Here is a 72,089-nt window from a genome sequence, read left to right as displayed (position 1 = left end):
AATTATGCTGGTTTGATTAGTCAGTTTGGTTGATCTCTTTCTGGCAGTGGGTGAAGTTCAAGGTGTCTGTGCTGATGTATTTAGATCTGCCAAAATCCTTTAATACGGCTTCAATCCTGCCAACATTTATACCAATGCTTAACTTTACATATATCAGAATTCATAGAATCATAGACTTTAAGGTCAGAAGGGACCATTATGATCATCTAGTCTGACCTCCTGCACAACACAGGCCAAGGAATCTCACCCACCAACTCCTGTAACAAACCCCTAACTTATGTCTGAGCTATTGAAGTCCTCAAATTGTGGTTTAAAGACTTCAAGTTGCAGAGAATCCTCTAGCAAGTGACCCGTGCCCCACGCTGCAGAGGAAGGTGAATTACTCCCATGTATAAAGTTATGCATATGTATAAGTGTTTGCAAAATAATTTGTAGTGTCAGAACAATTTTGTTACTTATATTGACAACTTAGGAGTCTGATCCTCAGCTGTTTCTAGATGTATTGGTAGAAACAATGGTTGAGATTGCTTGTTTGCCATCTGTGCTTGATTCGGTGGTTGTGACAGTTAATCTCTAGAATATAGACTTTACCACAGGTATATACGCTAACCAGATTACAGTAGTTCATTGCAATGCATTCTTTCTAGGGCTACATTTAAAGTTCACTCAGATACTTCAGCTCATACAGAAGGCAGCTGCCTGATAATGCTTACCTCTCACATGAAGTGTATTTCACTTATGCCTCAAGACTGCCATAGCCTCCAGTTGATTTTGGAGCAATTTAATTTTTTTTGCCACAGGAAATCCCATTATCATCTGTGACCTGCATAGTTTAGAGCTTATTCTTTGTTTCTGTGGAAATTAATTGGCACTCTTGAGCAATACCCCTATGTATTCCAGAAAAAGTTGGATTCAAATTCTATAAAAAGCATTTGCTTATGGAGCAGGAGTGAGCTGCAACAGGAGCAGAGGGAAGGGAGCCAAATGCTCCCTACTCCCTCTGCTTATACTCATGCTAGATCCAAGCAACCACTGGATTTTGATGGATATTTTTTCTCTATAGTCTCAGCTGGTGGGGTTTGACCCAGCAGGCCATGCCTTACAAGCAACATGTGGGTTATGCTCCATGTGTTGGAAAGTTCTGATGTAGTGCTCATAGAGAGCTACAATGTGCTCATCGTAAGTCAAATGAATAGATAAATATAGTACGCCACCAAGGAGGCATCAGTGCTCCATCTGATTGCTGAATAAATTTGTCTTGTTTATTTCTGCAATATACAGGATTAGGCACATTTTTGTGACTTTTTTTTATTACCATTACAACCATTTTAGCTTTTTTCCCTGTGAAACTAATCTCTGTGAGCTGCATCTTGATTTGTCATGTTTCATAATTTCTTAAATTTTTTAAGTCTTCTGGCCTCTCACAGAAGCTGTAATTAGTTTGTGTATGTACTCTAATGATCATGCTACTTTACTTCTTTTCTACTCTGAGTTCCCTATTAACTGGTGATCACATTTGATAATTAGTGCACTAAATGTTTAATATCTTGTCTGCTAACTACTGTAGGACACGTAATAAAGTACAACTCTTTTCTAAAAAGGATTTAATGCAATTAATGTATTTGTTCTTTTGCCAAAAGAGGTATTGCTAAGTCACTAATACACCAAGTTAAACTAACATCTTTCTTCAAGAACTGGAATAGTTGTATGGTTCTATTCTGTATCATCTATAGAAATCAAAGACATTCTTTCAAGGAGGGTTCCTAGGTAGACTAAAAACAAATAATAATTTGCAGAATGGTGAATTCTAACTCCATAAAATTCTAAGTAAATTCCTCCAATTCAAAGACTCGTTATGAAGCATAAAATCAAAGTCCCCTTTAAATAATCATTTAAAATAATACCAACACATTTGCTGTAATATACTTAGGAATATGGCAAGTGTTTCCATTTACTTATGTATTCATGGTAAAATAGTTCCTAAATTGCATACATGTTTTCAGCTCCAAAATTGATGTATTTCATTTTAATGAGAACTAAGAACACAAATACAACTCATTTTGTCAGAACCTCAGCTGCATCAATGGAGCTATACCAATTTACGCCAGTTGAGGATCTGCACCATAATTTTAGGATTTCCCCCTCCGGCCTCCCACCAACTAGAATTAGGAAAAACTCTTTATATTAGCCATTTGAGGACACTGCCTCCCACTACTACTCACACCTGTCACCCTTTCTCCAATATGGCAGTGGAGGACAAAATCATGGACTTCACCTCTATGGGAAGAGGCAGAGCTGGGCAGCATCATAGTAACTCCATACTCACCACTTATTGGAAGCCCAAACCCCTTTTAAATTAAGGCTATGTGTTTATAGAGCAGCAGGCCAGAAACTGACCTTGAAAAATGGATGACACCAGGGAACTAGAAAGCCTCAACTTTAAAGAGGAACTTTTTATGAGGGAAATTTTAAAATGTGGCTTAGATAGAATTGTCAGAAAATAGACATACCTGAGACAAAAATTATTATTATTGTATTTTATAGGAATTGGGTAGTATCCTTTTAAATAGTTTGTGAGACCTCTTCTGGTATTCACAGTGTTGTATGTTTTAGAAGCTAGCCAGAACAACAGTGTGTCTATGTAACTAGTATTTGCATGTTTTATATATTTAGTAAACATAGTTATGTGGACCCATCATACACAAGTGGCTTCTTCATACTAATATTGTTGTGTAAAGACCAAAAGACACAACAGTTATTTTTAACATTATTGTCATCTATAATCCTTGGTCAAGATCTTGGCAACACTATGCTTGGTGCTGTGTAGACACAGAGTAAGAGAGTCCCTGCTCCATAAATATAAATATATGGAGAATAAATATTATTTAATTATATGTTAAATTGGGAGGAGGCACTCATTGATGGAATTCAAAAAGATATTCTATGATTCTATGATTCTATGATAGAAGACACTGAATGGAATCCCACAGCAGTCTGTTCAAGGTCCAGTACCAGTTGGTATTTTCAATTATTTGGAAGATGGATCGCAAAAAATTATGAATCCACTGTTTTGATATGTAGTTTGAACCACAAATACATTAAAGGATTATATTAAAATGAGTGATGATACGTAAATAATTGTTGAAATAGACTATAGCTGGGATCCCTCCCTTCACTATCCAAACAAAGTAAAATTTTGGGAAAAATTCAGACAAATAACTCATTGAAAAATAGAGTTTTTGTTGACCCAATACTAATTGCAAATTTGACATGAATAGTTTCAGCCAGTCACAAAATGGCTGTAGGAAGAGGTGGTGCTGTTGTCTCTCCCTCTTTAACATTAGCCTAGTAGTTAGGGCACTCACTGGGGATGTAGAAGGCTCAGGTTCAAACCCCTTCTCTAGAATAGACTTGCTTTGGACCTTTTCAATTCACCAAAATCAGAACAATTTCAGATTCGGTTTAATCCAATTTTTTTTTCAATTTTTCAGACTTGCCACAAACTGAAAATCAGTTAGTCCCCCATCTCTAGTTCAAAGCCACTATAATCCTCCTGAGGAACTAAAAAATAGGATTAGAGGTCAGACGTGCAGCCATCTTTCATTCACTGTGCATAATGTTAGCTGGTGCAAAATAAATAAAGCACGGCTTTGTTCTCTGTGTACCTTGCCTCATTCATCATAGTTAATGAATGAAATAAATAGCCCAGATTATGCAATACTGTATAAGCAATGAGGCAAGCTCCCTCGTTATTTAGTGAACAGCATACACAGGAAAACAGGGCTCCAGATGAACCAGCACCTCATGTGCATTTTGGAATGGTCCACTTCCTGTATGGTCCACCATTGGCCAACCATTTCTGAAATATTTTTCTTTTAAAACATGTATGTAAGAAATTCCCTTAAAAATTAAAAAACCTGTTAGAAGAATATTAAGTATGAATGATTGCATTCATTTAATAGGTTTTAAAAAATAGAAATAGAAATAATAGTCAATGGAACAAGCTTTTAAAGGAGGTTATAGAATCAATGTAATTGGAGATGTTTAGGGCTAAAATAGATAACTGTCTTTAAAGAACCATTTAGTATACTTAAATTGAATGTACCATAATGCAAAGAGATAAATTATTAACTAGAGCTTCATTTTAACTCTAATGAATCTGAATCATAAAGATAGGGTTCAGTTCTCCTGATTTCAAATGAGACTTGATTACAAAATGACAATTTGATCACATTCTGTATATTGCATTTCCAGTATGGCTAGAGAAGGGTGCATCTTATTGATCTGTATATTTCTTTGTCAATCACCAAAAATGAATTCATTGACATTTATGTCTTAAACAAAATGCATGTATTTGCTGTCAAGTGTTATTTCACAGTACAAATATTTATCTGCCATAACACTGACCATATTAACATAATCTGACAAATAATCAATATTTGTCTAAAATGCTAGGGCCCCTACTGCTAATGTTAAATAGCATGATTGGATGGAGAACCATGAAAATAGTTTACCTGATAGTTGATATATTTCCAAAGTTCCACATTTTTCTGTCTATCAGTTATTAACTGTTAGGATCCTGGAATTTCAACTGAACATTGATTATTCTTCAGTACTGCCATTCAATCAGTAAAGTGGTCAATGGCACTGCATATGAAAGAAATTACTAAATGCAGGATCTGTGTATGAAAGGTAACCTAAGACTCATTGTAAGAATAAAATGTAGAATTAAAAGCTATGTACCAAGTTCTGTCTTTGGATATGTGCATGTGCATGGTGTAACCCAATATTATTGGGTTACACCAGGAGTATATGAAGATAGAATAGTTACCTTCATTTTTGGGTGTCCAACATTCTCAGATTAGAATGTTCATTAAGAATGTTCAGCACCGCTGCAAATCAATCCCTAGGCTTTTACTAAAAGATATCCAAGAGTAGGGAGGCTAATTTTGAAACCATAACCTGTAACAACTTGAAATGCAGATTCAAATGTTTTTTGCATTTACAAATTAGAGGGACCTCTTAATTAATTATCAGATGAAAAATTAGAGGCCTTTAAAAACTTTTGGCCCTATATCTCAATACGTTTGTTCAGATCCTTGGGTTCAGCTGATATAGGCTTGGGGGGGGGCATAGGTGGAATTTTGCCACCCTACACCTTCCCTTCCTTACACCAATCCTGAGGACACAATTTCAAGTGGCCAGAGGCACAAAATTTAGCCAGAGAGGCATTCTAATCACACTTCTTCCTAGTCCAAGAACGCCCACTACACAGGGAGGAGGAGGCATTAAAGCTGTTTCTGTCTTCGAAAAATTAAACAAATTTGATCTCTGCAATTTGCAATGGAAAATCAAAATATCTACATTTTCAATGAAAATTTTGAAAAAACTTGAATATCAAAACAGAAAATGTTGACAATTTTTATCAAAATGAAAAGATTCAACATGTCAAAAAGTAATTCTCATTTTGAATAGACATAACAAAAAAATTTCAATTTTCCTGATTGATTCCTGGAAAAAATAAATTAATTTCACATAAATCAACATTTTCCCCCCAAAAAAATCAGTTTTGACAGAATCACATTAGGAAATTTTTTCATGTGAAAAATTCTGACCAGCCCTAAATGGATTACAATCTGCGACACTAAGTTTTTGCCACTGGGGTTCACTCTCTGAATTGTGAGCATTTAAAATCCTGATCTAGGAGTACATTTGGATTTTACAGATCAGGCCCATCTCCACTGTGAATATACAATTTATTCATATGGATTAAAATGGCAATTTTCTCATAATTTGTATTTACTAAAAATGTTAAATAACAATAATGAGTCTCACCACAGAAGGTAGTTGAAGTCAAGCAAGAGTGAATCTTTCCCCTTTTAATATACATATGTATGACATTGCTTGGCTAAAAGGCTGTTCTGTTAATTGTTTTAAAAATATCTTGCAAATATCTTGTAAAAATAAAAGCCATAGATTACAAATAGAGTAATGAACAGCTGCTCACACACTTTTAAGTTTTACCATTTGTCATATTTAATAGAGATGCAGCTAGACAAGAATTTGTATAACACCAACCTTCAATTCCTTAAGCCTAATAATTCTGTCATGAATTTGCATTCTTAAATTATCTCTTGTTACATGATTCAAGAGAAACCTTAAGAGCAGCAAGACCATCATATATTTTTAAAAAAATCTCTCTTTATTAACTCAGCTATTCTGAACTTTCACCTGGCTGTTGTATGTAGTAGCAGAGTCATGAATAGTGAAATGATAGAATCAAATCTGGCATGCTATTGATCAAAACTTTATTCTAGTTCCTGACCTCAGACAAACTATTTACCATTTCTTTCTGTAATAACTAACCCATATTTTGACATGTGACATGTTCGGTGTCTATTTACATTTAATGGCCTTTCTTATATTTTGTTAGCCATACCATGTTTTCAGCAGAGATAGACTTGAAATGCAACATTTGGATCTGGGGGTGGGTCCTAGGTTTTGGAATTATAGGGGGTTCAGAACTAGAGAGTTTGGTTTGGTTTGTGTCAGGTCTTTCTCTTTGGATTGGGTCTGGTGTGGTTTGGTTAGGGTTCCCACTAAGACTATTGGATCAGACCCTTAATCCTTCCCCAGAAGTGGTATGTGCAGCTCATATTTTCTAATTCCTACATTATTTAACCTTCATTGTCACGCTGCAGCTTCCAAGCGCAGTGTCTTCATAAAACAAATTTGGAAAAAAAATTAAACACTGGAGCAAATTCTGCCCTGCCATATATTTTGTGCAACCCCAGTGAATTCAACAGGAACATATGTACTGCAACTCAATGCAACATTTGGCCTTTTGTGTCTATCTCATTAAAACCTTATAACAAAAAAATCTGTCAAAATTGTTGACTATAAAAGCTATGTGACATTAAATAGAATAGGGATCATCTTAAAGTGTCATTTATCTAGAGGGGAGTCTGTCTTTCTGGAGGAGTTTAATGGAACACTAGATAATTCTTCACACAGGATAGTAACATGTTATTTATTGTAGTAGCGTCTAAAGCCCATTTCAGGGCCTCCTTATGCTAGGCACTATACACATACATAATGAACGATAGTCAAAGAAGAGAAGCAAAGGCCTTACAATCTCAATTTTTGAATTACTACTGTTGAATAAAAATTCCACATCTCAGTATCACTTCCTATTGTAAAGTGTCATGGAACCTAGAATTTATGTTTAAGAATCACCAAACATCACCCTCACCAAACATCACCCTCACTGAAGTTGCTCCTCCCACTGCATTTTAGCTAATTTCTCCCCTTCTTCATTTACCCCATATTCATGGCAAATATGACATCTTGGTCAACCCTATACCTCTATAGCCTTTGGCTTCACCTCCCACTGTCCCAAACATATTCAGCATGTCTCACTGACCCCCTTCCTATCACTACCATCACTACCATCAACAGTGAAGCAGGGTGTGTACAACTTCACCCTCTCTCAGATTGTGTCCACACCTTCCATTTATTCATATAGAAGTTGATTGTAAAGAGAGATTGAGGAAGAAATATTGCATTTCTGCACGGGGTTCTGCTTCTCTGGCCTGGAGACATGTTTCCTGGGCAAAGAGAGCTTTTAGCCCTTAAACACTAGTATCTATAAGATCTCCTCTAGTTGCATTGGTTGTTGTGTTTGGCCTTGTTCATGGTTAGCTTCCTGGTTTAACTATATTTTTGTGTTTATAGTGGTATTTCTTTGTTTTTTTTATGGCTTTTTGTTTGTATCAGAGAAACTTATTTCATAACATGTTCTTCACATATCTATTCTTGAAAACCATTTCTTTCATGAAGATTTCCAGAGTTTTCTCCACACAGATGGTAGTTCCATATATTCCATATTTGAACTGTTGCCCCATTTTGTGTGTGCATCTAAATAGGATTATGTAACGGTGGGTATCTTCTTACTCATTATGAATGCTTCATGCTGTATAATTCTTGGAGAATTAGATATTGTGTTTTAAAATATACATTATGTTAGACTAAAATTAGCCAGGAAACAGGGTCTATGTCTATTTGCATAGAAATGAGGCAATTTATTCAAAGATGCACCAAAAGAGAGGCTAATGAAATTTTATGTGAACCACCTGCTGGTCGCTTCCTTTCAACCAAATGCCTTTGAGTTAAAGGGGTAAGCATTTCTTATTAAATGGAGATTAGTATTCAGGCAAAAAGTAAGAGGATACGAAAAAAAATAATGCAAAAAATGATATTTTTTAAAAAGTCTCTTTTGAATGTTATATTAAATGTGAACTGTAACCATGGATTGCCTACAAGACAACATTGCACTTCTGCCTAGGGATGCCAAGGGCAGTGCACCTATCTACAAAAAGTATATCTGGATTGTGTAAAGACAGCATTTATAGATTAAGTAGTGAGCCAGAATATCTCATGAGGTGCTTTACCTGGATTTTGCTTTAAAGTCCTGATGCAGTATTGTACATAAGGACATGTCTAATTGTAATCATTGGATTAGATCCATTGATATTAAATAGGGACTGAATGATTAATCCACAATCTGCTTTAAAAATCTAGAATGATTTTAATTTTATGTTTTGGGCAAAGCCAGATAGATAAAAAGACTTTTTTAAAGTTTTGATGCTAACCAATAGCTATTTTGTTCTATTTATATGACAATCTTTTAAAATTCTTCCTTAGCAGAGTCTAAAGTCTATCCTTGCCTACCAAGGCAAGTAGAGTATAGGTGCTAAATAATGGTGCATTATGGTTCAATTTACTAATAACTCCTTTGCAGTGAAAATAGGAGGAAATTGAAGTTTAAAACTAAATGTGTTTGTAGACAAATAAACACGGTATAGCAGGGATCCAGCCCAATGAAAATGGAATTCAGTAATGAGCAGTTCACAGTCTGCTAAAATAAAGATAATTGAAGTCTAGCAATAATCTTCAAAGGATATGAGCTATTGAGAATTTTCCAGATGTGATGGTCAAAACTTCATTCAGAAACCCCAAACAAACTAGGTTCCTTACTGTGATTGTAGGTAGAATTCATCAACATCAAATAGTCATTTGACAGAAACTTAACGTTCACAGTCTTCTAAAAAATTCATCTGAAATTGCAGTTCACTTGTGTGACAGATTTTGGTCTGAAATAATGCAACTGATAAACTTTATATTGAACAATCTTTCCTGACTTTAGCTGCCATAATGGAGGGCTACCTGGGAGAATTACTTGTTAACTTTTCAGATTATTCATCTGAGTGCTAGGAAGGAAGAAGATCCAACCTTCATATTTAATGCAAAGACTGTCAGCTCTCCAGCCACTATGGTAAATTGTGAATGCATACTATCAGTGATGAGCTGCCAAAATCTTAACAATCGGTTCCCTCCTCACCCCACGAGGGGGTCGTGGCCCACCCCCGCCCCCTGGGGACTCCTGCCCCATCCAACCTCCCGCATTCCTTGACGCCCCCCCCGGACCCCTGCCCCATCCATCCCCCTCCCCTGTCTCTTGACTGCCCCCAGAACTGGGCAGGGGGGTCTTGTGGGCCACCATAGTGGGTACCCACCCCGCCCCTAAGAGCCAGAGGGACCTGCCAGGGGGCGAGGTGGGGAGTTCCTGCGGTGCTTACCTGGGGCAGCCCCCAGGAAGCATCCGGCAGGTCCCTCTGGCTCCTAGGGATGGGGGAACGTAGCTGGGGGGGGAGCGGGGGAACAGCTGCTTCCCCCACTGATCACATCAAAAGTGGCGTCTTAGGCACCAACTCCATGGGTGCTCTGGGGCCGGAGCACCCACGGGGAAAATTTGGTGGTTGCAGAGCCCCCACCGGCAGCTCCCCGCCCAGCGCCAGCTCACCTCACCTCTGCCTCCACCTCCTCCCCTGAAGGCGCCCTGCTCTGCTTCTCTGCCGCCCCACCCCCCGGCTTCCCGCGAATCAGCTGTTCATCCAGGAAGCCTGGGAGGGCTAAGAAGCAGGCGGCGGCTTCGCGCTTAGGCCCAGGGAGGTGAGCTGGGGTGGGAAGCAGTTCCCCTGCTTGCCCCCCCGGGTTACCTGCTGCGGCACGGGCGGCCCTCCTCATGCCCCCCCACCCCAGCTCACCTCCGCTCCACCTCCGCCTCCCTGGGCCTGAGCGCGAAGCCGCCGCCTGCTTCTCAGACTGCCCCGGCTTCCCACGTGAACAGCTGATTCGCAGGAAGCCGGGGGGGAGAGGATGGAGAAGCAGAGCAGGGTGGCACGTTCAGGGGAGGAGGCGGAGCGGAGGTAAGCTGGGACCGGGCGCTGGGCGGGGCGGGTAACTGCCGGTGGGGGCTCTGCACCAAATTTTCCCTGTGGGTGCTCCAGCCCCGGAGCACCCACAGAGTCAGTGCCTAAGTTGCCAGTTTTGGCTGGTTGTTAAATGTAGAAGCCCTTTTAGAACCGGTTCTCCCTCGCGGGAAACGGGTTCTAAAAGGGCTTCTACATTTAACAACCAGTTCTAGCGAACCGGTGCGAACCAGCTCCAGCTCACCACTGCATACTATACATATCACTGCAGAAAACATAGCCCAAGAAGGCTTACTCCTGAAAATATGGGACAACTTATCTTCTTTAAGGTCAATCAAAATGGATTCTTCTATAATCCAAGACAGGAACCATAAACTAAAAAGCAAGGAAGAGCATCCCCAAGGCACAACTATAAACAGTTTACCATTTTGGTGACTCTTGACATTAGTGGCACTGACATTTACCTCTGAAGATCTTAGGTTGCTGGTATCTGCATAGCATTTAAACTGCCCCATGACTCAGGGGTGTAAAAGAATTACAAAGGCACCATTCATGCTTCTCAATCAGACTAGAAAAATCAGATCTTGTTGAAAATTTCGAACCAATCATATTTGTGTTGGAAAATACCATTTCATCAAACTTAGAACTTCCTGTGGAAATGTCCTCATTGTGCATTAAGCAGTGGGGCTCTTTGTCCCTTTGAACAAAGAAAGTGAGTTGCCCTCTTTATCTGCAGGGATGGGGGCTTGTCTGGTAGGAAGGGGGTTGTTGCCTTTTTAAGGTCTTCCTTCTCAGAGGATTACCTGTTCAGGTGAAGAAGCAGGAAGCAGTATTCCTGACCAAGTTGGTGGGTGAGGTGGGGGGGTGTTCCCTACATCCTCCCTCAGCTGATTGGAGGAGAGGGTGGATCCAGTTCAATTCCAGAAAAGCTCTCTTTAACACAGATCATGTTAGCGGCAGCAACAGCCACTCTGCAACCATGGCAGTGCCTGGCATCTGCGACAGAATGGTAAGACGGGGTGGGGGAAGAGAATACACCCCCTTCCAGCCACAGGAGGGTAGTTAGAGCAGGAAAAAGGGGGAGGAATCTCCAACTCCAGCATGTGCAGGACAGAGTGGGGCTTGGGTAGCCAGTTGAGCCTGGGGGGAGGGGGGTGGATTCCTCTCATCATGGGCAAGAGGAAGCATCCAGGACCAGGGCTGGCAGGTCACAGGGTGGTCTGTCCTCCCACCAAGAGGATTCCCCTCTACTAGGGAGTAACATGTGTCCTGGGGAGGAATACCCTTCCAGTGCTGAACTAACTCCTAGGCATTGCAGGGGAGGAGGGAAGCCAAGAATTAATTCAAGTTGTGCATGCTGTTGATTCATTTTATCAGCAGCACCACAAGGTTTGCAGAGTGCTGTGGGTTGCACACAGCCAGGAGGTTTGAAGGATCTCCCTGCAGGACAGAGGTGGGGGAAGAGGACAACATCTGTGGTAGACAATGCTGACATGGGTGAGTGATCAATGCCATGGGTGGTTGCCGAACAGCAGATTTTAACAGCTGGTGAAAGCATGGTTTTGCACCAAAGTGAGAGCTCTGGGCATGGGGCATGTAATGGAGGCTGGAGGAGGCTAAGCCTCCCCAAAACTTGTGCTGAGGGGGGAGGAGTCGTCAGGGGGTCAGTGGCATTGTGTCCGTGCCCAGGGTCCAAGGCCAATTTGGGGCCACTGGAAAAATCTCCCCCCACTACAGCCCCAGGGCTGGAGGAACTCTCTCTCTCCACCCATGGACCTGCAGCCATGGTGAGGAGCACAGAGCTTTTCTGGTCTCAGGACAGCAGTGGGGTAGAAGGGTGGAAAGGAGTGAGTGGAGGCTGGCCTCGGAGCGAAGCAGCACAGTGGGGGTGGAATGGGGTTGGGGCGCCATGGAAGGGGTGGAATGGGGTGGGGACAAAGATGGATTGGTGGCCCTGGAATGGCACCGCAGTCCCGACTGGGGCTGAGAGCTGGATCCTGGCTGGGGCTGAACCTCTCATCCCCCCTCCGTGGCCCCAACTGAGCTCTCAGTTCCCACCCCTTCCACCCTGGCCGGAGCTTCCATCATGGCTTCGACCAGAAGAGCCGGGGCAGGAGATTAACCTCCCCAAGGGGAAGCTTCACCTGCTTTCCATGACTCTGGGGCTGGGGAGGCACACGATTGTGAAGTGATCCCATCACCTCCAATGCAGCAGTTGGTGAATGTAGAAAGTTTGTCAGTGGGGCTCACAGACTTTATTCACTTCTCCATGCAAGGGAACTAAGCAGGAGAGTGGATAGCAGCTGTTTAACCCTCCCTGAAGGGCAGGAGACACCAAAGCAAGTGGGACAGCAGACTTAGCAATTAGGTTAAGGGAGGCAACTGGTGTCCTTGGAGCTGGGTCTGCAACGAATGGGGTAGGCACATCCTCTACTGAGGTAAATGACATTACACAGCTGTTGCGGGCTAACCTCCAGTGGTTGCAGAAGCTGGAATTTCCATTGGTAAGGAGTCTGGAAGGGATAGTCATGGACATTCAGAAATGGCCAGAGTTTGGGACACAGGCAACAGTCAGATGGTGCAGACCCTTTGTCATGGGGTAAGAGACCTTAATGTTGGGGAGATGGCTGAGCAATCTCCGAATCACCCGCCAACAAGGAATGTGAATTGGTGGGATAAAATCTCTGCTCCAGAAGTAGCTGAGGGCAGCAGGGCACTGAAGTTTCCATGGTGGTTAGTTGGGAGTGTGGTTATGCCAGGGTGTCTGACCTGATAGGAGATCACCTTCTCAGTCCCACTGAAGACAAGATTTTGAGAGCTGAATATATAGACATGTTATCGCTGTTAAACGGGAGCTGCTGACGGAGAGTAAGCCGGGATAGGGTAAGCCAGATAATGAAACATCCGAACTGCCAAGGGAGGCTAGAATGTGGGAAAATTGAGTTACTGCCTTTCTTATTCTATGCAGGTGTTATTGCCGAGGCATACTCAGACACACGCCCAGCATTATTCAAAGGTATTATATGCCGGCCTGATTATATCTATATATTTGGGGGCATGGCCTGGTTTAAATTGTGATGAACAGCTTAGGCTGAGGGCTGCAACCCAAACTGGAATTCAGTGGGACTTCCACATCATATACTTTGGTTGGAGTGCATGACACCATGGGGACACAGGGTTCACACTGACAGTGGTCTGTTCATTCTGCAGCAAGCCTGGCAGATGCCCCAGGCATGTCACAACATTTGCTGGCCATTTAATTAAGGTTCATGTTTTCAAAGTGTCTGCAAATTTAGACATGTTTGTAAAACATGCATCGAGGCCCATACTGCCCACAATTGCTGCAGCAGTTGGGGGAAACAGCAGTAGGGTAACAGACTAGGAGGTAAGTCAAACAGAACCTCCCCACCCCCCGAGGACAATGATTTCCCATTTACATTATTTTTAAGATCTATCAGTTAATCAGAGTCTAATCCATTTAATAAGGGCAACATTTATTTTTGTATGTTTTTTTGTTTTTAATCCAAATTCCATGTGGTGTAACTAAGTCTGATGGCTTACAGAAGTCTAAGTGTAATATGTCAACACAGATTTAATCAACCAAATTTGCAATCTCATCAAAAAGTGATATCAAGTTTGTTTGACAATAACTATTTTCCATAAAACCCTGGTGATCGATATTAATTATGAAACCATTCTACTACTTAACTGTTACATCACATATCAGCCTTTCCATAATTTTACCTGGATTTTTTTTTAGGTTAACTAGCCAATAGTCACTCAGGTTATCCCATTTTCTCTTTTAAATTATTTGCACAGCACACTATTAAGCTGACCAGATGTCCTGTTTATAATGGAACTGTCCCCTATTTAAGCACTCAGGCAGGTGTCCTGACTTTTTCTTAAAAATGAGCAAATTGTCCCCAATTTTTTTGCATCCCCCCCATCAATATTGGTGTGTCCTGCTGCTGGTCGAATTCCTGCTCACCAGCTGCCTGCCCAGAGTGATGAGTGGGGGGGTCCAATGTCCGACAATAGGGTTGGGTGTGCAAGGGCGGCAGGGCAAAGCTGCAGCGTTTGGGGCCAGGCTGCTCCCCCTGCTGGTCCATCAGCTCGGTCCCTGCTGCATGCCAGCTCTGGAGTAGAGGGAAGAGATTTCTAGCCTGTTCCCTCCCCTGAACCTCTGCCTACCCTCCCCCCCCCATGACCCTGGCCAATGGGGGCTGTGGGAAGCAGCACGGGCTGAGGGATGTGCTGGCCACTGCTTTCCATAGCCAACATTGTCTTGGAACAGCGAACCGCAGGCAGTGGGAGCTGTGATTGGCCGAACCTGCGGACGCTGCAGGTAAACAAACCGTCCTGGCCCGCCAGTGGATTTCCCTGACGGGCTGCGTGCCAAAGGTTGCCGATCCCTGCTTTAAAGATAAGAAGTTGAATTTGGGCTCATAAATCACATAGGCACTTTTGAATATATCAACTTTCATGACTACCCTCCATTAAGTTTCTAATATTTCCAAATGTAAAGTTTCTTTCAAACCTGTGGCATCACTATTTATCTGAGAAGATGCATATCCTTCACAGTGAGTATTGCTGCTGGTGATGGCTTATCTTAAGTGATCACTCTCTTTACAGTGTGTATGATAAACCCATTGTTTCATGTTCTCTGTGTGTGTGTATATAAATCTCTCCTCTGTTTTTTCCACCAAATGCATCCGATGAAGTGAGCTGTAGCTCACGAAAGCTTATGCTCTAATAAATTTGTTAGTCTCTAAGGTGCCACCGGTACTCCTTTTCTTTTTGCGAATACAGACTAACACGGCTGCTACTCTGAATACTGGCATGCACTAAGAGTTCCCTCGTGCCTTACTATAGTACTATCTGACTACATTAATGCACACTAAATAACTTTTAATTCATGACAGAAGGGTCCACACAGGCCAATTAGTACAGTATGCAGCACACTAGTGCGCACTAGAATTTACATCCCTTTAGGGTAGACTAATGCACCATGAAGACAAGCTTGAATTCTTTGCTTTTGAAAGAGTTAAACTACAAGTGACAATGACAGTATTTGGAAGACTAAATCATATGACTACATTGTTTATTTAATTGGTAGGTTTCTGATTTTATTTTATGTCTCTTCTGGTATGTGGACACCACCACTCATTTCAGACATACCATTGAACAGGCATCAGATTCAGTCACTTACATTCAGTCGCTACTGAGCTGGGTGGGTTCAAATTGGTCACTAAATGGTGAAAGGTTCAATCACATCAGCCAGGATTTTTTGTTCAATTATATCATTTCAAATGTTCAGGCAACTTGCATATAAACACCTTTGAAATTATTATTATTAAGTATTATACATTTTATTATTATGTATGTTAACATAAAACTTGAAGTCTATGACAAACATTGTAATAGTAAAAATAACTGGGGGTTAGAAATTATATGAATGAATCCAACATCAGACTTCGGAATCTGATAATCTAAATTTGCGAAACTAAAAGTAATGTTCATTCTGCTACTGTTTTCTTTAAGAAAAGTACAATATTTAAATCATATACCATAGTGCAAGATTTTACTGGGGTTCTGAATAATGAATTTTACTTCTGATTTAAAAAAAAGAAAAGATTGTTAAAGAGGGACGCAATAGGAACATTGCTGGCTATGTAACAAATGTGTAGATTTCTGCAAAGGACATACAGCCTTTTAGAAAGTTATTTTTAGTAATTAAGGGCTTCCTTTTGCGTATATTGCCAGATAAACTGGGGCACAGGAAGATAATTCTGGCTAAAAAGCACAATTTTCCAGACCATTTTTAGCTTTTATTTGGGATCATGCATTGCATAGTTCCACACTATTGTTAGTTAATTGGCATAATAAGAATGTTTATTAAGACAAACCATAGTAGCTGAAAAATATTGTATATGAAGAAGTATTAGATACATTCTATGCTTAATTTCAGTGAAACATTAACTGGTAATTGCTAGTTTAAACCAAATAAAAGATGCTTGAATTACAAATGACAGTGAAATTATAATACTCCTATGGATATAATTTTTACAGAGTTTAGACTCCAAGGTCTGGTCTACAGTACACGGTTATTTCAGAATTAGCCGAGTTAATTTGAAATAAAACTGATTCCGTCCACACGACCAACCGTTTTTTCGATTTAAAGGGCTCTTTAATCCGATTTCTGTACTCCACCTCGGCAAGAGGAGTAGTGCTAAAATCAAGATCCCAGTTTCCGCTTACAGGTACTATGGACGCAATTCGAAGTTATTGGCCCCTGGGAGCTATCCCAGAGTGCTCCCTTGTGACCGCTCTGGACAACGCTCTCAAATCTGATGCACTAGCCAGGTAGGAAGTAAAAGCCCCATCAGCACAGGTGACCATCAGCACAGTCCACCATCACAGGCGACCATGCAGAGTCCACATCACAAGAGACCATGCAGTCTCGGATTTGTAGACAAGCTCCAGCATGGTCCGAATGGGAGGTACTGGATCTCATTGCATGTTGGGAGATGAATCTGTTGTGACAGAACTATGTTCCAAAAAAAGAATCGCAAGTATGTACGCTAAAGTCTCCAGGGCCATGACAGAAAGAGGCTATTCCAGGGACACAGAGCAGTGTTGTACAAAAATCAAGGAGCTCAAGCAAACGTACCAAAAAGCCAGGGAGGCAAACGGGTGCTCTGGGTCACAGCCCCATACATGCCGTGAGCTGTATGCAATTATGGGGGTGATGCCACCACTACCCCACCACTGTCTGTGGACACCTTCAAGGGGGGAGTTGCATGGAGCAAGGAGGATGAGTTATTGGAGGACGAACAGGAGGAGGAGGAGGAAGCACAGGCGGCAAGTGGGGAATCCATTTCCCCCCCCCAGCCAGGAACTATTCTTAATGCTGGACCCAATAGCCTCCCCCCATGCCCAATGCAGGGTCCCGGACCATGACCCTTGTAATAAATATAAAGGGAAGGGTAACCACCTTTCTGTATACAGTGCTATAAAATCCCTCCTGGCCAGAGGCAAAATCCTTTCACTTGTAAAGGGTTAAGAAGCTAAGGTAACCTTGCTGGCACCTGACCCAAAATGGCCAATGAGGGGACAAGATACTTTCAGATATGGAGGGGGAGGGGAAAGGCTTTTGTCTGTCTATCTTTGTGATACCTTTGCTAGGAACAGATCGAGGATTCAAGGTCTCCAACTCCTGAAGAGTTAGTAAGTAATCTAGCTAGAAAATGCATTAGGTTTTCTTTGTTTTTTGGCTCATAAAGTCGCTGTGCTGGAGGAAATGTGTATTCCTGGTTTTGTGTCTTTTTGTAACTTAAGGTTTTGCCTAGAGGGATTCTCTATGTTTTGAATCTGATTGCCTGTAAGATTATCTTCCATTCTGGTCTTACAGAGTTGTTCTCTTATCTTTTTTTGTTCTTTTAATAAAGTTCTGATTTTTAAGAATCTGATTGGTTTTTTGGGGTCTTAAAAATCCAAGGCTGGTTTGTGCTCATCTGTTTATTCTCAAGCCTCCCCAGGAAAGGTGGTGTAAGGGGTTGGGGCGATATTTTGCAGAAATAGGAACTCCAAGAACTTTCCCTGTTCTTTGTCTAAATCACTTGGTGGTGGCAGCGTTTTATCTAATCCAAGGGCAAAGACTTTGTGCCTTGGAAAAGCTTTTAACCTAAGCTGGTAGAAAGAAGCTTAGGGGGTCTTTCATGTGGGTCCCCACATCTGTACCCTAGAGTTCCGAATGGGGAAGGAACCTTGACAACCCTGGAGAAAGCACTTCTGGTGAGTGAGAGCCTGATTGGAGCCACACGGTGGGGGGTGTGGGGAAACCAAGCCACCCTGGGTTGTTCGCATTTAGTTTAAAGGGTTCATCCCTGCTCAGAGCCTCATTGGAGCCATGCAGTGGGTGCGGGTGGTGGTGTTGTGTGAAGCGATCATCCAAGAGAGCCCGCAAGCCCTCCTTTTATATGGCAACCCCACCAGGCATTGCTTGCTATGGGAAAGGGGGCCTGTCAGTTTGAAAGTATTGAAATGAATGTGGAAGAAGCAGAACCCCGCATGCCTCTGCCCGCAAGCTGAATTCTGTTGTCTGGCCGCGTATGATGGCTTACTCACAACAGAGTGGCAGGCACTTCAGTATAAGAGGCAAAATGCGACCTTGTACAGAAAGAACATGTGCTCTGAACTATGAATTGCCTGTTTCACTGAGAAAAAGTGTCCCCTTTCTCCTCTAAAATGTAAAATCTCCTCCTTTTAAAATACTACCCTCCCTTTTTCTCCTCTCGCAGGTACAAATATTTCAGCGTGGCCCCATCTACTCCGTCCCAGAGGCTGGTCCAGATTAGAAGGAGGAAAAAACGAACTTGGGACGACATGTTCGCCGAACTCATGGAGTCCTCCCGCACTGATAGGGCGCAGTTGAATGCATGGAGGCAAACAATTGCAGAGTCCTGTAAAGTGTTAAATGAACACGAAGAGAGGAGGGACGCGTGCGATGAGAGCAGACAGGATGCTATGGTCAAACTCATGGGGGAGCAAACTGACATGCTCTGCTGTATGGTGGATCTAATGCAGGAAAGGCAGCAAGACCACAGACTGCTGCTTCAGCCCCTGTATAACCGCCCTCCCTCCTCCCCAATTTCTATAGCCTCATCATCCAGATGCCCAAGAACATGGGGAGGGGGGGAAGCTACGGGGACCCACACACTCAACCCCAGAGGATTGCACAAGCAGCAGAAAGCTGGCATATCCAAAATTTTGATTTGGTTTCTGGACTTATCATAGATTCATAGATTCATAGATACTAAGGTCAGAAGGGACCACTCTGATCATCTAGTCCGACCTCCTGCACAGCGCAGGCCACAGAATGTCACCCACCACTCCTATGAAAAACCTCACCCATGTCTGAGCTATTGAAGTCCTCAAATCATGGTTCAAAACTTCAAGGAGCAGAGAAGCCTCCCTCCAGTCAACCATGCCCCATGCTACAGAGGAAGGCGAAAAACCTCCAGGGCCTCTCCAATCTGCCCTGGAGGAAAACTCCCTCCCGACCCCAAACATGGCAATCAGCCAAACCCTGAGCACATGGGCAAGATTCACCAGCCAGATACCCAGGAAAGAGTTTTCTATAGTAAATAGTAGTAAATAGTAAATAGTATATCATTCCCTCCTCCTCCACCTCCCTGCCCCAGGACCCTCCCTCCTCCCCCGGTCTACCTTCTCATTTCTCTCAATATGTTGTGCAACAAATAATAAAGAACAGTTTTTAAACAATTGTGACTTTATTTCCTTTCATATATATAGGGGGCGGGTAACTTCAAGAGAAACAAACACAACTGTCACACCGTAACCTGGCCAGTCAGGAAACTGGCTTTCAAAGCTTTTCTGATGCGCAGCGTGCCCTGCTGCACTCTTCTAATTGCCCTGTTGTCTGGCTGTGTGAAATTGACTGCCAGGTGAGTTGCCTCAACCTCCCACCCCGCCATAAAGTTCTCCCCCTTACTATCACAGATATTGTGGAGCACACAACAAGCAGCAATTACAATTGCAATATTGGTTGTGCTGAGATCTAACCAAATCAGTAAACTGCACCAGCATGCTTTCAAACATTCAAAAGCACATTCTACCACCATTCTGCACTTGCTCAGCCTATAGTTGAACTGCTCCTTACTACTGTCCAGGGTGCCTGTGTATGGCTTCATGAGCCATGGTATTAAGGGGTAGGCTGGGTCCCCGAGGATAACTATAGGCATTTCAACATCCCCAACAGTAATCTTCTGGTCTGGGAAGTAAGTCCCTCCCTGCAGTTGTTCAAAGAAACCAGAGTTCCTGAAGATGCGAGCGTCATGCACCTTTCCCGGCCATCCCATGTTGATGTTGGTGAAATGTCCCTTGAGTTCCACCAGTGCTTGCAGCATCATGGAAAAGTATCCCTTGCGGTTTATGTACTGGCCACCTCAGTGTTCTGGGGCCAAGATAGAGATATGAGTTCCATCTATTTCCCTGTCTCAGGTAGGGAACCCCAGTGTCTTAAAGCCATCCACAATGGTCTGCACATTTCTCAAAGTCACTACCCTTGATATCAGCTGGTCTATGATTGCATTGGCTACTTGCAGCATAGCAGCCCCCACAGTAGATTTGCCCACTCCAAATTGATTCTCGACTGACCGGCAGTAGTCGGGCATTGCAAGCTTCCATAGAGCTATGGCCACTCGCTTCTCAACTATGAGGGCAGGGGACAGAAAGTCACAAAGTTCCATGAAAGTGGCCCTACACATATGAAAGTTTCTCAGCCACTGGGAATCAACCCATACCTGCAACACTATGCGGTCCCACCAGTCTGTGCTTGTTTTCTGGGCCCAGAATGGACATTCCATGGCATGAACTTGGCTCAACAACACCATGATCTTCCAGTCGCCACATGCCAGGCTTCTAGGAACGTCTGTGTCCATGTCCTCATCACTATTGTAATCGCACTGTCATCGCCTCCTCGCCCAGTTTTGCGAATACTGCACATACTGCTGGATAATGCATGACAATGGTCAAAACTGCAGCGGAGATCTGAGCAGGCTCCATGCTTGCTGTGCTATGGCGCCTGCATTGGTAATCCTGGAAAAAGGACATGAAACATAGGAGAGCAGTGTGGCAGAGGTGCTGTTCGGTTCACGATAGCTGAAAAAAGGTGGGAAATGGTTGTCTTCTGTAGTTTTCACAGAGGCAGGAGCCCAGGACAAATAACATGGAGAAGCTCGGTAGCGTGGCAAGAGCAGGAGAGAAGAATTGGCAGCAGAAGCTGTGCTCCTCAATTCATGATGGCCGAGCAGTTGGCAGCAGAAGCAGTTGATGAGGAAGAGAAAGAGTAGATACTTACAGAGATTACATAGAAAGATGAGAGGAAAGGCAAGGTGGATTCACAGTACCAGGAAAGAAGCGGTACAACATACTGCACCATCTGCTGAAAGCAGTATGGCGTCTGCACACCAAAAAAGGTGTGAAATGATTGTCTGCCGTAGCTTTCACGGTGGGAGGAGTGACTGATGACACACACCCAGAAACATTCATGAGAATGTTTTAGCCCCATCATGCACTGGGAGCTTAACACAGAATTCCAGTGGGTGGCAGGGACTGCGGGAACTGTGGGATAGCTACTCACAGTGCACCGCTCCGACATTCAATGCTAGTCTCGGTACTGTGGACTCCTCCGAATTCATGCGCTTTAGTGGGGACACACAAGACCGAATGTATAAAATCGCTTCCGAAAATTCGAATAGAATAATTTCTTACTGTAGACGTACCTTTAGTTGTGAAGGCCTTACATTTTCTCCATGAAATGTAGTGTGCATGCTGAATCCTGATAGCAAGTGACAACCGAACACTGTTAAACAGTGTGCATGCTGAATCCTGATAGCAAGTGACAACCGAACACTGTTAAACCCAACTTACATGTAGAGATTCTAGTGGTACAGTTGGATGATGGGAGATGTTTAGCTGTTATCATAGACAGTTGCTCATATTTAGGAAGTGAATTTAATCTATTTGGTTCTAATTACAATTCATGGAGCCTTATTTCCTGGCCAGGTGTTAAAAGAATCTGTCAATACCTCTGATCACACCAAAAATGTTGTTACCAGAATCCAGAAAGAAAGAAACAAACAAAAAGTATTATGAAACACTCATGTTGTAAAGCTACCCAAGAAACTTAATTTATAACCATTTCTTATAAAGTCAATATTGAAAAGTTGCTTTCTGAAATTAAACTGCAATGTTCTGAAATATTTTGTAGAGAAAATTTTTGCCTCTTTTAAAAACTTTTTATTAAAACATAGTTAAAATAAAACACTAACATACTAGACTGTCAATTAGTTATTCACGCTCAGATTAATATTCAAAAGAACCTGGCTAAAGATTCTAGCTTGCTGGCTAGAGAGCCATCCTCCTCTGAGTATGCTAGAAAGAGGGACCAAATTTCTAAATACCCATCCTCTTTTTGGCACTTCTCTTGTGTATGTACTTGTGTAAAAGTTTTCCCATTACAAGGATAGTTCATATTCTACCAGACCACAATTCCATAGGAGGCAGAGTCACATTTTTCCAATAATGTGCAATCTGAAGGCTAGCTGCTAACGAAAACAAAGCAAAACAAAAGATTAAATTAATTTGTTGATCTGTTTAAAATGTAGGTAAAGAAAAACTCAAAAAAGCTTGGCCTTGACTGGGAACATGCGTAGGCTAAAGTGAGAAGCTTATCTTAATTGAAATATATCTGCCCTTTGTATCTATGAGTTGTGCTGAAACTGTTAGCAAAGAGTATTTCCAACCCTCTTCTGTTAGATTTTCCTGGAGAGACATATCATAGATGTATTCAGGTATTTATTATCTTTTTCTTCACGTGAGTTTCCTGTAACTATATCATACCAATAAAATTCTTTTTCATGGAGCAGAAAACCCTTTTCCTTTTTGTTCGATTGTCCATCCCAGCAGTAGGGCACACTCACCCTTGGAGCGTTGCCATGCATTCTAGCACTTCCTGCAGGCCTTCTGTGTATTACATGGTCTTCTGTGAGGACCAAGCCACATTATATTCAAACCAATTCTGGGGTAACTAAAAGGTCAGTCATAAATATAAAGGGAAGGGTAAACACTTTTAAAATCCCTCCTGGTCAGAGGAAAAATCCTTTCACCTGTAAAGGGTTAAGAAGCTAGGATAACCTCACTGGCACCTGACCACAATGACTAATGAGGAGACAAGATACTTTCAAAGCTGGAGGGAGGGAGAAATAAAGGGTCTGTGTGTGTGATGCTTTTGTCGGGGACAGAACAAGAATGGAGTCTTAGAACTCAGTAAGTAATCTAGCTAGATATGCGTTAGATTATGATTTCTTTAAATGGCTGAGAAATTAGACTGTGCTGAATAGAATGAATATTCTTGTCTTTGTGTCTTTCTTGTAACTTAAGGTTTTGCCTAGAGGGATTCTCTATGTTTTGAATCTAATTACCCTGTAAGGTATTTACCATCCCGATTTTACAGAGGTGATTCTTTTTACCTTTTCTTATATTAAAATTATTCTTGTAAGAAATTGAATGCTTTTTTCATTGTTCTCAAGATCCAAGGGTTTGGGTCTGTGTTCACCTATGCAAATTGGTGAGGATTTTTATCAAGCCTTCCCCAGGCAGAGGAGTGCAAGGTTTTGGTGAGGATTTTGGGGGGAAAGATGTTTCCAAACAACTCTTTCTCAAAAAATAAACCTGGACATTTGGTGGTGGCAGTGGAAGTCCAAGGACAAAGGGTAAAATAGTTTGTACCTTGGAGAAGTTTTAACCTAAGCTGGTAAAAGTAAGCTTAGGAGGTTTTCATGCAGGTCCCCACATCTGTACCCTAGACTTCAGAGTAGGGAAGGAACCTTGACAGGTCCAAATGAAAATCCAAACAAATCCAAATAATTCTGCTGCTCCCTGAGGCTACTGAAGGTTTCTGCTTCTACTTGCAAACCCTATCTCAGGGGTCCATCACACAGGTGCCTACTCTGATCCCTGTTGGTTTATCTTCAGTAGAGAGTCGTGCCTCCTTTAGAGTCTCTCCCTGGATCTTTCCCACTTTCCAGGGCCTGTCACAGGGTCGGTTCTAACCAGCAACCTTCCTCAGTCTGCCAACCCCAGGCTTTTTCCAGAGAGAGGGAGGGAACACCCTATATCATCTCTCCTGGGTCTTCTTCCTCAGCTGAGTTCAGCTCTGTTTAAGTACTCCTCCGCATATGAGGTCAGTCACACTAATTCTGTTATGCCCAACTGGGATTCCTACTTTCCCCAAGACTGAGGGATATCTGCTAGGTCCTGGCCAGGTGGAGCCCAGCTTGTCTTAAAAAGTCAGCCAGCCTGTGACAGTCCCCTTAAAATTAACATCTCTTTATCATTATAACTATCTGAATATAATTTCCATTATTTATTGTAATAGATTAGCCCATATAATTAATGTTCTTCTACATCTGGACTGGTTCTTCTTCTCTCATGTCTGTCCTATTGTTTTGATGATGATTATTTTTGAACTATTCTGGCTCTTTTTGATCTCATTGACTCCAGGCAATTTCTTGGTGAACCGTGAGAGTGATGCCTTTGATCCAATTCAGATTGTCCTTGAGCTATTCACATATTCCCACTTTCCCTCTTTTGGATCTTAGTTAGAAATATCTGTCCTTCTATTTAAAGGATAATTTAAACAGGAACCCCCCTTTTTACCTTATCAATATAAGGTATTATCAATATAATATAATCTTTCTAATGATTATGGTCACCTAGTATAATTCTCATCATTTTCTAAGGATTGAAATTGCCAGATCTGGGAAAACAAATTGTACAGGCTTGTTGAGAATCATCAGTGGTTCAAAATTCTCCCTAATTGTGCTCAGTATTTTATCCTTGTCTTGATAGTAGTACAGATGGATAATCGCATCTCTTCATCTGGAGCTTGCTGGAGGCCTGTGGAAAAAAGATGTGTGAACCTCTCAATATGCATTTGTTATTTGTTGTCCAGTTTCAGTATGTCATAGAAAACATTATTCAATGAGTCCAGCAGATTTCTCCCTTCAGTCTCCTTTGGAAACCTTTAATTCTTATGTTGTTCCTATATTCTCTATTTTCTGTGGCCTCAGCTTTAATTCTATTTCTTTTTTCTTTTCTTTTCTTTTCTTTCTTTTTTTTTTTTTTTGGCAATTATTTGGAGTCTTTCACCTATATTATTAATGCTGTTTGATTGTATGTTTAATCCTCTTTCCACATCTGATAAATCTCATTAATTTAATTATCTATATTTTTAATGCAAACCTGGATTCTTCCCTCAAATCCTCATGCATATTTTCAATTTCTAACAGCAGGTCCTCCACGTCAGCCTGTGTGACTGTTTGTTTCTCCATTGCCTCTATAGTCAGTTTGCTGATTAGGGGGTTACTTTCTTTTGTGGTTACTTTCTTTGGGTGGACAGATCTTTATACTGGAGGTTTTATTTCCTTTCCTAGACATCTAAATCTTGTCATTCCTCCTTGCTTGTTGCGCCTCTCTCTCAAGATGGCTGCAAGCATGCTTCCTTTCTCCTGCAGAGATCTCTAAAGATGGCTGCCACCACATATCTCTTTTATTTGTCTGACCTTTACAAAATGCCCACTCCGCACTATCTCCTCCACCCACAATAGTACACTGTATTATTTATTTATTTATTTAAAATCTCATTATATTCACCCACTGTCTCGTTATCGGATAATGAGGGTACAGTTCAACATCTCTGGGTTTGCAGATTCATTTTTAATATGTTCTGTAGGCTGATGGCACTGGATTCTGTTGCTGAATTTTCTCCTCCAGAGCCTACATTCTGGGACTGAGATCCGTCAGCTCTTTCAACCTTCTTTTTAAAGCTAGCTTCACTGATGGCTTTTCATATTTAGAGGAAAGGCTTGGTTGTTTTTTATCTTCTTAAATCACTTTAATTTATTCCCCTTTATTGCAGAGAGCTGGATTATGCTATCATCTTGTTTACTGGTTTAGCCAGGCCCCCATTTCCTCTATTTCTTCCCCTCCCTGTGTAACATTCCTGGGATAGAGTAGAGGGTGCTATTATCAATAATTCTTCTTATCTGAATGCACAGAGTTAGGTCTTGGAGAAATTCTTATTATCAGTTGTGATACAGTTCTTTGTACAAGATGAGCATATTACTGGTAAACTCTGTTCTGCCAGTCTCTTTCTCTATGAATCATGTTTAGTTATAGCAGTTTCCTACAGGTTATACTCACACAAACAAAACATTAATTGGAACCAAAATATTACACCTCAGGGGCTCCTACAAACATGTCATGGGACAGCAAGAAGCAACAGTCTATGAGGTGAGACAGTAGTTGTTGCTGTATATTTTCTGTGATGTAGATGCCTAAGAGGGGGATAAGTGCTTCAGAACACTTTCCATGATATACCTTACTGGGTATAAATTTGTATCTCTGTTATGTATGTTACTTTTTTTATATAGCCACAAGGGACAGAGAAACTGCCAAAACAAAACAGGAAGATATTGCTGTAAAACCACAAAACTACTTTTTTTAAAAAAATGACCAGGATTTAAATTGATAATTCCTCTTAAAAACAAACAGATAAAAGGAATAATAAAATTCTCAAGATAATTATTCCAGCTCTAAATATTATTTAAAGTTATTATTTAGGCAAACAGCTAAGGTTGGTTTATGGTTTCATTTTATATGAATTAGAAGTAACTGCAATTACACTTGCTAGATTACAATTACAGGGTCTAACATATCTCATGCTTCAGGGCTTAAATTTATTACCAACTGGGGCTCAGAAGAAATTTCTTCTTTCCATATTATTGCACAGTTAGGTGGATTGTAGAAGATTTGCATCTAACCCTGAAATATATGGCATTGTCACTGCTAAAGACACAATATACCAGAAAATGTGGACCACAAGTGTCTCCCATTAAAGCAATTTCTATATTAATTTTGGGTGGGGAATTCTTAGTACTTTGGAAGACTAACCATATCAATTTTGCAAAGTGTCTCCTTAGAAAAAAGGACATGTGAGAAAAGGGTTTGTTTGTTTCTGAAAAACTGCTTTGCAATGTACTGGAGAAGGCAAAGACAGTTGAAGTATAAACATGTCACAAATATTTTTTATATATATTTGGAAAAACATTATTTTTTTCTTCTGAGGCTTTGCCAATAACAAGAATTTTAACAGCTTTCCTAACCCACATAATTAGAATGTGAAATTGGTATTTTATGTGGAATTACTGCAGGAACCCAGATTTATACACATCCGATTTGGCTCAGTACTTTGGGCAAGATCTTCAAGTCTGCTCCTTGCCAGAGGATGTTGTGAAGGTCAAGATGATAACAGGGTTCAAAAAAGAACTAGATAAGTTAATAGAGGATAGGTCCATCAATGACTATTAGCCAGTATATGCAGGGATGCTGTCCCTTACCTCTGTTTGCCAGAAGCTGGGAGTGGGTGATAGGGGATGGATCACTTGATTACATTCATTCCCTCTTGGGCACCTGGCATTGGCCACTGTTGGAAGACAGAATACTGAGCTAGATGGACCTTTGGTCTGACCCAGTACGGCCATTTTTTTTCTTATGTTCTTAGAAATTGTAAAAGTCCCACCAGCTCTACCTTCCTTTCCCCCCTCCTTTACATGAGGCTGTTGCATCTAACAGCATCTAGGGAGATCCTGGCTCCTGCTTGGTCTATATTTAGAAAGTTTCTGGATGTCCACTGGACCCTAGTCAGGCCTTCTTTTCAGGGCAAACATGAGAGGCCTCCTTCCAGTCGAACATAACTGAGATGAGCTTTTTACCCCTCCCTTCAGGTTTGAAACCTCTCACTGGTGTGATGGGATATACCAGGTCTTTGGGGCCCACTCCTGGAGGCACTTCTGCCCTGCTGCACTCTGTCCCAGGAAATAGCTCTCTGAGAGGAAAATAACAGCCATCTTGGGAACCAGTGAGATCTGGTCCTCCAGCAGCTAGAAGGGCTGGAGATCAGCAACAGCCAATCAAGATGCAGCAGCATGAAATAAAATAAACTGCCTGATATCAGAAAGGCAATTCGTGGTAGGAGCTAGAGGAACAAGGAGAGGTGCAAAGGGAGCTAGGATCCACTGCTAGCCACAAGCAGTGACAAGAGTTCTAAAGGGACTCTGTTGATTCAATTCTAGAGAGGGAATTTAACCCAGCTGGGTAAGGAACTATTTTTGTTTATAATTGGCCCTGAAGAGCCAGGAAGTATTTCTATTTTGAGTGCATTATACCCAAAAGAGGTTTTGGACTTCCTGACAGGGCAGAGCTACTGAAGACCTGCAGAGGCAGGTTGATAGCCAGCAGGAGGTACTGGGCTCTGAAGAAAATGGTGGCAGCAGCTTGCCCAGATATCAAGTGTGCAGTCAAGAGGTGAGTGCAACCCATCATATAGGGTGAGGCTGATTGAGCCCAAAGACTCTCAATAACCCCTTCCTGGTGAGTGTGGCATCTGCATGTCCCACCACTGGTCAGCTTGCATAGATGATACCTCTTTATCTACCTCTTAGTGCAGGATATGTATGATTCCACTGAGAGGTGTGGGAGGCTTGTCTGTTCCCACGCCTTCCTCTCCCTACCACCAGCACAGAATGTATATGGATCTTCTGCTGCAGAAAGGAAGGGGAAGAGGAGGATAGAATTAGAAGTAACTGCAATTACACTTGCTAGATTACAATTACAGGGTCTAAAATATCGCATGCTTCAGGGCTTAAATTTATTACCAACTGGGGCTCAGAAGAAATTTCTTCTTTCCATATTATTGCACAGTTAGGTGGATTGTAGAAGATTTGCAGTAATTATATCGTGCAATGTTCATTCCCCATTTTGCTACAGTTGCTGCCTCACTCTCCCTGCCCTATAATGGAGATATAGTTTGATCTGAATTTCTAAGATGGTATGGATCTGATCAGTCTCCAGTGTTTTGAGATCAGAAAGGCATTTTTCCCTCTGGGCAAGAGTGACTTTTTTCACCTTCCTCTCAACCTCCTAGAGACCCAGATTTAGGTTAATTAGAAATAATGGCAGGATTTAAAAGTTGTAAATGAGTCTGTAGTTTCATTGTAACTTGTGGCTGGTGTCTAGTGCTGAAAATAGGCTCAAAGGGACTGAATCCTAGAGGTAAACATGAGACTTGTGAGATAAGTGGTGAAGCCTGCTAGCCAAGAGGAAGAAGGGGAGACCTAAGATTTTACTGATTTAGGTGCCCTTCTTGTATTCTTTCCTTCCTCCTTTTGACGGGAGGGTGACAGAAATTTGGAGATCATCTGATTCCTAAGAGTTAGACTGAAGGAGACCAACTCTGAATATTGTTTATTTGGTATTGAAGTCATTGAACAGAACCCTAATAAATGCTTGGAATTTGGCAGACGTAAGAGGGGCAGTGACCATTAGCCCTCCACTCACACTAATTGGCCATCAACTTTAAAATCATCCCTGTTCCTTTTCATTCTCCCATATGTCCTATTCATCTCCATAGTATGGGTCTGATTCTCCAAGCAAGAGTACTTCCATTATAATCAATGGTGGTGTATCAGTGTAAAGTTGGAGTGGAAGGAGAAGCAGGTTCTTCATTTGTGAATTTCAATTTAATTCAGAGCTCTAATCTGGATGATATATATGTAGAAGCAACACCTCCATAATACAGTTTTAGTGTTTTTAACACTCTGAAAACAATAAAGTACCTGAGACCTGATGCATTTTAAACATAAATGAGGATTAGTGAAGGCTGCTTTCAGTCAGCTAAAATTTTCCTTATCCATTCTTCATAGCCAATGGTGATGCCGCCTCCTTGTTGCAGAGGCCTTTAGCCAAATACAGTCTTTTTTTTTTTTTTAAACAGCTTTTGGCTAAATAGCACAATAGTGCTTCATGACAGGAAGCAATGCTCTTAGGAGAAATTTCTTTGCCTGGTGCTTTGAGATATGAAGGCTTACCGTCATAAATTATAGCCACCACTGGTGCTGTGGCTGTAATCCTGAATGCTTGAGCTCAGCTTCACACACAGGACCATAAGTAACTTGTTTTAGTACAAATATGAATATTTGTTGAAACAGAGTAACTATTGGGGATTGCATTAGACATGTATAATCATATGTGAATGCAAACAATGAGGGTCAGCATACATCTGTGTCTTTAGCATTTTGTGATACTCTAGCAATTGCCAGAGGTGAAAGTAAGCTGGTACGCCCCGGTATGGCGTACCGGTAACAGCCGGTGTGCCATACCAGGACCGGCTTTCAGAGAGGGCAATTTAAAACCATGGGGTAGTGGCAGCGGGGCTGTGGCGGGGATTTAAAGGTCCCTGGAGCTCCAGCCGCTGCTACTCTCCCCTCCCCCGGGGCCCTTTAAATCCCGGCCCGAGCCCTGGGGTAGCGGCGGCGGGGTTCTGGCAGGGATTTAAAGGGCTCCGGAGCTCCAGCCACCGCTACTGCCTTGGGGCCCTTTAAATCCCCGCCAGAGCCCCGTCGCCGCTACCCCGGGGCTCGGGCAGCGGGGCTCGGGCAACAGGGCTCAGGCTGGGATTTAAAGGGCGGGGGGGGGGGGAGGATAGCGGCAACTGGAGCTCCGGGGCCCTTTAAATCCCTGCCAGAGCCCTGCCACTGCTACCCCAGTGCTCGGACAGCAGGGCTCAGGCAGGGATTTAAAGGGTACCAGGGCAGTAGCAGTGGCTGGAGCTCCAGGGCCCTTTAAATCCCTGCCAGAGCCCTGCTGCCTGAGCCCTGGGGTGGGGAGGGGGATCTGGCAGGGATTTAAAGAGCCCCGGAACTTCAGCCACTCCTACTGCCTTGGCCCTTTAAATCCCCACTGCAGCCCTGCTGCCAAAGCCCTGGAGTAGCGGCGGTGGGGCTCCGGCGGGCATTTAAAGGGCTCAGGGTTCCAGCAGCTGCTACCACAGCAGAGCCCCAGGCCCTTTAAAGCTCTGCCAGAGCCCCGGGGTAGCAGAGGCAGCCGGGAGCCCCCAGGGCTCTCAGTAGTTTAAAGGGTAAGGTGAAGGCAGACACTAGTTTGTACTAGATTTGAGATGAGCCAAAAGTCCATTGCATTAAACCACTCTGCTTAAGTCACTGAAGCAGTTAATGTTAAACTGAAATTCCCATGCTGCTCATATATGCACTCATTCTCGCGATTTTTGTTCTTAAATCTTCTGTGTTCTAAATCTTGGGGAATGTACTGAACTGCACAATTAAGTCTTCCATATGAAATGGCTGTTTTTAGTATAACCAAGCTCATCACATTTTTAAGAGAAGAGTATTTTTTTTTAAAATTATTGATTAGTTGAAATCCATTTTCTATTTTTTTCTACCTTCTCCTTTGCATGAAAAGTTAGCTTCAATAAATATAGGCAAGCAATTGGCTGGATTTTTGGCAAAGCAGCCACCCAGATTTACTGAGCTACCACCTTATTCTCACTTAAGTCCTTCTTAAAACCCCACTCCCTCCAGTGCAAACACCACCCAAGCTTATACAAATAACTTATAATTAAAATATTGTTATCCCCAGGCATGGATTTCAATGAATCTATCTTTTCTGTAAATACCTTTTATTTGACATCTCCAGGACAGTGACTTGTTTCCCTGAAACACTATAAAGTGCCAGTCTCATTGCTGATACTAAACAAATAGTATTTGGCCAGATTCTGCCAACCTTACTTAAAGTGAGTAGTTCTTTATTCTGAAAATCTCAACCAAATAATATAATTGGTTGGATGATTTGATCACATGACAGAGGCTTAAAAATTGTTAGGTTACCTTGTTGTTGTTGTTGTTATCCTTTTCAGGCTTGTTTTCATGGTGAAGTATGTGCTCTATGGCAGGGATTTCTAAAGCACACTGTTATGCACGTTAATTGGTTCATATAGACCACGCTGGTGTGCTTTAGCATAGCACTGTTTGAAACAGTACTACATTAAAGTGCTCTGGGGAATCTTTAGTACATGCCAGAATATTAACTGATGAAAAGCACTTTTTAAAAATAAGTTATTTTATTTTATTCCTTTTTCCACTGAGCTTTTAGGAAACTATAATATGGTTCTATTTGACCATGGTTTGTGGTGAAATCCTGACTCTGTTTAAATTAATGAGAATTTTATTATTGATTTCAGGGGGGCCAGGATTTCACTCTTGAACTGCAAAGCAGATTTAGTCTCATCATGTCACAAATATATTACTGTTCCAAATTGAAAGGGTTAGGCTGCTGAAGTGGATTTTTTCTTGATGGGAGAAAAATATACTGACAGACCTATTCAAAATCTCCAGAAAAAAATTGCTTCTCTACTTGCACAAAGTTCCTTCTTCCTCTTCTTTGTCACTTTCCATTTTATCCCTGTCCCAAATACATTAAAAGGGCACTTGGCCTGTCACTCAAAACATGACCTCAGCCTGGAGCCAGCCTGCCTGGCTTAGTAAAAGGAAACTATTACAACTTATTATATTTGAAAGAAGTCTTTGCTTTTTGACACAATGTTCAACTGTTCCAACTGTTTAGCTTGAATTATTATGGCCAACCCATTCAGACATTCAGCTATTTCCCTTACATTTAACCATTTTATGGAGATTTTTATTTAATTTCTATAATCCATTTTTTTACTATCTGTATCAGATACATTATTAGGGTGAGTATCAACCACACCTCTAAAGATTTTTCTTTTTTAAATTACGGCAGATATATTAGGAAAAATATGGTATTACATGAACTGCCAGAAAACACTACAACACAGATAGCACAATAGGGTCCTGGTCCATGACTAGGGTTGCAGTAATGCAAAGAATAAATTACAATGGAAAAGTCTTGCTGAACTTCAATTAGATTCAGGTTGTGATCAGGCTTTAAAAAATTAAATGCCAAAGCTACAAAGAAAGTGAGAAGTAATAGAATCACTTGCAGATTCCAAGGGGCAAATGAGGCTGAACAGGTGCAATTAGTTGTATATAATATATTGCATATGATGAACTCCCCAAAAGATCTCATTAATTGATGAAATTTACCTTTTTGAATGTATTAATTCAGATCTATTGCTCTTGATTTCTTTGTTACAATTGTATAGTCTGAGATTAATAAAATTAGCACATTTGTGAAAATAGCATTAACTCTCTATTTTGGCAAAACCAATATTTTCTAAGGCTTCCCCCACTTCATCTGATTTTAGTTTGTTTAGTATTGGCGTTGTTGATGTTGGTGTTGTACACAAATGAGACTAATACATCTTTACATGTTATCTGTTCTTTGATTCTTTCATAATTGTCTATATGAACAAACATTTTTATATGGGAAACTTTTATAAGACTTTGTGAGTCAATGTGTATTTCTTTAGCTAGAGGGGACTATAATTTTATGGAGAAGGACTTGCACCTCTGTTGATATGTCGTGTTGGAAAAGCAGCAGATCCAGTGTGATCATCCAGAATGACTGGGTGGAATGAATGAGGTTGTGATAGAGAGGAAGCTCAAATGCCTGCACACTTAGTCTATGAGGGTTCATCTATAGTTTAATCTAGAGGTGGGAAAACTACGGCCCATGGGCTGCATCTGGCTCGCTAGCCACTTTAAGCTGGCCCTCAAGCTTCTGCTGGGGAGCAGGGTCTGGCATGGCCCCCCTCCAACTTCCTACGTGCTCCAATGGCCTCGCTCCAGGAACTATAGTGGCAAGATGAGAGAATCCTGAAACTGCTTGAGGAATCTTTTCTAGGAGCTGCCTGCATTGTCTGAGATTAGTGTATCTGTGAGGGCTGCATGTATATCTGAAAAGGAGACTCCTCCCACCCCCAAAACTACCTTTTTTGTTTGAACTTAGACACTTTTTACAAAATGTTTGACAACAGACTAAAATGTGAGCCATTCTAACACACATTCACAATCTCTGCATTTTATTCTTCAGATGGCAGAGGGTGGAGGGGAGCCTATAATGTCTCCATTTATATTGGTAAATAATGCATGATATTCTGTAATTTGTGAATAATTCTGAAATAATTACACTTTACTGGAATGCAATTTTACTTGAGACAGAAACAAAATATTTGGTTATGATTCTATAGGTTGTGATTCTACAATCACAAAGAACAAATAGCTTGATGGGTACTAAACCTAAAACAATATTATATTCATACTTCAGTGTCCCAGCTGAACTCATGGCAATACTGAAGACTTATTCAAAGAAGTGAATGAAATGCCACATTTTTTTCTGTGAAATGACAGATGTTCAATGCGCACTTAGCTGTTTACAACAGCATTTGTGACACAATTATTATGACATTAATTATTTTTTGTCTCTCTAAGCAGTTGGGTTTTCCATGTTAGATTCTATTGCTGTTTAGAAGGAAGCAGAGGCTAGGGACTCAAAGGAGTCTGAACTGAGTGCCAAACAAAGGAGCTGTCTATAATGACCTTTGGACTATGTAATGTCCCTTATGACTTTTGGAGAGGTTATTAAACAATATTCTGGACACCATTACATAGTTATTATTCATTTACCTTAATATCCCTTGCATAAAATTTAAGGTCTTTAAGAACCATCATATTCTGATTAACATTTGACACACTCAAGCAGCTAATTTTAAAAATACTCCTAAAATACTGTCATTTTAAAAAGCAGATGCTTTTATTTGCATATGAGCTAAACTGCCTTAAAAGAAACCTTTCAAAGAATCTTAATCGTTAACAAAATGCACATGAATACTTAAATGTTATAACTTGATGGAGTTTTTTTTAAAAAAAATCCATTCCTTTCTTTCTTTAACTGCTATGATCAAAAATAAATGGAATCTTACAGAACACCGAAGAATACAGCTCTGTCTGGTTTTTATGGTTGCAGCTCTTACAGAATGCTGCACTGAACTCCACTTCATTCTTGGGTTCATGCTCAGCTCAGATCCAGCTCCTGTTACAACTGCTACCAATTGACAAATCTTTTGAACTCTGCCAGTCAAAAACACTCCAGATTATAAGCAATAAGCCCACACAGTTGCTGCACTACTTAAGGTTTCAGAGTAGCAGCTATGTTAGTCTGTATTCTCAAAAAGAAATTTGTGGACACAAATCAGACGTCAAGAATTATAACATTCAAAAACCAGTCGGAGAACACTTCAGTCTCTCTGGTCATTTGATTACAGACCTGAGGGTGGCTATTCTTCAACAAAAAAACCTTCAAAAACAGACTCCAACAAGAGACTGCTGAATTGAAATTAATTTGCAAACTGGATACAATTAACTTAGGTTTGAATAGAAACTGGGAGTGGATGGGTCATTACACAAAGTAAAACTATTTCTCCATGTTATTTTTCCCCCCACTCCCACTGTTCCTCAGACATTCTTGTTAACTGCTGGAAATGGCCCACCTTGATTATCACCACAAAAGGTTTTCTCCCCCCCCCCCGCTGGTAATAGATCATCTTAAGTAATCACTCTCCTTACAGTGTGTATGATAACACCCATTGTTTCATGTTCTCTGTGTATATAAATCATCTTCCCACTGTATTTTCCACTAAATGCATTCGATGAAGTGAGCTGTAGCTTACGAAAGCTTATGCTCAAATAAATGTTAGTCTCTAAGGTGCCACAAGTACTCCTTTCTTTTTGCAATACTTAAAGCTCCTTATTTCATATGAATTGTCTCCAATTGACCTTTAGGCTGAGGTTGTCAACAATTTTTTCAGAGAGTTTAAGGCCAGAAGGAATCATTAAATCATCCACTCTGACTCCAAGAAAATGGAGATGCCAGGAACAATTCATGTTATCTAGGTCACTTGTTAGTGCTAATAGTAGAGATGTGTTTCCCTGTGTGGAAGCTTATCCACAGAGAACTATACTAAGACTCTCATCTGATGGGAGCAAATTTTGGCATCTACAATGTGGGCTGAAAGGTTGTTTCTAGCACAGAATGAGGCTCAGAAAGAGAAGTCATTGATAAGTTAAGACCCGTGACGTTGTAAGTCTCAGCTTTTATATGGCACTCGTTAAAAGAATCACGGTGCATATAACAGGTACCTGAAAATCTGTCTTCCTGCACTGATTCCAGTTAAGTATTGTAGAGATAGGAGTGCTGCTATATTGTAGAAATATGGTACAATGAAATTGTTCTTATTTTAGATAGAATCTCTTTTAAAAGTAGGAGAATGTTTTATTGTCTATCATTAAGTGATAGAAATCTTCTATTAATAGCTCTATAGAAGAAAGTTAATTATTCAAACCGGTCATGCAATCTTAATGTCTTTAGAAATTCTATAATCACAAAGAACAAATAGCTTGATGGGTACTAAACCTAAAACAGTATTATATTCACACTTATCAGTGTCCCAGCTGAACTCATGGGAATACTGAAGACTTATTCAAAGAAGCATGTTTTGAGACTTGAGGTAGGTTCTTCATGAAGCAAGAGAACAAAGACCTTTCATCAATTTCTCTAAAGTCATATGTTAACAGATTCCATATACAAGTATCTAGTAAGATGTAAAACTAAAACCAGCTAATTATTTCAAAAATACTACGGCAATCACATCAGTCCCTACAGTAGCATTATTTTAGTGGCATGCTTTGGACCATTAACAGCATAAAACTGTAGTAATTCTTTTTTTATAAGGGACCTATCTTCTTTTCTGAACTGGACAACATACCTCTGCACAACATTTCAGATATTTCAGATATCACATCAATCAGGTAGAAAAGTCCAATGGAGTGAGGTTTGCTTGGAATTTAGTTGCCTCAAAGCCACTGCTAAAGGATTCCAACAAAAACAATATAATTGGAAATATTTCAGCTGTGGATGAACATCCTATATAAACAGACACTGCCTGACAACCTAAAGATAGAGGTTTTATGCTCACCTGTCACTTAAACTCTTGATCATGTTATCAATAATTAAAGCAAAGAATTCTTGAAAAGCTTGTTGGGTACAATGTTGGCTAGATATTGACAAAATGCTTCAGGAATGACAGTAAATGTTCTGTATGGAAAGGATCAAAACAGAAACTTTGAGAACCTTCAACTCTACCTACTTTCTGAATTACGATTGAAATAGTTTTGTCCTGTCTCTGTAAGTGACTCTTAAACCATTTTTAGTATCAGTGCAGTAGGGTGGCGCTGAAAACATTTTCAGCGGTGGTTCAATTTCCTAGTGTAAATATGGCTTTCTATAGGTTTTTGTTGATGTACAGAGCTTTCCCTCAATCAGAACTTGTAATCATTTTTACTGATCATTGTGGATCAGTCTGCTAATCTGTCAGCATGTTTTAACAGATTCAGATTATCAGAAGAATTTCTTCCCCATTAAGAGATTTATTGTGAATCTGATGTTTTCAAGACTCTTTTTTTTTTTTTTTTAAGATTTAAGACCCTAAATATTCCATTATAGCCTTAATAAAACTATGTGGTGAACTGATTTCACTGGACTAAAAAAACTGGTCCCGCTGTTTGAAGAAAACAGTTAGTGTTTATATAGTGATCCCAACCTTACTTTTGGCTATACTGTAACCTATTTGTGTATGTTTTTTTCTCTGAAGAGTTCACTCTGAGTCTCAGCTCCTGGATTAGTATAGCCTGAGTGTGAGCAGCCACACTACAAAGCCACACCTGAGTTAATTATTACTTATGTATTTGTATTACCCTAGCATCTAGGGTCCCTAGTCATACAAAGACACTTGTATTGGTACTATACAGACACAGAATAAAAGACAGTGCCTGCCCCAAGGGGCTTACATCCATGTATAAAACAAGAGAACAAATGGGGGCTATGGGGAACCACATCTTCCATAAGTTTTCAAAGACAATCGCATGGCTATAGAACAGAAGTACAAATAAACAATGAGGTCATATCAGTCAGCATGATAAGCAGTGGTTTTTGTCCTTACTGGTGCTGAACTTCAGTTAGATATTCCATTGTGTTTTGTGCGGCAGTAAGCTGAGTTGCTCTGATTCTTTCCCAGTGGATTGTGGAAGAACTTGTCTGTCTCTCTGGGTACTTGGTGGGGGAGAATGTTTAGCCTGCCTATTTCCTGCAAAGTGGATGGGTTACCAGTCTGAGTGAAAACTTCACTTGTTTTTTAGCCTGTACCCTCTGTCCAGATTGAAAATTGGGTGAGAGGGGTTTGTGTGTGTGTATGGGAGGGGGGTTAGGGGCAACACTTGAGAGAACCTGGGTTAACCCTATAGTAAAGACATAACTTTTATGCTGCATCACTAGTGCAAATCAACCCCGAAGTCTGAGTAGGCTGCCAAAGGAAGATCACCCCAGGATGATGGTTTAAGCCTTTGATGGTATAAAGCTGGTATAATTGCTCCTACACAACCCCCTATCTGTGGCTGATATGGCTTCTTGTGCCTGTGGCCTGGTGATGGCATAAAGGAGTCATTGGCAACTGGCACCACTAAAAACAGATTTCAGGATGTTGTATCTATAGTGAGGGAGTAGGAAATTGCATACCTGGCCCAGAGATAAGTGATAAGGTGGCTGAAAGCACCTCTATACCCCTTCTCCTGAGTTGCAAATAATTTTCTTCTGCTACAAGCCGGGTCAGGACCATAATATTTAATTTCTAGTCTACAGTCTGCCCTAATAGCAGACAAACTTTCAAATCACCTAACCTACAGTATTTCTTTATATCTGAAGTACAAGGCAAGAACTGGTATAGATACTCACATGTCCTACACGAGGGCAGTTACACCCATTGGGGGCTCCTTTCTAATATCTATCCTATCTATCATTCTCAAACAGAGGCTCTGAACTGAAATCCAGTCCTCAGCCAATACGCAGTGCTGTTCAGAAAAGTTTTTCTCTCTCACCCCCGCCCCCTTGGAAAACTTTGATTTTTCATTGGAAAATCAAACCCCAAAAGTTTTCTGTATTCATCTAAAAACTTTTCAGTTTTCAATTTTTTGTTGAAAAGTTGAGATTTTCTGTGCTAAGCAGGCACTGGAAAAAGTGTTTTGTTGAAAAAACAATTCTCTGTCAAAACAATTTCACAAGAGAATTTTTCCACCAATCCTACCTAGAAGCGTTATCTAACACTCCAAGATCCTGCTCAGCCAGAGTCTAATGATTTAAGCTGCTGAGAGCTTAGCACCTGCAACTCCCACTGAAATCATTGGGAACTAAACATGCTCACCATCTAACAGGAAGCACTCAGTACCTTGCAGGATCAGGTCCCGAGGCACAATATAACTGAGACTTCTAGGAAAGGAGGAAAATGATTTGGTGGTGACTTAAGTTACTGCATCAAAGTGTTAGTACCTGTTAGTAAATGTTAATCCTTTTAGTCCTTTTTTTTGTATATTTGATTTATTAATATGTATGCTTTAGAATTTTTGTGATATTATGATTATGATATTGTGATATTAGAATATGATGAATTCTAAGACCCAGAACACTGGTCTTTGACCACTAGGTAGCCCTGTTCAATTGAGAACATATAGAAATGACCCATCAGAACACATTTGTTTAAAATCCCTATATAATGGCATTGGTGTGGCAACTTAGTTGTGGAATGAATTGCCGCGTCCCACCAGATACAGTGAAGAAGAACAGACAGCTTTTTATCTTAAAACCCAGAGTGGTGAGGTATCTGTTTTATCTATTTTGTATAGTGCTGTACTAATCTCTGATCTTTCATTAAATAATTCCAGTTCAGCCTATTTGACAATCTTGAGTTGTCCTTAACTCAGACAACAAAAGGTAATCATATCTATATAATCAAGGTATTCCAAATTCTAAATCTCATATGTTCAGTCAGAATCTCATGTGTTTAATTTGAATATATATAATTTTATCAAATCTTTGTCAGCTCAGAATGTTGTGAAGAACATAAGACTTTAGGAAACTTTCATTTGATAATGCACTAACCTCTATCAATGGAAAAAATAATTATACTACAAAATTCACCAATTTACACAAATTTGTGATTGAGCTCTGGAGTTAAAATACATGTATTATCAATATGAAAAGATCTCTGCAAGATTGAGCATGTCATTAAGATTTGTAATACCTCATCCCACCATTCTTGTAATCCCCCGACACAGGAAAAATCAACATGAAAACCTAATTTAAAAATACAAGTCTGTTTGAGACCACTATTTTGTTCTGATGCTGCTGATACTCATCGGGCAATCTGACGCTCATGACACATCTGATCACCTTGAAAGCATACTTGAATAGCTTTTTCAAATTGTAAATTATTAAAACCTGTACCTATGTGGCATGAAAATACAGTTCTATTAGAGCTTGTGTGAGGAATAAAAAAAGGAACCTCTTGGAAAAGAAATAAGTACATTTTAATTAGAATGAACATAAGAATAACAGATCAAATACATTGTCATGTAAGTCCAGTATATAGAAACTATTGAGGCCTTAAACTTTAAGTTAATTAAGTCAGACATAAGCTGTATGAGCAAGGACAGAGAATGACCTGCATAGCTATCAGTTCAAGGAGGTTTCAGTTGCATGTACACCATCCATCAATGCATTAATTGTTCTACTGGCAGGCACACCACTCACATTCTGTTTTTTGTTTTTTTTGTTTTTTTTAAAGCAACCAAAAAAAAAAGCTGTTCCATTACTACAAGTAATTACTTTCATTCTCATTAGTACTTGTACGTTTTAAGTTCTGCCGGATATAGAACAATCAGGACTGTATTATACCAGCCTATAAATGCATATTTGAACCATATCTGCACTCAGATATGAGACTTTTCTACCATCACCGATAGTTTAGGTTTTTTCTCTTTGTGGGAAGGAGAGGAGACATCATGACAGAGTGAAAATATATTGTAATGTTAACACCCCCACTTTCTGGGTCTGGCTACATTCTTATTTATCTGATTCTTTTACAGTGATTGGCAAGATTAGAAATGTGTTAAAATAAATTAGTAATTGATACATTGTACTAGAATGCCTGGTGAATTCTTGATTTTTCCACCTTGTAATAGCCATAGTATATTTGCTCTGCTTTATTATACCTATGTGACCAAAAAACTGGTAGCAGGCTTATTACAAATAAAGTTTTATATAAGATTTTTGTCAAAAGCTGGGAAAGGGTGACAGGGCATGGATCACTTAATGATTACATGTTCTGTTCATTCCCTCTGGGGCACCTGGCACTGGCCACTGTCAGAAAACAGGATACTGGGCAATATGGACCTTTGGTCTGACCCAGTATGACCATTCTTATGTTAAGACAGTAAACACGTGGAAAACTGATAGACCAGGTCACATCCTTCCTATAGTAATAGTATATTCAATAACAAGTTATGAGTATTTGGCCAATAATAAACATGTAAATCCTCCTTTGATCATATGAGGAGGAGGTCAATTACAGTACAATGAACTGTCAACGTCTTGAATGGTTCCTTCTTTTTGAAACTCTAGGCAGTTGTTCCAAGTGGAGGGTTAATTTATGGGGTAGGATGATTGTCTTACTTTACTCATCAAGACTTTTGAAATCATGTTTTCTTCTGTATACAGCCAATCCTACAAACACTCACACATGAATAATAGCATTCTCAATTAGTCAATATGAGTACTAACACGATTAAAGCAACCTACATGTGTAAAGCTATGTCTACACTAGCGACTATACATGCCGACATGTGCATTATTGTGCCATAAGCCTTCTATTGTCCACATCTGAACCCCTGAAGCTTCAGTGTGGAGGAGAATGTGTGACAAAAAAGTTAGCATGCATCAGGGATTTAGGTACATACACGCCTCCACTGTGGTATGGTCCTGTGTCCCCGCTGCAATGCAGCGTGGATAGTGGCAAAGGGTATATGCCAGGTCCAGATAGTCTAAAGGCCTATTATCACAATGCATTGAACCATTTCCTGCCTGAGTCTTACCCAATGTATAAAATCTCTCGCCCTCCCCATCCCATTGTCAGTGTCAGTAACGAGTTGCACCGACTACTTCAGAACAGTTTTCTGCTACACACTGATCAGTACAGTTAATAGGGATCATGTTCCCAGAGCTGCTGCCTGGTCCACCAAACACACCCAAGTGCTTATCAGTGTGTGATTGGAGTACACTGTCCTCCAAAACTTTGTCCAATGCATCAGGAATATTCCCATGTACCAGAAGATTTCACAGAGGTTGGAAGAGAGAGGCATTTATTGAACTCCAATCAAGTTCCAGGAAGTCATGAAGAACCTGAGGCTCCTGTACCTGAAGATGAAGGACTCCAGGAGGGATCTTCTTATACACCCATGATACAACGAGCTGAACCAGGTACTCTCCTAGGACTCCCAGTACAGAGCTTGAAGTGGCATATGACCTTCTCTGCAACCCCACCAGCCAGAAAGGACCTCAGAGGAAGTCCTGGGAAATCTGGAGGAAGAGGAGCATGTGATTCTACATCTCTACCTTGTGGGCACACAATGTGCCAGTGTAATCTTCCACTGCAGCATTGGGTGACATGTCCCTCAGCACACTCATAGAAGTTGCCTTCTTGCTCCTTGCTGAGCATATAGCTTCCCATATATCCCTTGCCTGCTGGGAAGCAGGATCATTGTGCATGTGGGTGGAATCTTGTTCTCTGTATAAGCTCTGCAAACCCATTTGGTCATGTGCCCACTCTATTCAGAAGTATTCCCCTTTTCCTTTACATATATTAAGATGGGCACAGTACACCACAATTATGCAAACCTCATTGGCCACATTGGTGCTCAGGCATCACCAACAAGCTTTCAGCCACCCAAAAGCACCCTCAACAACCATTTTGCAGCTATGCTGTAGTTGAATTCCATTTTGGCTGGTCATTGATGCCAGGGTATGGCTCCATAAGCCAAATTAGGAGCAAGTATTCAGAGTATCCCAAAATAACCGGCACACTGTATATAATGTGTTTTTTGTTTTTTTTTTTTTCCCCTGGGGATTAAAGTACAACTACAATACTGATCTCCTGAGCACCCTCGTGTCATATGGAATTTTTGTGGGTGTCCAACATTGATGTTCCTGTGGTCCACAAAGCCTTGCAGAATGAGTGAATAGTAACTTTTTTGGTTCACATATTTACTTTTTTTATTTAGGTGGGCAAAGTATGGGGCTATTCATTCCATCCATAGCTCCTACACACTCTGGAAACCCATTCACTGCAACTGAGTTATAATTTCCGGTACTTGTGTTATAGCAATCACCCGTAGGTTGATGAGTACTGATAGCTTGGCAAACTTGTACAACCATCATGCTGATGCTGATAGTGAGTTTCCTGACCAAACTGCTTTGCAACTGACATTTCAAATGATGTGATCACATCACAACATGCCAGTTCTCCTGAACCGGAAGCAATGATCCACCTATGGGCACACCATGGCAATTTTGGCAGTGACAACATTGGCTCCATGGGACCACAGTGTATTATCACTCACCTTTTTGGTCAGCCATTTGAGGCATGTCAAAGTTCTGACATGATTCCATCACGTATCTAGTGTATCAAATACTAGACCTCATGAACATTTTCCCCATGACAAATAGGAGAAGCGGAATCACATCATCCAGCACTGGATCCACATCTTCTGCCAGAAGAGAAAGGAGAGTGGGAGTTGTCAACACCAAATGTGTGAAGGCAGCAGATAAGTCCAGTGACATGCAGCAAGGTGGTTCCTAGAGTGTCTCCTGTGATGCATAGAAGTCTGGGATATTGCCCCTGAAATGGTAACTTACCAACTATCAGCAGTGTGAACATGAGTATACGCATGTATGTAGTTTGCACATGTCCCCAGCACAGCATATGCTGTCACTTGGCATAGCTTTGGGTTAAGTGCGCTATCAGTATATGGACGACTACCCATATATGCTCACAAGTGTAGATGTCGCCTAAATGTTTACAAAATCAAGCCCTATATTATGAGTTGTAGTAGCTTGTTTAGCCTTAAGAGAAGAATTTAGCAAATGGAAGAAAAGAGGGGATAAACAGATGAGGGGAAAATGACTCTGAGTTTATCCAAGGTTAATTTGGAAGGGAAATCTTTGCTGTAATTCAGTGAATATGCAAGCATCAATTCTGATATTCTTTTCACCCTCTCTGTTCAAATTCTGTAAGCAAGAATGATATATTTTTTGTAAATAAAAGTAGATTAGAATAATCAAATTTCATGTGCACTGTGAACTCATTATATTTTCTAATTGAAACAACCAGTTTTCTAGTCCTAACATATAAACTCATTTGATGCTCGGACTTAAAGTTAAATTTGAGACCTTACAGACAAGCAGCCTGATCTACTAGATGAAGCATGGCAGGACCATACCCTCTGCTTCTGTAAAGCAACATCACTTTATTGAACTTAGCCAGCTGAAAATGAGGCTATAGAAGTTCCAATCCCAGCACTACTACTGACTTGTTTGCTATCTTTCGGTCAAGTCACTTTAAAATTTCTGGACTAAATTTAGCCTTGGTGTAAATTGGCATATTTCCAGCAAATTCACCTACTTATTCACAGGCATGAGTAAACATGTTCCTCTGCATTCTGTCTTTTCCCCAGCCTGTAAAATGGGGTCATTAATTTGCAAGGCTATTGAGAAGATTGATTAATCATTGTTAGATGAGTGCTTTGAAGTTGCAAAGTGCTAGATAAAGATAACTATTCTTACTGAAAGTGAAAGCTATGTTTTGTTGGATGGACATAGAATTTTTTAACTTGATTCAGTTGGGTGTGTTTTTTTTTTTTTTTCCTTTTCCTGGCCATAAATCTTCACACAACTCATTTTTTTTCATCAGCTGGAACATAAACGCTCCCATGTAAGTACAAAGAGATGCTCAGATATATTTTATTTTTTAAAGGCAAATTGAATGCATTATGGGAGTCTTTTTTTCACAATGGATGTATTCTATATTAGGTAAGGTAAATCATTTTCTCACTGTTGTTCACTATTAGGTCAAAATAGTTGAGATGGTGAGACTCCTCTGTATGCAGAAACTGAATTCTGAATGCTTTATGAAAAGGAGTACTTGTGGCACCTTAGACTAACAAATTTATTAGAGCATAAGCTTTCGTGAGCTACAGCTCACTTCATCGGATGCATTTGGTGGAAAAAACAGAGGAGAGATTTATATACACACGCACAGAGAACATGAAACAATGGGTTTTATCATACACACTGTAAGGAGAGTGATCACTTAAGATAAGCCATCACCAACAGCAGGGGGGGGGAAAGGAGGAAAACCTTTCATGGTGACAAGCAGGTAGGCTAATTCCAGCAGTTAACAAGAATATCAGAGGAACAGTGGGGGGTGGGGTGGGAGGGAGAAATACCATGGGGAAATAGTTTTACTTTGTGTAATGACTCATCCATTCCCAGTCTCTATTCTATCCTTGCAACAAAGCCCGTTGCCAACTCTGTCCACATATCTATTCAGGGGATACCATCATAGGGCCTAATCACATCAGCCACACTATCAGAGGCTCGTTCACCTGCACATCTACCAATGTGATATATGCCATCATGTGCTAGCAATGCCCCTCTGCCATGTACATTGGCCAAACTGGACAGTCTCTACCGAAAAGAATAAATGGGCACAAATCAGACGTCAAGAATTATAACATTCAAAAACCAGTTGGAGAACACTTCAATCTCTCTGGTCACTCGATCACAGACCTAAGAGTGGCTATACTTCAACAAAAAGCTTCAAAAACAGACTTTAACGAGAGACTGCTGAATTGGAATTAATTTGCAAACTGGATACAATTAATTTAGGCTTGAATAGAGACTGGGAATGGATGAGTCATTACACAAAGTAAAACTATTTCCCCATGGTATTTCTCCCTCCCACCCCACCTCCCACTGTTCCTCTGGTATTCTTGTTAACTGCTGGAATTAGCCTACCTGCTTGTCACCATGAAAGGTTTTCCTTCTTTCCCCCCCCCTGCTGTTGGTGATGGCTTATCTTAAGTGATCACTCTCCTTACAGTGTGTATGATAAACCCATTGTTTCATGTTCTCTGTGCGTGTGTATATAAATCTCTCCTCTGTTTTTTCCACCAAATGCATCCGATGAAGTGAGCTGTAGCTCACGAAAGCTTATGCTCTAATAAATTTGTTAGTCTCTAAGGTGCCACAAGTACTCCTTTTCTTTTTGCGAATACAGACTAACACGGCTGCTACTCTGAAACCTGTGAATGCTTTATGGAGCGCATTTCCAAACGAGCATCATTCTTGCTAGATAAATGACATTTTATGAAATTGCAAAATATGCCTTAAAAAGCATAATGGTTTTAAAACATTTAAATTAGCTATTTAGTCTACAGCTGTTGATTTGCCATCATCAAGCAAGCATAATTTCTCTACTAACAATAGTGTCTGGACATTTTAAGAGCTCATAAGACTGCCTTGTACTAGTGTGTTAATACATCATTGACTGTAATTGTAACACAATTTGTAACAGTTCTAAACAGTAAACTTTCAAAAAGTGAAGTTCTAAGTAAAAAAAAAAAAAAACAAAAAAACCCTATGCTTTCCCTTAATCTACCACTGAGCCCTACAGTGAGATTCAACATTAACAATTATCCCTCAGAAACATCATAAGAATTATACCATTAGGATCAAATTTGTTTGTACTGTTGAATTTAGATTTATATAAACTGTTCATATATCTGAATAATATTACTACCATTGACAGGTTTCAGAGTAGCAGCCGTGTTAGTCTGTCTCCGCAAAAAGAAAAGGAGTACTTGTGGCATCTTAGAAACTAACATTTATTTGAGCATAAGCATCCGATGAAGTGAGCTGTAGCTCACAGAAGCTTATGCTCAAATTTGTTAGTCTCTAAGGTGCCACAAGTACTCCTTTTCTTATTACTACCATTTCTTTCATTAGAAGAACAGAAAATACACAGCAGGAATGCCACAAATTCTCAAAACCAGAGAATTTACAGTTGAGGGTACCTGGCCCAGTGCTTCCCAAACTTCCAAGCATTGGGAACTTTTACCTGTTCACAGTTTCCCACTTTTACTATTGGCCAGCAAAATTATGTAGCCCCCACCCCCTTTTCCAGTCTTACTGGTGTGGATGTAAGGCCTCAGCAACAGCAGTGCTTTTTAAAAAAAAAAAAAAAAAAGGGGTCGTTTTGGGCATCTGCAAAGTGGCCTGTTTTGACAAATTTATGAGAATTCAGAGAATTTTGGGCATCTGCTATTTGGTCCAATGTGGTTCATTCCAAAGGCAGCACAAAAATAAGTAAACAAATAAATTAAATACATAATATTTTAAACTACTGTTTAGAAATAGCTAGCCACTGTGCAGGAAGGGATTAGTAGGATCTGGAAAAAATGAAATCTTCCCTTTTCTTTCTCAAACTAAAGGACCATAAAGGATGTGCAGGAAAACTCCTGGGACATTCTTACAGCTCCCGGGGAGCTGTGGACCCTGGTTTGAGACTACTGACTTAGCTGAACAGCTCTCCATCTCTTGACTGTGAATCTCGGGTGATCTACGGAGAGCTGACTGATCTTGTGGTGCTGGCTCTCCTCTTTATTTCCAGCAGATAAATTACATTAAAGGAAGCCAAAACTATGTCCATCACTTTTTGATGCAATCAATTGCTGTAGTTGCCACAAGAAAGTGATATGATCATAAATGGGAAGACACAGGACTGTGAACATAAAGTGCCACTTATCAGGCAATCTCTCTGTAACAATACATATCACAGTTCCCAAGCTAACTGCACTCTGACCTCTTCATTCTCTCCTTGAGAGTTCCCTTCCTCAGATCTCAGGCCTCTACCCATGGGCAGCTCTACCAATTTTGCTGCCCCAAGCAGTCGCTGCTGAATTGCTGCCGCCGCAACAGCACCAGGGCTACCGCTGAATTGCCGCAGCAGAACATGGAGTGCCGCCCCATTCTGAATGCCACCTCAAGCACGTGCTTGGAAAGCTGGTGCCTGGAGCTGACCCTGTCTCTACTCATCACCTCTCTGGGGTCAGGAACTCACATCCCTCTCCCTCTGGGCTGGAGATTTAGATTGCAATTCTTCCTGTGATCAATTTGGTAAAACTAAGGTTACTTCAGGACTTGTGGTCCCCTTATTTGTCAGGAACAATAACAAGGTTTACCAGTTAACAGCCAGCTTTCACAAAGCACAATGCATTTATTAAGGACAAAATTGTTTACAAGGTAAAAGTATCATAAATCAGTAAATAGTCTACACACTTGCTAAGCTTACCAGGTGTTACCCATCATCAGCATGAGATCCTGATAAATCTGTACACAAACTAGTTAGTTCTTTTAGAGTAACAGCCGTGTTAGTCTGTATTCACAAAAAGGAGCACTTGTGGCACCTTGGAGACTAACAAATGTATTAGAGCATAAGCTTTCGTGAGCTACAGCTCACTTCATCGGATGCATTTGGTGGAAAAAACAGAGGAGAGATTTATATACACATACACACAGAGCTCTGTGTGTGTGTGTGTGTGTGTGTGTATATAATATATATATATATATATATACACACACACACACACACACACACACACACACACACACACACACACACACACACACAGCTCTGTGTGTATGTGTATATAAATCTCTCCTCTGTTTTTTCCACCAAATGCATCCGATGAAGTGAGCTGTAGCTCACGAAAGCTTATGCTCTAATACATTTGTTAGTCTCTAAGGTGCCACAAGTAGTACTCTTCTTTTAGTTAGTTCTTTGTTCCACAACAAGTCTCCCCTGAGTTAGCTCTGGCAGACCTTATGTAGAGTTTGGGGCCTTAGTCTCCTGAAACAGGTAAAACAAGTTAAGACCCCATTTCCCAATGGGATGAAGCTTCAAAGGTCTGGTTATCTGCATGTCTTGCACTGGGAATTCACATTAAATACTGCCCCATTCCAGCTTCCACAGAAAACCCACTCAGTGAACCAGGAACACAAAGATGTATATGTTTATTGATACAATAGCCATGAATATGCAATGTGCCAATGGCATCTGGCACATCTAGGTACAATAGTCTCTGAAGTTTTTATGCTTCTAAGGTCTCAAAACTATCACAATGTGAATCACACTGTGAAAACTTTGAGAATCCCTGGTCCAATGAAAATCCTTGTAAGTTCATGGTCATTTCTGCCATATGTAAAAGAGGGATCCTCTCTGATCTTTTCTTATGGAGTAGAGTGCCAGGTAGAATTCACTGGAGTGCTGATAGCTCCCCCATTTTATATTAAGACATCTTTTGTCTTCAGCCTTTCTTCCCCATCACTAGCCATTACACATGTGGCTACATTTCTTCTAGAAAAGAGCTGTATGCATGATTGGTATAGAGATTTTTTTTTTAAAGGATGAATCAGATTTACTTATGTGTAGAAAATGATTATGTCTACACACATTCAACTAAATGATATGGTGTGAACTTCCAGCATGGTGTGGCTGATTTACACTGAATCCACCCACCAAATCTGCCTCTTTAGCTAACTTAATTGATCCAAAGAACCTGAATGCAAGGAGAACCTTCAGGGATATAGAGCCAGCACAAGGGTTACTGTAGTATTTGCCTTCCTTGCTGTTGGAGAGCAGGTAAAAATAGATGGAGGCAATGGATACGGCAAGGATGCCCTGAACCATGTTGATCCTCTACTGTTGTTTCAGCCAGTTGGGATGATTAAGACACCAGACGGCCCTAACATGGCGTAGGGAGACTGTTCCTGTACAGTGGCTATACCAGAATCAGAAAGCAAAAGTGGGATTCCCCTACCAACTCCAACCCTTGATTTGGAGTCCATTGATCTTCAGTCACATTCCCAGATTGGTCTGTGATCTACAGACTGTAAGTGAGTGAAGAGAATGGCTTGTTGGTAGAGATGTGAAGAAGAAATGCTTTTTAAAAACTAAAAATACCTTTGCTCGATATAATTTAAAAGCACTGAGCTACCTTTCAGAACATCATACATCTTTTAAAAAAAAAGTCTTGAAGGAATGAGGGTTTACCCATTTTCTATGGGTAAAATATGGTTATGCATTTTTGAAATTCTGTTGAGCAGGGGTTTGGACTGGACGACCTTCCAACCCTAATCTTCTATGATTCTATATTTGGTAACCTGTTCACTTTGGGTCTGCTTTGGGGGTCAAAGCTTTAAGTGTGTACATGCAAAACATTCAATGACTACATGAAAATCGGTGATTTAAGCATACCTTCATAAATTCACAAGCTCACCTTATTGGTGTATGCATTTAATAATGTGATTAGCAACCTCTGCACAAAAACTTTTTGAAAAAGTACACCTGATTGTATTAAATGTGAGCAAGATTAGGCCCTTTAAAAAAAGAAATGCTCTATAATAGTCAAAACAATGAAAAGCCTGAGTAATGAATCCTATTGTATATTACATCTTAAGCCATTATGAATACATTTAATTTTCTATTGAACATAGATAGGGATATGTGCATTTGGCTAGCATTCTATGTAGGTCTTTTGTATCTATATGTTACATTTTCAAAAGTTATCTTTTATGTATTCTGATTTCTATATCTTGTTAATAAAATATTTAAGCACACATTCTTTTAGTCACTGCATTACCACTGGAATGAGATCACATGTTTCTAACTTACCCTGCAGTAAAACAGAGTATAATAAAAATTAAAAATATATGATTTGCTCAAAAGTATCTTCTGCTGTCTAGTCTATGTGGTTAAGGGCATGACGTAATTTTTTTGGAAGTTTTAAAATTTCTATTGTAAAAAGAAAAGGCAGATAAAGAAAAGGTTTCCTGTAAATTACATTCTAACTGCTTCATTCATTGTGAAGTTACACTGAGGGAAAGAGCTTTAGACCTGACACTACTCACAGCACATAAAGTTTAGTTTCCACTAAGAGCTCTACAGGAGCTCTGCCAATGGAGGCTAGAGCAGAGGTGTCCTAGAGGCACATCTACCATACATCCTCTCCTTCTTCAGAAGCTGTGCTTGAGGAGAGGTGGAGACTACTTTCTGGCTGCTTCATTTTCACCCAGATTCATAGACTATAAAGCCAGAAGGGTCCAGTATGATCATCTAGTCTGAATTCCTGTATAAAAGCTATAGGGATATCTCTGATGGAGCATTAGCATACCATAAACCTGGCATGAGTTTATTCTTCTGAGTATGGAATTTTGGGAAGGGTTTTGCTCTTTAAAGATGATTCCTAAGTGCACTCTTTGAATTTATAGATGGTCCTTAAAACATATTAAATTATGGAAGTGGTAGAACTCTGAACTTGGAGCAATCTTTTTGTCCATTCAATTCCACAGAAAGGGTCTGTGAACAAAAAAGAAATTAACTTGCCACCAAACTTGGGGGAAACATTTTTTTTGAAAATTTGAAATTCTATTAGGGAAAATGAAGCTGAAGAAAATCTGAAGAAATTATGTGCTAGGCACTATTTCAGTGGAGCAAATTGATTTGTGGATTAGCAGTAATGAAACAAAATTGTGTAATCCAGGCTTGGGTTATTTGGTACTGGAACAGTCCAGGAAGAGAGGTAGATAAAGAAAAAAGGACACTATTAAAGGATGCATCACTGACGACTTACACTAATGGGGATTGGGACTATCTGGTTAGTAGTGCAGTCCCTGCAAGTAGATAGACTGAACAACTACAATGCATTTTGTAAAGAATACATTGGTCCAACCCAGTCTGTGGACCTGAGCTAAAGTTGAGAATCCCATTTTGCTCAGTGGTCCTTGGATCAGGCACTATGTACAGTAGGACTTGTGGGCAAAGAGGCTATCTTGATCTTTGCATGTACATTTGTTTTTTTCCAAATGGAATACACATTCTAAACAAATTCATGTAACGAGATGAGGGTTGATTGTGTTTCTATATGCATTTACATTAGTTATCTTTTTGGCCCACTGATCATTTGTTTATTAGTTTAAAGTAATTTATTGTTCTTAACTTGCTCCTGCAGAAGACAGTCTGGCAACCAAGAAGGATGTTGTGTCCCCTTTGAATCTTAAAGCCAGAAAGGGTGTGTAACATGGATAGTGGACAGTAAGTGGAGTTACAAATTCAATAATCATACTTCACATTTAAAGGGTTCTTTTAATATTGAATTAAATTACATAATTTTTATTCATATAATCATTTTTGGAGGGAGTGAGGGATTGATCTTGTAGCTGGATCTGTGTGGGGTGACTCCAGAGCCCACACAAAGCATTGCTGAATAAATGGGCGTCTGCAATGCCACAAGCATTTGCCCACATGGATCCAATTGCAGTATCAAGGCCTCAGTATTTTCCTCTGGTTTCTTACATCTTGATTTAAAAAAAAATAAAATAAAAGTCTTTAAAAAATTCAAATAAGAGACAAAGGATCAAATTTAGTTTTAAATTAATTTCATCCACATTGAAAACATAAGTATGGCATCTTTTCTTTTTTTGAACGTATTTACATCCCATCCAGGGTAATACACAGTTACATTTTCACTTGTAGCTTTCAATTTAGCTTGATTCTAACATTCATTACATTATGTTTAAGGGACATTTGCTATATATCATTAATTGACAGGTCAGATTCTGTGTACACTTTTAATTTTACAGGTTACAAACAATAACTTTGCTGTCAATCTCTTTCCTTTCTGATCTATAGTTGTCTCCTATTCTTCTTCTACTATGTCATGGTTAAGAGAGCCACTCTAGTTAGTTATCCTGCTAACTCATACTCATGCTTGCTCTATCTAAAAATAGCTGAAGGAACTGAAACTCCACAGGCTTCTCTGTGTCTTGTTCCAAGGCTTGATCTTGCACTCACTGTAATCAATGGTACAGCTCCCACTGATTTCAGTAAGGCAGGATCAGCCAGCTAAGAAGGAAGCCCCCTTCCCTAGGCACAGCCCCAGTGAGCCTCTTGACAGAAGAAGGCACTTTTCTTCTTTAGCTGATTGAGGGCAAAATTTTAAAGAAGCTGGCAGCCATTGTTCCTTGAGGGAGGCCAGCAAGAGGAAAAAAGTGGTTTGAGGATTAATTTCCCCCTAAAAACTTCAGATGACGGAGACCAGTGATGTGGTCCTCTTTCAGCCACAAGAGTTGAGTGATGATGAGTGTAGCAAAATGTTTTACTCTTCATATTTCAATAATAATACTAGTCACTTAGAAAATGAATTCCCTCTGTCTGGGGTCATATTACTCTTATGTGCTGTGATGGATTGCTCTGAGAATTTGAAGATGCAGGATGAAATCCTGGATACATTGATAACAGGAATTTTGCCATTGGTTTCAATGGGCAAAGTACTTCTCTCATGAAGTGTGAGATGGAGACTTGTTGACCCTTCATGTCTTTCTCCCATTCTCATCACTTTCTTCTACTCTAAATCTGCTAAGGATTGCTTCACCTGTAACAAGTGAAAATTCAATTAGTGCATGAAGGCAGCTTTAAGCAGCAGCTCAAATGGAACCCAACAGGAGTTAGGGATCTGGACAAGGATTTCCACCCATTCACACCAATTCAAGGAAAAGAGATCTGGGACTGCTCTTCCCTCCAGGAACCTGGTAAAAATCAAACTAACAAAGATTATCTCCCAAAAAGAGAGGAAAAAGTTGTAAAGAAAGGGGAGAGAGAGAGAGAGAGAGAGAGAGAGAGAAATAATACTTGTACTGGATAAAGTCACAGACACACACTAATCCTTGTGTGGTGTCCTCTGACGATTTACATGAAGTTGCATCAATACGTGAGGAGTCTGAATCAAGGCAAAGAAGAATCTTAGCATATTGACATTGCACTCTGTAATAATATCAGTTTGTTAGAAAAGTGTGAAAACATTACACCTGAGATTATATTGTGGGTCTGTGGACCTCCATTTGACAGTGAAATGGCTTTTTAGCTGTTCAGTACTGAGTACATCTGATGTAAAGAATGTATGTGCAGAGATAGATAATCAATAAAGCTGCAATATTTTCTACTGAGTTTGTCTAGAAGCTGTCACTTCAACACATTCAGCCTATTATCCTTGAGTCTTTCACAGTCCCTGAGTTTGGATGGGGTAGAATGATGCATCCTGTTTGTGATTTTAATAGTAACAAACAAGTAATGGTAATGCCAATATTTATTATGCTATATTTAGAAAAAATAATTTAACTTCAGCAATTTACTAACTCCAATGCAAGTACATTTTTAATTTCCAGACTATTGAAAATAAATGGCTTGGCTGTCAATCGTCATGCTCATAATAAACAAGTCTTATCTTGCTTCTTGGTTCTCCTCCTGTTACACTGTAGTCTTGGTATCTATATGCAATTGAATAACCTTCAAAACTCAAACTCTAAATCTTTTTTAAACTCTCAGACATTATTGGACTTGTATAGATGCCTGTTAATGAATTTATTTAAAAAGCAATCACAAGCCTTATTTTATTAACTTAGCTTTTGCAGACTCTTCCGAGATTTTTCTCTTCATTCACAGGAATGTGATTAATTTGGGACTTTTTTCTATTCATACTGCATGAAAACTACTTATTGTAACTAACTTTTTTTAAAAAAATGTTCCTACCATGAGCTTTCCACATTACATATATTACATGTGTACACATATATTATCAAATACATATTATCAAATAAATTATGAATACATATATTATCAAATCTATATTTTTCACTATATACTTTTTAACTGAAAATTGATTTTATTGGTCATCACTGTCATAAATGCAGTCACACGCCCTGATTCAGCAAAGCACTAAAACATGTGATTTGACCCTCATGCTTAAAATTAAGCATTTGCTTAAGTGGTTTGCTGCATCAGAGCCACAATTATGTTTTTTTTTTAAAAAGATACATTCCTCTAACATTTTTATTACAGGAGATAAATGTTTAATCAGTCCATTTTAGTATTTCTTTGCGTGTATATTTGCATAAATATGCATACTTTTCATAGGCAAACAATTATGTTTACTTTCATTTTTTACATTACTGGTGACAATCTATGAAAAAATGTTGATAAAAAATCAAATCCCATTCACTTTATTTACAGAAGTTGTTCCATTTGGATCCAACGTTTTAAAATGTTGGCTATTGTGACAGGCACACCTATTAAGCTAAAAATATTATTAAGTAATTCAATCCAGGTTAGGGCCAAATCCAACCCCCATTGAAGTCAGTAGAATCTTTCCATTGACTTCAATGGACATTAGATCAGATCCTTAGTAAAGGTACATTGCATGTCCAGGTTATTGCTGCCCATGCTACCATGGTTAAAGTATTATTCTAGCACACTAGCTAAATGAGAACTTGTGTGTGTATATATATATTATATACACACAAAAATTGTACAAAGGCTATGTCTATAGTTGGACCTGGGGTGCATGATTTCCAGATCTCATTCATATATATGATCATGCACCCCAGGTCCAATTATAGACGTAGCCTTTGTACAGTTTTTGCCCCATTTGCTTAGTTATTATCCTTTGAATGAAATCAATACCAAAAAAAGCAAGAGTATTCTATATCCTGTGAATAAAATACATGGAAAAAACAATCCTTGTTTATTCAAATAGAAATTACGTATGATAAATTCTATGGTGTTTGCAAGATCTGCATAATAATGGTATCAGATTGTCTAGAGGGATTGCATGAAGTCTACATTAACAGAGAATTTAGTTTGTTCTTAAACAATGGAAAAAAAATCCAGTTCCCTTAATATGAAAGTGTTTAAATGTATAATCCTTTCATTGCTGTAAAATATTCAAGAAAGGCACAACCATAGTCTCTGAATATCTGGATTAGAGAACAGCCTCTTAAAGGATGAAAAGTTCTTTAAAGACTCACTTACATGAAGAGGCAAGAATTTGCTGCCTGCCGGCATGAGCCTTTTATGTTATGTCAAAAAAGATGTTTTTAAGGAAAGAGCTTCATTTAATTAGAACTCATCTAATGCAAAGAACAAGGGTTTGACAATACTGTCCGGATACCTCTGATTTTTCTTGTTGCGAATCTTGATGAAAACCTGAGAATCTATTTGGTAAAATGGATAGTTATATAGTGTTTGAAGTACTTTAGCTATTATAAGCTTGGTTAGTAAAAAAAGAAAAATCCTTATCCCTTTGGAATATTTCCTTCCTGACCCTTGAGAAATATTACCCTTTTTTATAACGTCTATACAATTTTTGAATGGAATCTGTAGCTAGAGGATTAGAATCACATACAGTAGTTAATACAACCATTCAAAAAACTGACATTTTTCACTGCTTTTTTTTCATCTTGGTCATAATTTTCTAGTTTTCACAAACTGAAAACTGAAATACTTTTTGTAAATATTTTTAGGTTTAAGTTTTCTGATAATTTTTAAAAAACCTATTTTTCCCCCTGAAAATGGTTTTCAAAACTGATTATTTGTTTTTGTTTTCAGTTTTGTTTTTTCCATTGACTATCTGAAACAAATTTCCCAGGAAATTTTTTTTGTGGGGGATATGAATTTTTAAAAATCCTGTGGAAGAACTGGCATTTTACAACAAGCTTTGGTAGCAGCCCTTAAGAGGATGTCATAATATATGATATTTTGCTTCTCTAAGAGAAAGAGAGGTGGATGTCTATGTAGTTAGCTCCTTTTGATTCATATTGAACTACTAAAATCAGCCATCCCAAGGCTCTCTGTCTCCAAGTCATGGGTATGGATGGGCTATATAATGTGCCATCAAAGATGTACGTTACAAATCATGGTCATGTATGGGCTATGTGTTTTTTGGGGAAAAAAGAGGATTCCATAGGAATGAATTGAGGGTAGGGTAGCAGAGCCCTTCACCAATGGTCTGTACAGAACTTGCAGGTTTTTCTCCCTGGGGCTTGGTCCTTAAATAGGCTCCAGGATAATATCAGTTACTTTATTACCTTTTCTGGGGTTGATACTGCCGTAGAAGACACCTTGTCTCATTTTTAGATAACAGGTTTCAGGAGCTGGCACCAGCAGCCAGCCAAGAACCTGATTGGATGCTACTAGCTACATGGAACCTTGGGATAGGATGGTTATTAGTGTAGTATGGAAGGAGAGCCACTGCCTCCATTCACATGGCAGAGCTATGGGACAAGTTTGAATGAATTTATGCAATTACAGGAGTGGGAAGCCAGTCACCAAATGGCCCATTAGAGAGGAGTGAGTGCTCTGGTAGTGGGAAGGCTGGTCACCAATGGCCCATTACGGAGGAGCAAGTGCTGCAGTACATGATGTCACTGGAAACCTGTCAACTGGCATCCTCAACAATCTTGGAAGCACCTCCCAGCGGTTACATTTGTCAGTGGGCTAAATGGTTATCCATGTTCACAGGGCAGTTTTAACTCAAAGGTTTCTGGTCAAATGGTTATATTTCAGTGGCCCCATGGAGCAGTTATAGAATCATATCAGGGTTGGAAGGGACCTCAGGCACATCACAGTTCACATTCTGAGGAATCTAGGGGTGTTGCTGGGTGGGGTGTGGGCTTGGAACTGTGTGATGTACACTAGCAGGGGCAAGCATGGGTATTAAACTTGCAATGGTCAACAACTGATCAAGGAGGCTGGGGAGAATCTGTTATCCTCCGGGAAGGCAGTGAGCTTGGTTCTGCCCCATGGAATTTGCTTCCCAGTCATTCAGAATTAGGGCCACAATAGCAGCAGTACAGCTGGGTATGGGAGCAGCAACAATTCTGACAATTGGGTGTTGGCATTTGGAAGCATACAATATGTGTGTGCAACCTTGGGTGGTGAGTCAACACTAATTTGTTGTGATTTCATTCCAGATGTTGGAAGACCGGCCATGAAAATGGTGATTCATAGATACTAAGGTCAGAAGGGACCATTCTGATCATCTAGTCCGCCCTCCTGCACAGTGCAGGCCACAGAATCTCACCCACCCACTCCTACAAAAAACCTCACCTATGTCTGAGCTATTGAAGTCCTCAAATCATGGTTTAAAGACTTCAAGGAGCAGAGAAGCCTCCCTCAAGTCACCCATGCCCCATGCTACAGAGGAAGGCGAAAAACCTCCAGGGCCTCTCCAATCTGCCCTGGAGGAAAATTCCTTCCCGACCCCAAATATGGCGATCAGCTAAACCCTGAGCATATGGACAAGATTCACCTGCCAGATACTACAGAAAATTCTTTCCTGGGTAACTCAGATTCCATCCATCTAATATCCCATCTCAGGGGATTAGTCCTATTTACCCTGAATATTTAAAGATCAATTACTTACCAAAATCCCATTATCCCATCATACCATCTCCTCCATAAACTTATCGACTAGAATCTTAAAACCAGATAGATCTTTTGCCCCCACTGCTTCCCTTCGAAGGCTATTCCAAAACTTCACTCCTCTGATGGTTAGAAACCTTCGTCTAATTTCAATTCTAAACTTCCTGGTGGCCAGTTTATACCCATTTGTTCTTGTGTCCACATTGGTGCTGAGCTGAAATAATTCCTCTCCCTCTCCGGTATTTATCCCTCTGATATATTTATAGAGAGCAATCATATCTCACCTCAACCTTCTTTTAGTTAGGCTAAACAAGCCAAGCTCCTTAAGTCTCCTTTCATAAGACAAGTTTTCCATTCCTCGGATCATCCTAGTAGCCCTTCTCTGTACTTGCTCCAGTTTGAATTCATCCTGATGAGTGATGTGGATGTGTGAGCACAGGATTGTTTTTTATACACAAAGGTGTGCGTCCTAATGGACGTGAGGAGTGGCAACCAAGGTCCAGTGACAGGGCGAGCTTGAGTTGGCATGAAAGGAGCATGTTATTGGACCAGCTGGTGACACTTCTGTGGCCATAGGGGCCTGTCAGCAGTCTCCAACATAATGTGGCACACCTTGGAAAACACTGTTTGGGATGTGTAAAGGGGTTGAATTACTGCCCAGAACAAAGAGGGAATTAAGGCAGATTCTTCAATTTTCCAGGAGAAAATAAAAATGGTGTGGTCGGATATGCATTGACGCAGGGTCTGGCACCTAGGGGGCACCACCTGGGTGGACAAGGCCAGGCAGATGTGAACAGGGGTATGGCTGAATTCTTTGGGGTCACAAGAGGCTGGACAATTTGGGCATCCTGGAACATCAAAATTATTCAGGAAGAATGAGGTTTTCCTGTCAGGATTTCATGCCAATCTGTTGGCTGATGTAAAAGGGGACAGTAACACATGTCTGGGAACCTGACTGGGTTTGGGGGAGAGGCAGCCACGCTAATTGTTGGTGCCTCTTTGTGGCAGATGTCCAGTGCAGGTACTCCATAGGGAAGGTATACAGTGACCAGATAAAGGGATTGGAAAAGGACTTAAAAAGGAGGTGTTCATTAAAGGAACAGGTTTCAGAGTAGCAGCCGTGTTAGTCTGTATTCGCAAAAAGAAAAGCAGTACTTGTGGCACCTTAAATTTGTTAGTCTCTAAGGTGCCACAAGTACTGCTTTTCTTTTTATTAAAGGAACAGAATGAGGTGGGGGATTTGGGGACTCCTATAAGTGGTATGGAAGGGAGCCAACCCACCTTTCTTATAGCCCACCTTAACCCTTCTACAAGGGAGGGTGGTGGATGGTAAGGTCCCAGCAATCATTTGGCTGGGGGGACCTGGATGGAAAAACAAGGGGAGCTGGTGGAAGCCCCCTCGGTAATTATGGAATAAACATGGAATTAGCTGCACTGTACACTTTTATCTGCTGGATATTCCCAGACATCTAATAGTAAAGTTGTGACCTGATTAAACACATATCAAATGTTTCTGTACTTTTTTCGGTATAGCTGGACAAAGAGAAGTAGGTATCTATTTATTTCATTTCTTTTTATTCATATTGAACTACTAAAATCAGCTATCCCAAAGCTCTCTGTGTCCCTGACCATTTGTAAATAGACAATTATCCTATTAAGTTAACAGACTTCCTTGTTAAGTTTCAGTTAGCAACTGATTAGCGTTTGTATTTGTAACAGATGTAATGCTTTGGACATAAGCAGTATTCAAATATTATTGTAGCAACTTCATAAATTATATGTATCTTTATGTACTGGCTAGTGATTGTATTTCTAGCTCAATTAGTGAGCTAAAGCAGTGTTTCTCAACCTGGGGTATGTTGGGGGGGAGGGGAAGTTACCTTTATAAACTGAAGCCAACAAACTTTGATGTCTGTAATTTGGTGTTAGATTAGAGGCTTGCGATTTTAAGTGGGATGCCCTCAAGTTCTTGAAAGAGTCAGGGTTACAGTTATCACAGTGACACCATTATACACAGATTAAGCCTTTCCCCTTCCATCAGAGTCTCCTTTAAATCTTTTAAATCTTCCTCTCCGTAAAGCTTGAAGAAATGCCCTCTATTTGCCTCAACTGGTGGGGAAATTGAGGGGGCCAGAAGTGAAGAGGGACAGTCCCAGCATGGAGGAATGGGACATTCATTAAGGAACACCAGCTAGCTTCTCTTTCCATGGGTCTCAGGCATCCAGAGGAGATGAGTGCTGACTGGACAACATTCCTCAGTCCTAGGATTTAGCCTGGAAAGGGAGCCATGTGGAGCCTTTTTTGGCTTTGTTCCAGCAGTCCCACCCAAACTAGGAGTGGGAACCTAGTGTGACTGATGATGCAGGTCTAGACAATCACCTGTTTGGGGGTCAGAAAAGATGTTTTTCTCCCCTAGGCCTATTGGAAGATGACCAGGGAGTTTTTTCACCTTCCTTTCAGCACCTTCAAGCCACAGTAGGTTAAGTAGAAATATGCTTAGTACCTGAGACTTGGGTTAAATTATTAATTTGTCACAACTTGCAGCCAGTTTCCAGTGCAATTCAAAGGATAAAATGAACAGTCCCCAGGGGTGAAAGACCTGGCATTTGGTGATGGCCTGAGGCACACAGGATAGGGTAAGACCTTGTGGTCTTCCTGGACCAAGGTCAGACCTTGTGTTCCTCATGGGCTGAGTTCCCCACCTTTTTGCACCCTCTGTCCCCCTTATGGTGGGAGGGTGCTAGTGTAACCCTTCTGGTTGTGGTGTTCTTTCCCCTCTAGTGGCACCTAGACCACTTAAAGAGAGAGATAAAATGAGTCTGCTCTACAGCCTTAGCTAACAGCCAGCCAGCTTTTAGCTCATGCTGTAGAGGCTCATGGACTGAGGTCACCGTTTTGATCCTGTCCATTGATGACCGGGGTCTGTCAGCATTACACTAGGACTTGGAGAAAGCCTAGTCCTGTGGGGCCAGTGCTGAGGAGAGCCTATCCTGAGCTATGGGTAATACGGTAAGGAGTCCTGTAACCTCCAAACTGGAACCAATTAAATGCCCGCTATAGAGGAATATGGCTGATGTGTGGGTAGCAACCCCCTCCTCTGTGCTAAAGATTAATAAAATTTGTGGCCTCCTGGTTAATTCCATGCCTGTTTCTATTCTCATTTTTCCATCATGTCCGTATCAAAAGATAGGCTTGATATCATACACTGAGAGTCGGCAAACGTCCATTATACTCATACTGCGCTGAGCAGTTGGTTAAGACGAGTGAATCCATCAAATATTCATTTGACTTATCACCATCATATTCTGCCATTTCTTCACCTGTAACAACTGCAAAATGTGTAGTGTTTTCACTTAGTTATGACAATTGCCAGATTTGAAGGCCACCTCTACCTTCTGGGTGTCTAATTTCTCAGTCAGACAGAGAATGTCTGAGCTGACAAAACTAGTACTTAACACAAGGGAAGCAAGCATAGAAAATGATGAAAAAGTGGTAATCTTTCAAAACAAGCTTGGAACTTTTCCCCCCATGCTATGAAATTATAGGAAGGTCCACTTCCCCTTCAGGAATGTACAGATAATTCCAAGGGAGACCCCTGTGGACAAGAGAAGTGTATCTACTTCTAAAGGGACACAAATTGGTAGGTATGATTTTTACTATGGTGCTGGTATTAAGATGAGAGGGCGTATTGAACCAAACTGCATGCAGTGCAATAAATTTTATTGTAAAGAGCAGAAGGATGGTTTGGGTTACTGACTGTTTCCCATATCAGTGGTGGTGCTAGAGGTAGTCAGAGAGGACTAGATGTTCTAAAGAAGGCTGACAGAGTTCTAAGAAAATTCAGAATAAAATAAGCATTCTAACAAGTTCAATACATTGTTTTCTGTGGCAAACAATTGTGGACTCAACCTTTTATTTCAGGGAGAGCACAGACAATAAAAGACAATTTAAGATCAGTCATTTCAATTACATCTAAAGCCAATCGATCACATTACTTTAAAAAAAATCACTGTTCTCCTTCTACCGCCTCTCTGGTTTTCATCTTCATGAACCTTCATGCTAGCCTGTCAGTTGTGCTGATTTAGATGAACAAATACTTCAGGCAACCATTCTACAGTAAGAGAGAGAGTAATATCTTGGGGGTACTGAGCACTTGCCATTTTTTCTTCCATCTGCTCCCTGCATTCTTTAGTCTGGTTTATATTGGGAGATCATAAATGCTACACTGGGGTATGATAACGTCTTGAAAATTAAGTGACTTAAATTGATAATTAGAAATGCAGTTTAGGACTCCTTTTATAGCAAATTAAGCTAATAAATATATTTGTAAGTGAAATAAAAAATCTGGGGAAATAATGTTTCAGGATGATGAGATACAGTCACTTCTTTCATAATATAGATAATGATCCAGATTCTGAACACAGTTATGCTAGTGTAAATTCAGAATAATTCCACTATAGTCAATAGAACAATTCAGTATTTGCACTAGCTAAAAGTAGAATTGGTCCAATGTTTTTTTTCTTCCCCTTTGAAATTGCAGGCAGTGGTATTCAAACAGTGAACAAATACAAGCACACTGTCCACAAATGATACACCAATGATGATGTCACTGCACTTAAGCAAGAAGTGATTCATTTCTTATTGGAAAAAAGGTATCATCTTTATAAACTGAAGTCAAAAAACTTTGGTGTCTAAAGTTAGGTGCCAAAATCCACATTTTGGTGTGTAAATATGGATCTAGGTGCCTAATGCTAGGAAACCAAATCTGAAAATTTTGGCCTGACCATTTAAGGGAATCTAGGGTCACAGTTTTCCATATCTAGTTTAACCACTAGTTTACATTTCCATGGGCTAAACACATTTCATGTGTGTTAAAGTTAGAAAAATGCTGAAACTTTAAAAAAATGTATGCATGTTAAAGGATGACCAGGAGTGGGAGTCTGGCACAAAGTAAATCATTTAAGACCAGATTCTGCAACTTTTCTGAATTTTGATAATTATTTTATTCTGTGGGTAGCCCCATTGGTTGCAGTGGAGTTATAGTGTTTGTACAGTGCCTAGAATAATAGGGCCTTACCTAGTTTTGGCCTTTGGCACTACCACAAAATACATGTTAAATATTAATATAATAACAATAGTAAGATACTACAAACAAATAAGGGTGGTAGAATAAGTCCCTTACTGAATGTTACCTTTTCTGACATGTAAGAACTAAATTATAACTTGGACTACATAGAATATCAGAGTTGGAAGGGACCTCAGGAGATCATCTAGTCCAACCCCCTGCTCAAAGCAGGCACAATCCCCAATTTTTTTTTGCCCCAGATCTCTAAATGGCCCCCTCAAGGATTGAACTCACAACCCTGGGTTTAGCAGGCCAATGCTCAAACCACCAAGCTATCCCTGAATCTCTAAATCATAGAATATCTGGGTTGGAAGAGACCTCAGGAGGTTATCTAGTCCAGCCTCCTGCTCCAAAGCAGGACCAATCCCCAATTTTTGCCCCAGATGCCTAAATGGCCCCCTCAAGGATTGAACTCACAACAATGGGCTTAGCAGGCCAATGCTCAAACCACTGAGCTATCCCTCGTCCCCCTTATTCCTCTATACATAATTGTATAGAGGAATAAGGGGAGTTAAAACTTGATTGGATATCTGGATCTTGGGTCCAGGCATGCATGAGAAAACAAGTGAGTGTGTATTTAGCGTTTGGAAATGAGCACAGTCTAGTCCAGGGGCTAATATACACACCAGATGATTAATGGTGTAGATTAACAGGAAACTTACTACCCTCCTCAGACCAAGAAGAAAACTAGGAAGGAATTATTCCTCAGAGGAATGTTTGAGGAACAGTGCTTCCCAGAGATACTTCTGGGGTTGAGTCTAACCGTCACTTTGGTTAGACCTGTGTCTAAAAGCATAATCTAGTGTCCAGGTAATATTCTCCCACTGATGTGGTAGTTACAAATAGAATTAATTTCAGCGCAAAATATGTTTTCATATTTGGAACTGCATTCAAATAATACCTTCTCTAATGTTTAATAAAGCCTAAATTACAACGTTTGAGAGTTTCAAAAGTTTCTCATTAGATTTGGTTTTAAGTACTGTAGATAATTTTCTGCCAGGTAAGAAATTTTCCCAAGACACACCATGTGATGATCAAGTCAACCATGTCAATACCGGATTGGTCATAGCCAGAGTTAATAATGACCATGCCAACTGTCTCCCACCAGGGCAGATGCAACTTGTATACTAGTGGTGTAACCTAAACAAAGAGGATCCATGGAAGAGATAAGAATAGCACTAAGGGAGCTGATAGATACAGAGAGATTGGCAGAAAGATCAAAAAAAGGAATGAAGGTAGCCAAGGAGATATGGATTGAAAAACAATGCTCTAAAAATTGAAGAGTTTATCGATAATAAAAATAGTAAATGAGCCAGATTGTAAAAGATCTGACAAAGGAAAGTGTACCAAAGCTAATGCAATTCAAGACAAAGAAGGGAATAGTCTTACAGAAAATAAGGACATCATCAATAAGTGGACAAATTACTGCTCTGATTTATACAATCACCAGAAAAATGGAGATCCTAATGTCCTAGACCGTCCGGATTCAATACAGGAGGATGACTTTCCAGTACTACATGAAGAAGTGGAGACAGCTGTGAAATCACTCAAGAATGGAAAGGCTACAGGTATAGACAACATCCCAGCCAAACTGATGAAATTCAGAGGAGAAATAGTAATAGATGTACTCACCAAGCTCTGCAACAAGATCTGGAAGACCGGTGAATGGTCCTCCATGTGGACACAGTCACTAATCATCACTCTGTCAAAGAAAGGCAACTGCAATTGTGTCAAAATTTCTGGACCATAAGCTTAATTAGCCATCCCAGCAAAGTGATGTTGAAAGTCATATTGAACAGATCGAAGCCACAAGCAGAGAATATCATCACTGAAGAACAGACTGGCTTTAATGCTGGAAGAAATATCACAGAACAGATTTTCAATCTTCGTGTTCTATGTGAGAAGTACTTACAACACCAGCAGGACTTCTACCACGTCTTTGTTGACTTCAAGAAGGCATTTGACAGAGTAGGGCACGAAGCTCTCTGGGCAACCATAAAGAAGTAAAGTGTTGGTTGTAAGCTTATTTTTGCCATTCATCAACTGTATGCCAAGGCCAGCCATGCAGTTCTCGTCAATGGCACAATAGGGAGTGGTTTCATACCACTCTTGGAGTCCGGTAAGGCTGCCTTCTTTTGCCCACACAGTTCAACATCTACTTGGAGTGCATAATGACTGATGCCCTGCAATATCACATATGCACAGTCAGCATTGGGGGGCAAACAATCTCAAATCTTCGGTTTTTTGATGACAAACAAATGTGATGGGATCAGCTCACATATCACTGTCAGTGGACAAAAGCTGGAGATAGTGAAACAGTTCAAGTATTTGGGGGCAATCATCACTGATGAAGGGTCAAAGGCAGACATTCTGGGAAGAACTGCACAAAAACTAGCAACAGTGGCAAAGCTAAAGCCAATTTGGAGGAACAAGAACATCTCCCTGGAATCCAACAGAAACTGCTGCACGCACTGGTCATTTCCATTTTTCTGTATGTGTGTGAGACATGGATCCTTATGGCAGAACTTGAACAAAAAATACAGGTAGTAGAGATGAGATACTTCTGTAAAATCCTGGGCATCTCCTACTTCGACCACGTCACTAATGAAGAGGTCTACAACATCATCACCCTACGTGCTGGGTCATATGAAGACCTCCTGACTACCATGAAGAAGCACAAGCTTAAGGGGTATGGCCATGTAATAAGATCATCTAGCTTATCCAAGATCATCCTCCAAGGGACAGTACAGGGGAAGAGAAGAAGAGGTAGACAGAAGAAGAGATGGATAGACAACATAAAAAAATGGACAGGTATGGACTTCATGGATTCTCAAGCACTGACACATAATTGTCAGGGGGGAGACAATTGGTTGATTGTTTATCAATGATGGTGCCCCAACAACCAATGCAGCTGTTGGAGTGATGAGGAGGAGGAGGAGGAGGAGGATGACTGTAGATAATCATAGTACGACTCCTGCTCTAATTTATATAATAACTTCTAGAATAAATCTAAATAGGAATATAGTATCTTCAAAAGTGAATCTTTGAAAGAGCTCTTAGGGAATATTTGCAGTGATGTAGAATGGTCTTTGAGAGGAAGCAATAATTCTCCTAACACAGTATTCTCCTTTCTAAAAGAAGCCCCATTTCTGATGATGGAAAGTACTTTGTCTCATCAGACTGCTAGGATGATAGCTACTGAGTTGATTGTTAATTGCTTTTTTATTATTATCATTACACTAATTTTATCAGATCTTTGTAATTAAATGTAGGTTTAGAATATATTTTATATTACACTGCAGAGTTCTTTTAATATGTAATCAGAAAGCATTAAAATGTAATCAGAAAGCATGAAGGAAATCTTCACGTTTTTTCTCCCACAAGTCACTGTCTGAAATATCCATCTTATTTGAAATTTAGGTCTTTCTTTCAATTCCTTTCAGTCTGATCCTGCAAAGTTGTACAATTTGTCTCATTTAATGCTATGTGAGGGACTTCTATGAGTAAGGATTGGGCCCTTGATGTCTTAGAGCCTCCATAGATTCCTGTGAAACTCCCAGATGCCACTTCAGCTTTCTAAAAAAAGTTAGGTTCACTTCTTGCCATAAGAACATAAGAACCACCATACTGGGTCAAACCAAAGGTCCAAAGAATTATTGCTTCCTCTCAAAGGTCCATATATGGCCAATGCTAGGTGCCCCAGAGGGCATGAACAGAACAGAGAATCACAAAGTGATCCATCCTATGTCACCCATTCTCAGCTTCTGGCAAACTGAGGCTAAGGACACCATCCTGCCCATCCTGGATAATAGCCATCCTCCATGAATTTATCTAGTTCTTTTTTGAGCCCTGTTATAGTCTTGGCCTTCACAAAATTCTCTAGCAAGGAGTTTCACAGGTTGACTGTGCATTGTGTGAAGAAATAAGTCCTTTTGCCAATACATTATCACAACATAGTGGCTATATACAGGGGTTATATTTAAAAATTTGCTAATATTTCCTTTAAAAAATAGTTACCTCAGAGTTTGGAGGTATTGCCTTGTTGCTATCTATAGTTACTACAGGGAATACTACAATACTCAGGTAACATTTAATACAGTAATCAAATTCAGAGGCATTTGAAACCTTTTAATTGTGGCAACTGTACAAATGTCTATGTTGATACAGAGTGGTTGACATTAAAGTCAACCACATGTATTTGTATTTGAGGTACCACAGCTTTTCCTGATTTAGGGTTCAATCCTGCAAGGTGCTGAGCATTCTGGTTCTGATCTAGTGAACCACATGTTTGACTTTCATCACTTGAGCAGTGGAGATGATCCCTGGGTTCAATCCTAAACCCATTTAACTCAATTGGAGTTTTGTTATTGATTTCAATGGAGACAGGCTCAGACCTCATGTCCTTAAAATTAAGCATGTGCTTTAGTGATTTTCTGGATTGGGGCCAGAATGTGGAGTAGCTTTTAAAGGTGTATTGTAATTCTGCTCCATTGAAGGCAATGTTAGTTTTAATGTATTGAGTTAAATGAAAGCAGGATCAGGGCCATAAGTAGAGGAAATAATTGTTGAATATCAGCACTGCAGAGTCACTTTAGAACCCTGTTTGTGATGGGGATCTTCCCTACACTAGCCCATAAAAGGATTAATAGGACCCTAGGGAGGCTGCACAACAGGCAGCCAATTGGAGAAGACGCTTGGGAGTCTGTGAAGGAGACAGCCAATTGGAGAGGTCTATGAGAAGCAGCCAATCAGGGCCGGGCAGGCCCTTATAAGAAGAGCCAGAGGACAGAGCAGGTCAGTCAGTCTCTGGAGCTTGGGAAGGAGGAGGACTGGCTGCCTTGCAGGCAGAGGGCAGCTAGCACCTTGGATAGAGCAGTGCTGGGCAGGATCAGGGGAGCAAGGGTGAGACAATGGCGGAGAAGGTGCTGGGACTATGGAAGTAGGAAGTAGACTGTGGTTGGAGGGGATGCAGAATGTGGCTGCCATCTACAGGGTTCCTGGGCCAGGACCCAGAATAGTGGGTGAGCCCGGATCCCCTCCCCCAGCCCACACTTACCACCGACAAAGTGCTGGACAGTGGACTACGGTTCCCCTGGAAGGGGGGAGAAGAGACTATGACACAACCGGAGGGCTGTGTCCTGAAGAGGACACTGTGTTCTTTGCAGACAATATGCTTCCTGGAGCAGATGTGATGGCAGCGAGATGTCACAAGATGAGGGTGCACTGGAGAACTAAGCTAATTCCCAGGATAGCCAGAAGGAGGCACCACAGTGGTGAGTCGTGCCTTGTCACACTTTTATATATACTTTTGTATTTATAGCTATCTATACCACATGTGAAAGTGATGCTCATGTGGTACATTTTGTATCTATGATATAAATTGTGTTTACAATGAACTTGTAATTTCCATGCCACCACTCTGCACACTAATCTCTCTCTCACTGGACTAACATTCCAGATCAGAGAACCTTCAAATAGTTATGATTAAAATAGAATAGTAGTAATAATTAATTAATTAATTAATTTAAAAAAAAACACAAAAAACAGCAACCAGAGTATTTTTTTCTCTCAGCTGTGGCATTTCCTTCCATAATTTAACTGATCTTAAGTGGAAGATGAGCAATATTTAGTTCTGGATAATTATGAAGTCCAAAATCTTATGATCCATTAAGGATAGAAATTGGAAGCTGTATAAGAATACTTGAAAACTGTAACATTGTCATTGCAGGTTGCAGATATAATAGCTTTCTTATTGTGACCTTGCAATTCTGGTTTGTTTAGACGCAAACGAAAAACCTTCATTTTTAAAGGAAAGATGTCATTTGACCCCTTGCTCAGAAAAATAAATGACAGGTTCTTGTTAAATACTCAGAATTGTACCGAGCAGATAGTAAATGATCCATGAATTAAAATTCATGAGTAATTCACACTATCCACACTATTCACCTGCCAAAACTTTTGGATCAAATGTTGGTAATCTATTGTCATAGAAGGTATTCAAAATATGTTCTATGTAAAGCACCTGAAACACATTATTATACCATGTAATATTCTCTTATTAGGCAGAGGTTATAATATGCCATGATGTGAAAAATTGGTTTTCAAATCAGATACCTCCCATCAGCTGGACAGTGACTATCCATCCTTAAATACAAGTAGTAGGCTCAAGTGAAGGGTAAAAGCAAGTGTCTACTATGCTTATGAGCTTTAATTGTATGGCTGCCTTTCCTTCTGTTGTTAATTAATACAAACTTACTGTGCAAATTGGAATTCAGTAAATTACCCTATATTGGCTTATGCTGTCAATGACATGGTGGAGCTGGATAACTGAGGAGTGACATTTAACAGATTAGCAAATCTCGAACTGCATCAGCACCGTTGAAAAATGAATACAAAGCCCAACTGAAGGTTCTTGTCATCTTTAAAAAATAAGTTGGCAGAAACAGTGGTCAGAGGAGACACTCTGATGTCTCTGTGTTAGATGGGGGGTAGGTTTGCCTGACAGGTTTAACAGATTGTAATCAAGTTGTTACATAAAAGTCACAGTTACCTTGAATGCATTATAACTTCTGGCACTGTAGAATCAATGAATGTAGCATTAGTTTTTCCTGTGTGTGTTTTGTAGTACAGTACATTATTTAGATGTTCTAACTTTAATACATTGTACTGATATTACCATTATTGAAAGGCATACAGTGTATTTGTAAAAGCGGCAAAGAGTCCTGTGCCACCGTATAGACTAACAGACGTATTGGAGCATGAGCTTTCGTGGGTGAATACCCACTTTGTTGGATACATGTAGTGGAAATTTCCAGAGGCAAGTATACATATGCAAGCAAGAATCAGGCTAGGGATAACGAAGTCAGGGAGGATGAGGCTCTTCTAGCAGTTGAGTTGTGAACGCCAAGGGAGAGGAAACTGCTTTTGCAGTTGGCTAGCCATTCACAGTCTTTGTTTAATCCTGAGCTGATAGTGTCAAATTTGCAAATGAACTGAAGCTCAGCAGTTTCTCTTTGAAGTCTGGTCCTGAAGTTTTTTTGCTGAAGGATGGCTACCTTTAAATCTGCTATTGTGTGTCCAGCGAGATTGAAGTGTTCTCCTACAGGTTTTTGTATATTGCCATTCCTAATATCAGATTTGTGTCCATTTATCCTTTTACATAGGGACTGTCCCATTTGGCCGACATACATAGCAGAGGGGCATTGCTGGCACATGATGGCGTATATTACATTGGCAGACGTGCAGGTGAATGAACCAGTGATGGTGTGGCTGATCTGGTTAGGTCCTGTGATGGTGTCGCTGGTGTAGATATGTGGGCAGAGTTGGAATCGAGGTTTGTTGCATGGATTGGTTCCTGAGTTAGAGTTACTATGGTGCGGTGTGTAGTTGCTGGTGAGAATATGCTTCAGGTTGGCAGGTCATCTGTGGGCGAGGACTGGCCTGCCTCTCAAGGCCTGTGAAAGTGAGGGATTGTTGTCCAGGATGGGTTGTAGATCAGTGATGATGCATTGGAGTGGTTTTAGCTGAGGACAGTATGTGATGGCCAGTGGAGTTCTGTTGGTTTCTTTCTTGGGCTTGTCTTACAGCAGGAGGCTTCTGGGTACACGTCTGGCTCTGTTGATCTGTTTCCTTATTTCATCATGTGGGTATCATAGATTTGAGAATGCTTGGTGAAGATCTTGTAGGTGTTGGTCTCTGTCTAAGGGGTTGGAGCAAATGTGGTTGTACCTCAGCCCTTGGCTTTAGACAATGGATCGTGTGGTGTGTCCAGGGTGGAAGCTGGAGGCATGAAGGTAGGCATACCGGTCTTCGGTATAGGGTGGTGTTAATGTGACTGTCACTTATTTGCACCATGGTGTCTAGGAAGTGGACCTCCCATGTAGATTAGTCCAGGCTGAGGCTGATGGTGGGGTGGAAGCTGTTGAAATCGTGGTGGAATTCTTCCACGGTTTCCTTCCCATGAGTCCAGATGATGATGATGTCATCAATGTAACATAGCTAGAGAAGGGGCATGAGTGGACAAGAGCTCAGAAAGCATTGTTCCAGGTCAGCCATAAAAATGTTGGCATATTGTGGGGCCATGTGGGTGCCCATGGCAGTGCCACTGGTCTGGAGGTATATATTGTCACCAAATTAGAAATAAATTGTTCAGGAGGATAAAGTTACAGAGCTCAGCAACCACTTGTGCTGTGTCATCATCTGGGATACTGTTCCTGACAGCTTGTATTCCATCTGTGTGTGGGATGTTTGTGTAGAGAGTCTCTACATCCATGGTGGTTAGGATGGTGTTTTCTGGAAGATCACCAATGCATTGTAGTTTTCTCAGGAAATCAGTGGTGTCACAGCGATAGCTGGGAGTGCTAGTGGCATAGGGTCTGAGTAGAGAGTCCAAATATCCAGACAGTCCTTCAGTGAGAGTACCAATGCCCGAGATGATGGAGCATCCAGGGTTTCCGGGTTTATGGATATTGGGTAGTAGATAGAATAACCCCAGTCAGGGCTCTAAGGGTATATTGATTTGTTCTGGTGTTAGTGTAGGGAGTGTCCTGAGTAGATGGTTCAGTTTCTTACTGTATTCCTCAGTGGGATCTGAGGAAAGTGGCCTGTAGAATTTGGTATTGGAGAGTTGTCTGGAAGCCTTCTTTTGGTAGTCAGACCTGTTCATGATGACAACAACACCTTCTTTATCAGCCTCTTTGATTATAATGTCAGGGTTGTTTCTGAGGCTGTGGATGGCATTGCGTTCTGCACAACTTAAGTTATGAGGCAAGCGATGTTGTTTTTCCACAATTTCTGCCTCTGCACATTGGTGGAAGCATTCTATGTATAGGTCCAGACTGTCATTTCGACCCTTAGAGGAGTCCATGTGGAGTTTGTAAATCACATTCATTTATTTATAGAAGATTTAAAGCAGGTTCTTCAATTCACCTCTTATTATGGTTATCCGCTGTCCTACTTTCCTAAAACAGTGGATTGGCATTTATGATTATAAATGCTATGTGAAGTCCATAACTTGTAG

This window comes from Dermochelys coriacea, chromosome 3 (assembly GCF_009764565.3).
Source record: "Dermochelys coriacea isolate rDerCor1 chromosome 3, rDerCor1.pri.v4, whole genome shotgun sequence".
Classification (NCBI taxonomy): domain Eukaryota; kingdom Metazoa; phylum Chordata; order Testudines; family Dermochelyidae; genus Dermochelys; species Dermochelys coriacea.
The sequence above is the reverse complement of the archived record's forward strand: the minus strand, read 5'-3'. Positions refer to the sequence as shown.